We start from the raw sequence: 72089 nt of genomic DNA on the forward strand, positions 1-72089 counted from the left end.
TATCTATATTCTGGAAACATAAGTCCCAGTATGTTGTGATTTATGTTAAATTAACATTTAAGTAAGCCCCCCAAGGTGTTCAATGGTGAGTCATAGTTCAACAAAGACTTCAAGGCAAAGTGAGATAGAGAAGGTCATTACTCACAGGTCCTGGAGGTACAGGGCATGCCTCCAGAGGTTACACAGGGTGGTCAAGGTAGGGTACAGGCAGAGAGGGAGCTACAGGACCTGCGGCATATGCCTTTATTAGGGTCTGCAGGCAGAGTGCTTTTGGAGTTGATCTTGGCCTAAGGCTGAATTGGTCAATTCAAACAAAAAAGAGCTGGGTTTTGGTAAGCTTCACAGGGGTCTCCATCTAAAGAGCACACAGGGGTTAGAAATGGGAGGGAGAAGAGACCATCACTGCAGGCTTGCAGAAGTCACATCAGGAACTTACACTTCCATGTGACTCTGTTGGCTCTAATCTAGGACATGCACTGGGGAGAGGCTAGTGTCTGTTTAAGGCCCCTGTGATCTGTTTATCCACAATAAACTGGATGCCAAGGCAGTGATATTATGGAGTAGTTTAAACTCAGCTCCACAGATGCTTCTTCCTTAGTTATGGCAGCTTCCTAAAGAAGATAAGGAGATGATCTGTGTAGTCTTGGACTGCAGTTTTCAATTTATCTAGATTTTAGTATTACAACATAAACTTCTTAGTATGTACTTTTTTGTTGGAATCACAAGGGTTGAGGACACAGTTAAAATGCATTACTTGATTATTGGTGAAACACTCCTTGATATTTTGATCCAAATTCTTTGACTGGTTATACTGATACGAGAAAATTCATGGTAGTTATGGCTCCTGAGCAATTGATAGCCTGGTTTCTACTTGCTTTGTAACATCCATAATAAACAGGAGATAATAAAGCTGTGATTACTATCACTCTCAGTGAGAATTTATTCCTCTAATAAAATGTTTAAAGACCAGGAAATTGAGTAATTCTCCTTGATGTATTAAAATTATTCCTACATTGAAAATTACTATGTATTCATTCAACAAATTTGTACTGTGTGTCTACTAAGTGGCAGGCACTTAGTGGCATACATAAGAGAGAAGAAACAGTGAGCATATTATCCAGAATGGTAGATTTTCAACAATGTTTAAGATCTGTTGAATATCATGGTCATTAAAAACATGATGAAAAGATTTTGGAAGAAGCACTCTATAAGAAAATCTCAGACTTTGTTTTTCAAACAGTAGTACTATTTTACAAGGCATGTAGATAAGATAACCAAATTTTCTAAATCCTCTATTTTTTTCACTGTCTTACTCCCTGACCAACCAACAGTGTCAGATACCTAGATATTTCTGTTCCAGTCCTCCCCTAGGCTTGCTACTCCCTATGTTAGAACTGGGGTGATAGCTTTCAAGATGTTTCCAATATCCCTGCACAGAAGTAAGTGTTAAAAATACTGGAATAATCTTTTATGACATGACATGTTGGTTTCCTGTTACTGAGGCACTAATCAAGTTTTCTTTTTGTATTATCTTCCCATTAACACATTCAGAATCCCTCAGAACAGAAAAAAGGCAAATAACTAAAAGGCAGTTTATGAGTATATTTTATACTATTAATGTATGGCACCATGAATATAGTACAAACCAATACAAATCTTGAATAAACTAATGGTTTATTCCTTAAAAGAAGCTTTCAGTGAACACTTTTGCAAAGATAAAAATTACTGAAATTCAGTCATGTACATAAATATGGATTTTCTTATTTAAGTTTGCTTAATATATGTTTGCACAACTCACAAGTTCCCTAGAACTTTTTGAATCTGTATTTACTGTTATTGCTACTTAACTAAGCACGAAGCTACTTGTGAAACAGCACTGGACTAAGAGTCAGGGATTCAGATTTATGTGCACTTGAGCATCTTTCACTTCTCTCCACCTAGTCTGTGATGGTTAATTTTACACGTCAATTTGACTGGGCTAAGATGCTCAGATAGTTGGTAAAACATTACTTCTGGGTGTATCTGTGAGGCTGTTTCCAAAGAGATCAGCATTTGAAGGGGAGAACTAAACAAAGCTTGTGACCCTCCCCAATGTGGGTAGGCATCATCCAATTCCTTGGGGGCTCAAACAGAACAAAATGTGGAGAAAGGGTGAATTCCTTTACTCTCCCTCTGAACTAGGACATCCATCTTCTCCTGTCCTTGGACTTTGGCACTCCTCAAGCCTTTGAGCTCAGACTGAGTGACACCAGCTTGCAGAGGGAAGTCTGTGGGACTTCTCAGCCTCTATAATGACATAAAACAATTCCTATAATAAATCTCTCTTTCTCTTCTTTCAGTAGGATGTATATCTCCTATTGGCTTGGTTTCTCTAGAGAACCCTAATATATAGTCCAAGGGAATTGTACTACATGCATGCTCAGCTTTCTTCCATTTCTAAAATGTTATGATACATCATGATGCAACAGCTACTTCCTTTATGTTAGAAGCTTTTAGTTAGGACCTAGAGCATAAAGGTAGGATTTACTAATCATCTGGTGCCTTCTTGGTGTAATATAAGCTATTCATAGGATACATTTCTAGTTTCTGTCACATACATAGTTCTAAATATATTTCTTCCTAATTGTCAGATATTCAGAGGGCTTCAATAACATGGGGGCTGTACAATGCTACCTGCAGTGTAATTTAGTCATCAATATTCTAACCTGCTTTTTGAAGATTTCCAAATGAACTTGAGCTTATTTTTCCTTATAACATTGTAAAGGATTGTAGGGCCAAAGTTTAACATAAAGGATATTGTCTCCTTTAAATAGAAAGTGATATATTATAATTGTTGGGACACTTATCATGTTCGCTATGCCTATCAGTTTTTTTTACCTACCATTTTTTTTATGTCGGGTTGAATAATCTTTTCAGCAGTGACCCGGAAGAAGATAAAGTCTAAACATGAAATTTGAAAGTTTATAGTTACATTGGGGATGCTGTAGCACTCATCCTGATGTCGATTCATAGACTTGGATAATTGTAAAAACATTTACATGAGAAAGTTTCTGAAGGATTCGTAACAGACTAATTATGTGAGAAGCTATTGCAAAAAGTGACTCTACATGGCTCAGGACAATTGCCTAATTCATATCAATGGAGGTAGAATAGATTCCCATCAGAGGATGTAGCGCTATAGCTATAATTGTTTGCAATGAAGCTTTATAGTCCTTCTCATCCTACTCCAAAGACTGCCATGATGATTGACTAGCTCAACAGGAGTATCTGTTTTCCTCAAAATACCTAGGCATTCAAGATTTGATAATTTAACTATTTGCAAGTGTTTACATTCCTGTCTTTGACACACAGTGTCAAAGGGCTTGCTGCTCCCAGAATTCCCAGCTTGCCTTTCCTGCCTGAAGTCTTCCGCTGTCTCCATATCCCTCACAAATACCCACTTATCTTAATTCTCTGCCCCCATCTGCAGTTAAGATTGTACACTCCTTTTCTTCTCCCCCTCTCTTCCCATTAGAAGAAATAAAATCACAGCACTTGTAGTACTTCACTGGATTCCTACCTTCCTCTTCATAATGGACAGCTCCCAATCCAGAAAAGGAATTATGCCACCTTAGTATCCCAAGCCTAGCTCTACAGCTGGCACATGGCAGGCACTCAACTAATGTTTCTGAATCTCTATTCTATAAGTGGTAAAACTGAGACTCAGAGATGTAGCTTGTCTAAAGCCATTCAGCTGATTTGCTGGCAGCTGCGTCCGCCTTCCTGTAGGTTTATCAATCTTTTCACAGAACTAGACCACGTAAGCAATGCAGTTGGTCCACGTACAGTCCAGTTATTTCACTTATTCCATTTTCTTCTATCTTCTCTAAAATAGTAACCTAAACAGACTTGCTCCCTGAACTTCCACAAACCAAAACTGAAAAATCATCCACGAATGTACCACCTTTGCTCCTACTCTCTGGTGTGCTCATTCTGCACACTTTAGCATCTTGCCTACACTCTCAGAGCTAAGGAATCTTCCTATTCTAATTGCCTGACTGTCTGCCCCTTGGCCATTAGCCATATAATCCCAAAGCAGCCAGAAAGCAAAATTTCACTTACCACGTATTTTATCTTTATTGATACACAGTGTGATTATACCTCTGAAGAGGTAATGCTCCAGAAATATTAGGTATGTTCATATGAGATCCATGAGCCATTTCAGATGATAAAAAAAAGTACCACTTTATGGAATTCGAACCGGTCCATTAACTTTGCATTGCATAAAACTATCAGGTAGGATTTTTAATTGAACAGGCTTGAACTTTCTTAGTGTCTATTTCTTCCTTTCTGCATTAAAATCTCACCCTTATTGCCTTTGAGTATACAAACATGCACATACATATACAAACACTCCACTTAATTAAAACCAGAAAGCCCATTCACTTAATTAGTTAGTATGAATAAAGCACCCTTTGGAAAAGATGCTACCAACTTTTGCCACTTTAGAAAAGCTATTTAACAAGTAATAGTGAATCTCTGACTCTCTTTGGCTCTCTATAAATTGTATTCTGAAATGTGTCAACATTTACATGCACACATACTTCAGATGCCACAACAGGATTTTTAAAAATACTTATAGCATGTATAACCAGAAACTACCATTTGCTGGAAAAGAAAAGTGAGTAAAGAAAAACTCTTGATTGTTTTTTTTTCACATTTTCTCTGTAGTTTAATAACAAAATCTATTGAGCAATGAACATCAGACAAGCTTCTAAATACTTCACATAAAATATTTCATCAGTTCTTACAACAGCATTACATGAGAACGCTACCATTTCCTCCACATACAAGTGGGGAAACTTAGGTACGTACAGGTTAAATAATTTGACTAAGTTTTCATGGCTAGTAAATAGTAGAACTTGGATTTGCATTCAGGGAATCTTGATTTCAAAATTTATGCACTTATTCATTGATCTATGCAAGCCTGTTAATCCAATCAAGTGAGAACTGTGTATTTCGTTTGAAAACATCTTTGCCCAGCTACTCTCAGGTATTTGTAATTACTTGAGATATCTGCCCCATGGCTATGAGTGACAGAAATGCTGTCACTATTCAAAAGTGAATCTTTCTGGGATTCATAAGTCTATTGGTAATTACTACTCAAACACTCTCTGTGATTGCTCATTTCTTTGCCTGATTTTAAGGAATTCCTTGTGTGTATTTTTTATTTCCTCAATATTTTAACACTATGAAAGTTTAGGAATCTGCTCCAAATTAGAAAATTAGTAGACTAGAAATCTGAGAAAACCAAATAGCTTATAGGACACCCCTGAGCTGAAGCTCTATATTATATTTTTCACAGCTACTCTTAGGAATTTATTAGCTATTGTACCACTCAAAGTGTAAGCAGAATAGTGACCTGACTTTCTAGTCCATCACGCATCAGGAACAGAAACCAGAAGGAAATGGATGTGCAAAGTGAAAGTGATCACTTAGTGCTAAAAGAGAACACTTGGCTACACAAAAACTGGATTTGTGTTACTGCAATGTTTAATGATAAACATTCAAAACAATGACCCATGTTATCAATAAAGGGCTAAAATATATTCAATATCAGTAATTTAGAAAACATAATATAATGTACAAAATAATACATTGTAGAAAAAGATCATTTAAATGGATTAAAATTTTTTAAATAGTTTAACTATGAGGAGAAATTTGTAAAAGTTACACTATGACATATACAGTTTAAAAAAAAACGTATCTAGAGGAGGCATTACTATAGTTTCCTATGGTCAGATAAATTGCTACCTATTTCTGTGTTATATATTGGTCACAGACAAATTTTATAGAGATCACACTCTGCCTTTTAATTCTTTTTCTTTTTCTCTCAGAGTGTAGAATAATTCACTATATATTAGCCCAGCTAACACAACCTTCTTGGCCGTCTCACCCAACACCATGACTCCCATCTGTTCTGTCCATCACCTGAAGCTGAGTCAATCCTACCTGTAAGCTGTTTATTTGGAACTCTTTTTTGTTCCATTCTTAAATACTATGCTCTCTTTTGCTCATTTGTCTGCCTAGTTTTGATTACTCTGCTAATACCTAAATCTTCTCAGGAATGTTGCCATAAATACTAGGAATAAAAGTGAACCAAGCAGGAGCCAAATTCTAATGGATAAGCATTGTCTATTGTGATAAAACTGTCCTAGGTATTGTAGGGGATTTACATATTGTGATAACACCTTACGTATTAGAAATATATGAAAGTGGCACAAGCAACAAGGAACCACATCATCTTCCTCTATAACTGATTAATTTCTATTGGATAGGAATCTAATTCTGTTATTGACAAAGAATTAAAGTAACCATTCAATCTTTGAAAAATAGGCAAGTCATTAAATTAATTTATAGCATGTTATTAAAATATAGACACATGATTAAATATTTCAAGTTAATTTAACTGCTAATGTGGAAAAGCTGTAAAAGAGGAAGAATGCTTCCTAAATGCCTATGCAATGCAAATACAGAAAGAATAAAAACAAAACAAACAAATACAAAAAAAACAAAACAACAACAAAATGGCAGGGGGATAATAAAAGGCAAGATGAAGAGGAAAGGAAATCAGGTAAGAAAACTGAGTGGAAAAATCTGAGAAAAGAAATACAGAAGAGAATAGAATGAATCAAAGACAGAGTAGAGAGGAGATATTAGCTTTAAGAAAAAATAAATTCCAAGATATTCATTTGCACCTTTTACAATTGCATTTGGGGTGCGTTTAAACAAATGGTAAATGTCCATGAAATAATCTTGAGTATTTTAATATTTTAGATCTAATAAGGTTAGGGAAATAGTGAACTTATCTTAATTGTTATTTTAAAAATTTATAATATGCAAGGTGACAGATATATTAATGTGGTTTTCTCATATGCATTTTAGTGTGCATACCCTCCTCCTTTATTATCTAAAGTCATCTGAGTGTGAGAAGGATAAGTTTAAAATGTTTAAGCTGCAATACAAATAATAATAACAATAATGACCAAAAAACCACTTTAAATATATTTGTTAAATGATTCTGTGCCATATACTGTCTTCAGTGCCTTGCGTGTGTAATGCACTGTAAATGGCGCATTCGATATCCATTTCAGCTTCCTCTAGTGTGCATTACCGTGTGCAGAGAAGTTAAAACTACATTTCAGTCCTCTTATAGTTAGGATTCTAGATTTGATTTAGCATCCACCCATCATATATTCTCATACATGATTTGAACTTGAAACTGCAAAGTGGGATGAGATGCAGCGTAAGAGGTTCCACTTTGTTGTTCCCAGCAGCAATGCAGCCCTGTGTTTAATGACCACTTGACTGGGAGACTATCTTAGTAATACTAGCGGTTTCTTGATTGTAGCAAAGAAGAATAACTTGGGGTAACCAACTTCCAGCTTTTGAGCCCTGGAGCTGAATCCTGCAGTATGATTCTGAAGATTAACAATTGTTCTGAGGTTTGGTCTGAAGCCAGTTCCCTTCCTTCAGTGGTATTTTTAGCCAGTAAATATCTGGCAATGAATCATTTTCTCTGTAGGGTTGGAACAGTTGTCTGTGCTGTCTGCAACTAACTTCATCCAAATACATTATATGAGAAAGAAGGGTTAACACATTCTCTGACAACTAAAGTAGAATTTTTCAAGTTGACAGTGAAACAGTAGGCTTGATAGTCAGGCTTCCTCAAGAGAGAAAATAAAATTTAAATTTATTTGCCTCTCTACTGTAATGACAGGGATTAGGACATGCTATCCCAAAGTATGTCACCTTGGCATATTGAAAATCTTAAACTGAAAGAATGTGAGAAATGCCCAAAGTAGGAAAGTCACTCTGACCTCCCCCAATTCACTCTACTTCCCTGAAAGCAAAAGATAATTCTCCATGTGAAAGGTACCCTCCCTGTTCTAGGAGAAAACAATACTCTCATCACCAGAGATGCGGCGGAGAAATCTGTATAAACAAATCTTGTTAACTTTACCCTTATCTCCCTAGTTACTTTCTTGACCATTTACTCTCCCTAGCCCAAACCCCTTTGTCTTGTCAATTTTTCACAAATTTAGTATTTCTTTGTATACAAGGTAGAAGAGCTTCTTGCTCCGGTCATTATATTACATCTTTATTCTCTTGTGAAGGCCCCCATGTACATGTAAAAATTCCATAGAATGTGTATGCTTTCCTCCTGTTAATCTGTCTTTGTCAGCTTAATTTTCAGACCTGGCTAGGGACCCTGACAGAGTCAATTAAAACTTCTGTCAACTACAATGGCATTCACCATTGGGATTTGCCATCTACCTCTGCTGCAGCTGCTGACTGCCAACACCCCCTTGAAAGGTGTTCAGGGTGGAGAGCTGAAACGAGGCACTCTGTGCTCTGTAAAAAACTGGCAGGAACTTCCTTAGTGGCACAGTGGTTAAGAATCCACCTGCCAATGCAGGGGACACAGGTTCGACCCCTGCTCCGGGAAGATCTCACATGCCACAGACCAACTAAGCCTGTGAAACACAACTACTGTGCCTGAGTGCCACAACTACTGATGCCTGTGCACCTAGAGCCCTTGCCCTGCAACAAGAGAGGCCACCACAATGGGAGGCCCATGCACCACAGCCAGAGGTAGACCCCACTTGCCGTAACTAGAGAAAGTCCGCGCACAGCAACGAAGACCCAACGCAGCCAATAAGTAAATAAAAAAATAAATTAAATAAACAAATATATTTATATATTAAAAAAAACATGGCAGAACAGGTCTTTAGATAGTCAGATATTTTCAGGAGCCAAATTTATGAGCCCAATTCTTGTATCTCCTCATATCTAGAAAAACATTAAAATCCTTCATGGTGACAACTGCTCCTCGTGACTTGCCTGCATGAGACTAGCATAAACCTTCTGTAAACAATATGTACTTGATTGCATGTTTTCCCCTTCCACCAGAATCACATATATACTGATCTTCCCCCCTGCCTCTTTGGAACAGTTTGTCAGAGATATCTGGGATGCTGTCTCCCAGGATGTAGTCCTCATTTTGCCCCAAATAAAACTTAACTCTCAACTCACGTCATGCATTTTTTTAAGTCGACAGTTTTTTCTCTCCTATAGTGACAAGAAGCATATTAGATCACTTCCTGATAGAAAGAAGAAGAACATGGTGTTGAAGAAGGGAAGAATCCAGTGTCCACAACAGCACTATGGTTGATGGGAAAAGAAGTGAGATTGGAACCTATGTGTTTCAATTTCCTCTCTCCACGTTTCATCTCAGAGTGGAGCTTTGGGTAATATGAAATATAAAGGCAGGGCCTTTGTCTCACTTTACATCTGGAATTCTGCAAAGATTCCTTTGAAGTTTGCCCTATAATAAAATCTTGGGAGTGGGCATCTCAAAGAGATTCTTAATGAAAAGCTAATTAAACTAGAAGGAGGGGAAGAGTGTTGCTTTCCTGAGCACATGTCATATTGTGATTATAATAAATGTATATTTGGTCTTTGTCCCTGTTCCTTGCATAAATCTCCTAAAACACTTGGAATTTCCTAAGTGTTAAGAGCAATAAAGATGTATTTTGTTATTCAACAAGTCCCTTTCAACCACACTTGAGTTTATGTTAATGAGGTGACTTTTGGAAAGCCCCTAAGGATCTGAGCAGTTTGCCAGGGGAACCAAACTCATGACTAGGTGGTTGGAACTTTTAGCTCCAGCTCCTCACCTCACCACCCGCCTCCATTCCAGAGAGGGAATTATAGATGGTGGTTGAATCAAGCACCAATGGCCAGTGATTTTACCAATTATGCCTACAATATAAAGCCTGCTTAATAGCCCAAAAGGACAGGGTTAGGAGAGCTCCTGGGTTAGTGAACTCCTGAAGGTGCAGGGAGAGTGGCATGCCCAGGACCTTGCTCCTTCCCTCATACCTGTCCTATGCATCTCTTTCATCTGGTTGTCCCTGAGTTATATCCTCTTATAATTAACCAGGAATCTAGTAAGTAAAATGTGTAAAAAATTAGTAAACAGGAACTGCAAATAAACAGAGTTGGGAGACCAGACCATTGTATTTCTACAGTGATAGCAGACCCAGGAGGGAGAAAGACTGACTTCCTCTTCTTGCCTGGCAAGAGCTCAGCCAATGAGAGACTGTCACAACTCAACCAAATGAAAAGCCACTATACTTCAAACTCTTAATTATTCCAATTGACTCTCTGTTTACTAAAGCCCTCCCAACTACTTTTTTCCTCTAAATGAGAGTTCTCCCATCCAATTTTATTGGAGACATTGCTTGCCATGGTTGCAGACCCCAAACTGCAATTCTTTGATGATTCTAAATAAACCGATTTTTTGGTCATTGTTTTTGCTGGAGAAATAACTGGCAGTCTGTTTTGTTTTTCTGAGTTCTGTGAGCTACTCTAGCAAATTAATGGAATCCAAAGTTGTACACCAGGGACCTCTGATTTATAGCTAGTCAGTCAGAAGCATAGGTAATAGCCTGGACTTGATGACTGGCATCTGAAGTGTGTGTGTGTGTGTGTGTGTGTGTGTGTGTGTGTGTGTGAAGAGGGAAGTCTTGAAGGACTGATCCCTTAACACATAGGCTCTGATGTTACCTCCAAGGAGGCAGTATTAGAATTGAATTAAATTGTAGGACATCCAGCTGGTGTCCTGATAGTTGGAAAATTGCGTGGTATGGGAAAAAACTACCACACATTTGATGATCAGAAGTGGAGTATTCAAAGTAGAAGAGACACACGGAAGAGGTTGTTTTTCTTTTACAGTACTTCTTAAGCCCTGCATGGTATGAATGAGACCCAAATGCTCCTGTGTATCATAAAGTGGGACTATATAAGGGAACTAAGCTGAGAGCCAGGAAGCATGCCATGTGGGCTCCTGTAGCAAAGCATGAGGTTAGACTATAGCAGAAACTATGGTATGGACTGGTTAAGCTATGTGCCAGATGAAGGAACATGGCAGATGCTCAAGGGAATTTCACATTCAATGAGATTCAAAGTGAAAATAATCAGCCTGCAGTGCAATAGTGCCCTAGCCAAACACAAAAAGCAGATCCAAAGTTAGGCTTAGAGCACAGTCACGTCAGCCTTAGGAAGGACAATTAGGGAATGGTAAATTCAAATCTCAGATGTTACCAGTCCAGAGAGAAGTCCAGTCCAATTATTCCATGGGAGAGATGTGATAACCCAAAGGACACAGGATGACATCACGGAGCCTGATTCCCGTCAATCCCCAGAAGATCATGAAAAACATACATCATCTCCATATACCCAGACACTACTGGAGAGAACCAAAAAGAAAAAAACGGAATTGAAAAGACTGAGCATTTCACATAAAAGAGAATGAGTGGTTTCCCAAAGGGATTGTTAAATATGTAGCTAGATTGAACTACAATTTCAGTTTTGAATTTTGTTACTTTTCCTTGCTGCCTAAATAGGATGGGCTACTTGAGGAAGATAAATAAAGAAACTATATTTTCTTTTACTATTAGAGTATAGCATATGCTTATAAGTTTGTTAAATTAGGATATCAAAGTTAACTGACCCATGCAAAGGGTTCTTTGTATTGTGTGACAGGATAAGATTGACTTGAATAACATACTAACCACAAAGACTGGAAAGTAAAAATTACAAGATAGTTAGGATTCTGAATTTTAGGAATTTTTTTTAAAAGCACAAAATGATAACAGGCACAGTTACACTTCCACAGATTCCCAGTTGTACTGAAAACCAAAAACTAGACAAAGAGTAAACAATTTATTGGAGTTGATTAATAGTGTCTTTCTCATGTACTTTAAATCTTATGTGAAGTCATTGCAAAAAATCACTCTAATTGAAGGTATTTTGGGTTTTTTTTAAGATAAAATATAGAAAATTTTACTTCCACTTCACTTATTCCCACATAGAAATTTGCATATTTCCTAAAGTGAAATTGTTGAATAAACACTGAAAACTAAACAGGTAAACAAACTATGCTAAATATCTGTTCTACATATTGTTCAGCAACCACATGGATGAGAAAAATCCAAGTGAAAAATCTATATTCTTCCAAATATTTGACTATTTGACAGTTGGCAGGTAATAGCTTTAATTTTTCAAATATCTAAATGTTTATTAATCACACTGAAGAGAGATTCAGAAGGAAAATGTGTTGTCTGCTGTGTTGCGATGGGGGAAGTTAGTGGAGGGAAGAATGTTGATCAGCTATGTTCTAACCACGTGAACAAATAATTATCAATAATTTCTGAGGCTCTCCTTTCTCATTTTTAAATTGGGAGAGAAACATTTAATTTTTTAGACCATTTCACAATTTTGTTTTTTGAGAACTGTGATCAAATTTGATATCATGAAATCACTTGCACCTTTCAGGGTTTCATATAAATTGAAAGTATTGTTGCTTTAAAATATTTACTGTTATTGCTACTTAATCCAAATAGTAATTAACTTTTAAATATGGAAGCAATAAATTTGGTTATGCACTACTCAGCTACATAAAGCATCTTACTCTCTTTAAAGTTTGATTATTGCTCTAATACTCACCAAAGAGGTAAGTAAAACATTATGTCTGATTACTTAAGTTTTTTTCTCTTTATACACAATGGTGAAAAGGAATACACACCAACTTCACTTGACCTCCTCCCACCCCAATCTTCTGAATGATAAAACTTATACAAATACTCATGTCATTTGTCCTTTGCAATAACTGCCAATCTCAATGGTCTCATCCTAGAGTTTATCATATTTACTCTTTCTGAAGCAATTGAAACAGGTAATCAAAACCTCCTTCTTCTACTATCCCTTTCAGGTCTCAATGTGCTGTTCAGGCCACTTTCCATTTTAGGTATAAAAAGTCAACTCAAACTAGCAAAAGAAAAAGAAAACTGAATGAAAAATGCAAGGTAATACTAGCCTCAGTTACTTACTTAAACAATGACCTCATGACTCAGTCTCTTACAAAGTTGATTATGGTATTTTTGACATGGCTTGTTCTTACCCATGTTATCCCCAAGTGATGAAAAGGTGGATCCCAAAACTGCCAGGTAAGACATCACCACTGTTACAGAAAGTGTGCACTTTTTTTTCCACAATACTTCAGACAAAGTCTAGGGTGGCTTTTTGAACCAGTCACTCTTGACCCTACTTGGCCAACCTCAGGTCATGTGATCATGTAAAGGTAAGGGTTGTCTGAAAGAAATTTATTTGATGTTACCAGAGGTTGCTGACCAAAACAGATGTCTACCACTTTTCTCTCTGTTAGGTCTCTCACTGTATAACTATATTTTTAGTTTCTTTCATCAGCTCCTCTTTCTTTGCATTTATCTTCCACAGTTGATCATACCTGTTGTTCTTACACCTTCTTTCTAACATTATAGTCTCTCCCTAGATTATCTCATTTATTTTCTTTGATAGGATCTTCATATTGATGCTTTCGACTCAAAATTTTATGTTATCTAAGTTAGAATTTTGAGTTCTAGACTTCTTTCTGGACTTGTTCACCTTCCCCATATTCCACATCTTGGTTATTGAGCATATCCATGCACACACTTAACCTAGAAATTCCAATTAACTAGCAACAGTACCGCTTTCTTCATATCACATATTGAATCTGTCACTCATATCTTTTTTTCTTCTTAAGCAATTTTTTTAGAGCAGTTTTAAGTTGACAGCAAAATTAAGAGGAAGGTATAGAGATTTCCCAGAACATGCATAGCCTCCACCATTATCAACACGCCCACCAGAGGAATACATTTATTACAAGTGAGAAACATATGACACATCATAATTGCATAACATCCATAGGTTTTACTAGGGTTTATTCTTGGTGTTGTACATTTTATGGGTTTCAACAAATATATAATGTCATGCATCCATCATTATACATTTTTGAATTTCATTTGCTAATATTTTGCTGAGAATATTTGCATCTATGTTTAGGAGAAATACTGGTCTGTAGTTTTCTTTTGTTGTAATGTCTTTGTATGGTTTTGGTATTGTGGTAATACTGGCATTATAGAATGAGTTAGAAACTATTCCCTTTGCTTCTATCCTCTCAAAGAGATCACAGAGAATTTGTATAATTTCTTCCTTAAATAATAAAATTTGGTAGAATTCACCACTGAACCTGTTTGGACCTAATGCTTTTAGTTTTGGAAGGTTTTTAATTATTTGATTCAATTTCGTTAACAGATATAGGCCTATTTAGATTGTCTATTTCTTCTTATGAAGGTTTGTGCAGGTTGTGTCTTTCAAGGAATTGGTTCATTTCATTTAGGTTATCAAATTTGTGGGCATAGAGTTCTTCAGAATATTTCTTTATTATCATTTTAATGTCCATAGGATCTTTGATGATGTCTCCTCTTTCATTTCTGATATTAATAATTTGTGTCCTCTTTCTGTTTTCCTTAGTTATCTTGGGTACTGCCTTTATCTATTTTATTGATTTTTTTTCAAAGAACAAGCTTCTGGTTTCACTGATTTTCTCTACTGATTATCCTTTTTCAATTTTATTGTATTCTCCTTTAACTTTTACTACTTTTTTTCTGTATATTTTGGATTTAATTTGTTCTTCCTTTTATAATCTCCTAAGGTGGAAACCTAGTTTGTTTATTTTAGATCTTTTTTTTTTTTTTTCATAACACTGTTGATCTTTGAACAACATGGGTTTGAATTGCATGGATCCACTCATACTTGGATTTTTTTCAATAAATACAAACTACAGTACCACACAATCTGCAGTTGGTTGAATTCACATATGCAGGACCATTGATGTAGAACCACAAATATGGAAGGCCAACTATAAAGTTATACACAGGTTTTCAGCTGCACCTGATGTTGGCAACCCTAATCTCTGCATTGTTCAGAGTTAACTGTGTCTGTATCAATGTTATAAATTTTCCTCTAAGCACTGCTTTCACTGCATCCCACAAATTTTGATTAGGTCATAGTGTTTTAGTGAGCCTGTGCCTCTGCATTATGGAATTCATAAAAGTTTCTCAGAATTTCTGTCCCCTCTTAGCGGGGATAGCATGGCTAAAGTTCACTGGGAGTTGGGCATTTCCCTAAGGTCAGTTAGATTCTGAAAACAGTCCAGCAGATTAGGCTCTGGTTAACTGGTCTCTCCTGGGGGTAGCCTTTATTAGGAAAAACAGAACACTCTGGCATTATTCAAAATGGTTTCTATTCCTATCCTACCAGAAACAAGAGAACATTTTTCTCTGATTTATACTGTGGGAATCTGGTTGCTCTCTTGGAATTAAATTCCACTATATTGGGGTGTCACCTTGTGTAGGTCCCTCTGTTTCTAGTTTTGAAGGCAGTGCTTTGCCCTGTGTCCTCTCACAGAACACAGACAAGTTGTTCATTTTCAGTTTCTTTAGTTTTTTACTTGTTAGGATAGAATAAAGACTTTCAAGATCATTACATGTAGAACCAGAAGACAGAAGTCACTAATTCCTTTTAACTATATACTTTTAGCATCTGTAGTATCCATTTGCTCTTCTCATTTGCACAAAATTTCCATATCTATATTCATCCACATGAGTCATTTGATTATCATAGCTTATTTAAAGTTCACAGAACTAAAACAAAAAAATTAAAAATTTGTATGGAAACGCAAAAGACCCTGAATAGCCAAAGCAATGCTGAGAATGAAAAATGGAGCTGGAGGAATCAGGCTTCCTGACTTCAGACTTCATTACAAAGCCACAGTAATCAAAACAGTATGATACTGGCACAAAAATAGAAATATAGATCAATGGAACAGGATAGAAACCCCAGCAATGAAGCCATGCACCTATGCTTGCACCTATGGCATGCACCTATTAATCTACAACAAAGGAGGTGGGAATATACAATGGAGAAGACAGTCTCTTCAATAAGTGGTACTGCAAAAACTGGAACAGCTACATATAAAAGAATGAAATTAGAACATTCTCTAACACCATAAACAAAAATAAGCTAAAAATGGATTAAAGACCTAAATGTGAGGTTAGATACTATAAAACTCTTAGAGGAAGACATTGGCAAAACACTCAGACACAAATCACAGCAATAATCTTTTTGGATCCACCTCCTAGAGTAACGAAAATAAAACCAAAAATAAACAAGTGGGACTTAATTAAACACAAAAGCTTTTGCACAGCTAAGAAAACCATAAATAAAATGAAAAGACAAACCACAGAACAGCAGAAAATATTTGCAAATGAAGCGACCAACAAGGGATTAATCCCAAAATCTACAAACAGCGCATGCAGCTCTATATAAACAGACAAAAAAACCAACCCAATCAAAAAGTGAGCAGAGGGTCTAAATAGACATTTCTCCCTAAAGATGACATACAGATGGCCAAAAAGCACATGAAGAGATGCTCACCATCACTAATTATTAGAGAAATGCAAATTAAAACTACAATGAGGTATCACCTCACATCGGTCAGAATGGTCACCATCAGAAAGTCTACAAATAGTAAATACTGGAGAGGGTGTGGAGAAAAGGGAACCCTACCACACTGTTGGTGGGAATGTAAATTAGTATTAATACAACCACTGTGGAGAATAGGAGGTTCCTTAAAACACTAAAATTGGAACTACCATATGACCCAGCAACCCCACTCCTGGGCATACATCCAGAGAAAACCATAATTTGAAAAGATACATGCACTCCAATGTTCATTGCAGCACTATTTACAATAGCCAGGAAATGGAAGCAACCTAAACATCCTTTGACAGATGAGTGGATAAAGAAGATGTGGTACATATATACAATGGAATATTATTTAGCCATAAAAAAGAACAAAATAATGCCATTTGCAAAAACATGGACAGACCTGAGGATTGTTATATTGAGTGAAGTCAGATACAGAAAGACAAATATCATGTAATATTGCTTCTATGTAGAATCTAAAAAAAAAAAGTACAAATGAACTTATTTACAAAACAGAAACAGAGTCACAGATGTAGAAAACAAATTTATGGTTATCAGAGGATAAGAGGAGATTGGGATTGATGTGTACACACTACTATATATAAAATAGATAACTAATAAGGACCTACTGTATAGCACAGGGAACTCTACTCAATATTCTGTAACGGCCTATATGGGAAAAAATCTAAAGAACAGCAACAAAAAACCCAGTAGATATGTGTATATGTATAACTAATTCACTTTGCTGTACACCTGAAACTAACACAACACTATAAATCAAATATATTCCAATAAAAATTTTAAAAAAATAAGGTAAAGGAGAAAAAAAAAAGACAAATATCATACATCAATTTTATGTGGAATCTAAAGAGAAAAAGATACAAATAACTTATTTACAAAATAGAAACAGACTCGCAGACTTCAAAAACTTATGGTTACCAAAGGGGAAACGTGAGGGGGAGGGATAAATTAGGAGTTTGTGACTAATATACACACACTACTATATATAAAATAGATAACCAACAGGTACCTACTGTACAGCACAGGGAATTCTACTCAATATTCTGTAACCTATATAGGAAAAGAATATGAAAAAGAATGGATATATGTATATGTATAACTGAATCACTTAGGTGTGCAACTGAAACTAATACAATATTGTAAATCAACTATATTCCAATATAAAATAAAAATTAAATTGAAAAAAGAGTCAATTACAAACATTGAGCATGAGAAAGAAAAACTGTCCCAAATCTGTCAAAGAACTCTTGTGTTATGTAATTAACATTTATATCAAAAAGAAAAAATTTCCCTTTGTTTTTTTACTTTCCCAGTTCCATTCCATATCTCTGTAAAATTTTTCCTCATTCAATGATTTCATCATGTCACTCCAATATTTATAAATATTTGTAACATATAGTGAAATTTGCATAGCAATGAAACCTAGTACATAGAAGTCACCTTCAATATATCAAACATTATACTACTGTTTGCTGGTGAAACTGACCTTATCTTTGAACCAAAAATTTGGACAGACTGAAGGAAGAGGAAAAGGAACATGATAGTTTAGATGTGGCAATTTATAATTTTATGTAGTTATATTTTTTACATATATAACTGTGTACATAGAAACATTCCCTATATAAAACTCTCTATGTAAATCTACCAATTATCTATGTCCTTGAAAAAATTATGCAGAACTGTCTAAATAGGACTTTAGAAAGGTCAAGAATTGTAATAGGCATCAGACAAGTAAGAGAATGCACTTTGAAAGAAAGAGTATCTTTGGACAGTAGGAAATGACAGTGTGTGTGTTGGGGAGAGGTTTACAGGCAGCGTAAAGTTAAATAAATGAAGAAAAAAATAAAGAAAATATTGAAGTGATAATTAGGGCTTCTTTTGGTTAAGGGTTAGGTTTAATCTGATACAATTTTGAAATTTAGTAAAGTGATGAGTAATACATAACCTTTGAAATGTTCTATCCATATTTTAAAAAAGTGAAATCTAAGAATCTTCTATAATTTCTTAAAATCAAGTAATCAATAAGCGTTATTGCAGTGTCATGTTAAACAGAAGTCAACTTTTTGTGTTCACTGTAGAAAAAATTTTAGCTCTTTCTGCTTTCTCTGGGCCTGTCTCTCTTTCTCTCTGTGTATATGTATGTATATATGTGCCTTGAGCACAATGACAGAAAATGAGGTGATATACCACTTTTCTTGGCCACAAATGTGTTGGCTTCTTAATATGGTACTCTCTTTCATGCTGATATGTGTAGCATTAGGCAATGTTTAATAACAAGAGTAACATGTTATATGTGTATTAGTTACCCTCTTAGACCAAACTGTCAATATTTTGCATATTTATTTTCATCAAATCTTACCAAAAAATGGAAATGTTCTTTTCATGAATTGAGATGCATATTTCCAAATGGAAGGGGAGAGATGTATACATAAATCTAGTTAGGAAACTATTATGTGAGCTGAACTTACATACGAAATTTTCTCGATTTGTAGTTGAAACAGAGGGAAACTATTGAGGTTATTTGGGTATTAAAAATTTTCTTTATTCCAGAGTCATTCTCAGAAGGGAATCTCTTATAAGGAGAAAGCCTCAGCCAGCCACCAATCACCTCTTTCAACCCTCATCCCCCTCCTACACCTCCTGATTTTCTGTGCATATGCATGTTTTGGTTAAATCACTGACAAGGAAACTACCAGCCTTATGTTTTCACTAATGTTAGGAACAGCACACAGAATTTGTAATGTTAAGCATAACAGCTGATCATACTACAGAGGAGTAGAAAGGAGAAAAAAATGATGCCATTAACCATGCAAATGTGTGCCACATCTGTACTAAATTGTCATTTGCATGAATACAGCTAAGGCAAGCAGGATTACTGTCATTAGAGCAATGCTGTTTGCACTGCTATATTGTGCTTAAGGTTGTGTGGGTGTTTCCATTTATAATGCCCCCCTTCTTTTTAGGGGTTTATAATTTGGTTGTAATAATCTGCTTTTGGGTGAAACATTACTACAAGTTCACAGAAGGGGAACAATTTTTAATTATAAAATTGGATTCAAATTGGTTCAGCCATATTTTAGCTGGAGAAAGGCATTTAATCACACTAACAAAAAAATTCTGTTTTCTTTTAAAACAAGTCTTTTGAATTGAATTTGTAAGATTTTTTTTTTAAGTTTAAGGTAGAGAACTACGTTTACTGCAGCATTTTGTTTGTTGATGTTGTGTGTGGTGTCCCACCAAGAGACCAATACTGTATACATAATTTGTCTATTTTAGTTCTCAAACTTCCAAAAGAAGTTATTTCAAGTAAATGTTTTATTAATGGCTTTTAACATACGGTTTTTATTATATCTGATCCTGATAAACTACATACTGCATATTAATATAGGATCTCTTCAGCCTCTAAAAAGGCACAAGGTAGTATACACATATTAAAGAACAATTTTATAATCAGTGTTGCCTACTTATGGATGAACAACAAATTACTTCAGCAACGTCACTGTAGCAAGTAGCTTAAGTTATATAGTAGAATTTTTTTTAAATAAAAGATGTTTGACTTACAAGTATGAATTTGAGTAACTAGTGCATTGACTTTATGCACACTGGTTGGCAAGAGATATTGGCTGTGCATGGGTTATAATCACTTTCAGCTACTTTAAATATTGAAAAGGAAAGATGTTTATATATTCCTGTGTTCTTTGTTATATAGTAAGAGCTAAAAATAGTACCTAAGCTAATGCTTACAACATAGTTAATAGTTATAGGTGACTGAATTAATTCAGATTGTTTCTACAATACTCTTGGGAAAAGACAGTTATTTGTTAGTTTATGTAAGTCCCCATGGCTGTTAAGAATTGTCATTTTATAGTTATACAATGACAATGTATATGTGCCAAAAATACATGTGTGTTTGTAGAAGTACCATAATTTGGGATTCGTTTGGAAAGCAGATGACACAATTAAATAGGAAAAATTTGAAAGGAGTTTTCTAAAGGTACTCTTCATGGCATGTGTGCGATGGGGATTGGCCACAAGAAATAGTGCAGCCTCTTGGGTTTAGCAACAAAAGAGATTTAGCATCACACTTAAGTCTGAAGGGCAAGAAGAGAGGGGACAGTTAGTGAAACAAGGAGAGAAATTGGGAGAGGCCCTCCTGATGGGAGCTGTGACATTTAGTCAAAAGAAACAACCATCCCAAGGTAATCTATCAGAGAATGAGCAGGGTGATTAAACACTTGGGCCTCAATTTACTCACTGGCCCTAATCTTCTTATAATGTATGTCCTTGGCCATTGAGGGGTCAAAAAGAAAGTCATCCTTGACCATTGGAGGAACAATCCAGAACAATAAGTAATGAAAAAAATAATGAATTTAAAGGGATGCAAAATCTTAACAAGTAAGGTTATTTTTTGTTAATATACATGTCCATGCAATATATTATTTTACTCAAACTTTGACTAATTCATCAGTTCACATATAACTTATGTAGAGTCTACTACATAGAAAATATTCAGTTTTGTAAGTTAAAGCTGGACTTGATATGGTTTGTGCTATAGAAAAGAGCAAAATATGATGCGGAGATAGCCCTTTACACTGATATCTACAATTCTGGCTTAAGTGCTATTCCAGTGGTACAAAACGAATGCTGTCAAGAGATGGGCAGTAGGTGACCCACTCATAAGAAACGTGGAGAAGGCATGTAGAGCACACCCCTACTGATGTAGGATTTAAATGGTGGGTATCCTCCCATCAGCAAAGTATGGATCTTTCTGCCTGAGGAAAAGTATCTTCGTAGTACAAGAGCCAGAAAGGAAGGCTTCAAAAAATGTTTTATATGCGGGCAGTGTTAGTTAAAAAAAAAAAAAAGGTAAAAGCTGTATCTTTTAGGAGGGGCACTTAGGTACCAGTTTATGAAATTTGTGTTTTGTGGAATATGATAGGAAAATCTCTAAGTGTCAGATGAGAAAGTAACGCAGTCATCACAGCCCATGAGACAGATCAGCCTGGCTTCCGCAATTAGTTGGGATGATTTTGGAGAGTTTGGGGTGTTGGACAATCCACTTACAACATCAGTACACCAACAGTCCCTTAAGAGGGCAAGGATTGAAATAGAATGGAGGCAAGGAAATAGAGAAAAGAAGGCACCAACATGAAGAGACTTAATGTATTTCTAAGCTATATTTAAATTTGAAAGAGCCGTCTCAGATCAACCTAAAAGAAAAAAGAAATATTGAGATTATTAAATGTATCACCGTCTAGCATCATGTCCTCCTGAGTGTAAGTTTCTTCCCAATATGCTTTTACAAAGCCAAGGGAGGGCGATCGCTTCTTCCTTTGCCTCCCTGCTGTTCCAGCAAGTATCATTATCTCTAATCCCAGCCTTGCTCATCCTGCTGAGCATCCAATAGCTATTTAAGATAGCTTTTTGCAGTGTTAACTGAAGCCCTCAGTCCAGTGGCGGCATGTAGATATACTTTGGCATATTTAAAACCATCCTTTTTTGAACAGCTTATTGTAATTTATCTAAGAAATTGTGATCTAAAAAACGTATTCACCTTACCTGACTTGAAACACAGGGCTAGAAAGTTGTATGCTGCTCTTATTTCAGGATTCTTATTAAGGAAATGTATTTATTATGTTTTTTTGTAAATTGGTTTTGTGAAATCAAAATTTACTGGTCATAATCACAACAACAAAGGCATCGATAGTACTGATAATATCTAAAATTCGTCAGTCAAGTAAAAAACCAAGACATTACTAGAAATAACAGAATAACACATGACCCCATCTTAAAAGTTCATATAAACACGAAATTCTTAGCGCAACTATTAAAGCTGAAATCCTTTTCTCTGTCAGTCTTTATCCTATCAGGCAAGGATGCTAAGTTACAAGTTTTTGAGTGAGGCCTGACTTCAAAAGAGCTGGAAAATGGTCCTATGAACAGGTTGCTCTGCACATCCCTGGCTTTCCACTGCCAACTCTGTTAAATGTAAGAGTTGGGCTTGTGGAGTCTTACGCTCTCTTCCAGTGACTGGCGTGATTCCTTGATTCACCTTCAGATGTGCATATGTTGACAGTGTGAGGGACCCACCAAGTAAAGTGTTCAAAATGTAAATGTGTTACATGTGTACGAGGTGAATTTGGGAAATTATTATGATTCAAAATGACATATATGAAAATAAGGATTTTGTCTTCACAGAATCAAGCAGTGAAGCAAAAGATTACACACACCATGCTCACATATACACATGCTCACACACACATATACATATCAGTCACTAAACATGTTTTCAAACTTCTGGATCTTTTACATTATGGAGACCAAAACATCCAGATGTTTTCCTTGAGTTTTAGTGCTAGGCATATTTTCAATACCTCCGTTGAAAACCAATATTACTGATCCCAAAGAAGAGTATATGTACGCTGTGTGTGTGTGTGTGTGTGTGTGTGTGTGTGTGTGTGTGTGTGTGAGAGAGAGAGAGGGAGGGAGGGAGGGAGGGAGAGGGGGAGAGAGCGAGAGAGAGGGAGGGAGGAAGTGAATGAGGAGGGAGGGAGGGAAAATTCCCAGGCTTCTACTCCGCAGCATATAACACAATATATCCTACAATCACTTGCTAAAAATATGAGTGAAATTCTCCAGTACTCTAGCTTAATGTCATCTTGACTTTGGTCTCAGACTTGAAGGATTTATCATGACTTCCTCTCTACATGGACAAAGAATATTCATTTCAAACATATTACTGTCTATAATTGAACGTGCATGTGCACGTGTGTGTTTTCACAATGTCTCTTGACTTACCTTGTATTTTATTTTACTTAAATTCTTGCCTTCAAATATATGTAAACCTGCACTGTCCTTTTATTCCTCACTGTGTTTGTGTTGGAAACAGGTGGGGAGAACCCTTTCAAGTGAGCTGCAGGACTGCTTGGGTCACTAAAGAATTCTGCTTTCCTGACTTGTCAGTTCAAGTTACTGTAAAAAGAGCAGTTCTTAAAAATGCATGACTTCATGTGGTCAAATGTGTCAAAAATGGTTTAAAATAATACAACCCTAAGAACCATAGGGGGTGGGAGGGAACAGCAAAAAGAATTACTGGTATTTTCCTCTCTCTATCCTGTATTTAGAGCCAGTGCCATAAAGGCACACCAGGAACACATGAGAGATGCAGTCATTTTCTACAAATAAGTTTTGCCAAAATTACTGCATTTAGCTTGGTTATACTTATTAATTATCTCTATATGTATTGCTGGAGAGTCTACCTCTAAATGCTCATGTGCTTTGACTTGGAGGTAATTCCTGCTCTAATCATAAGATGAGGAAGGACTCCATGGAGTGTGACTTCTGAATGCTATGGTGTAACACTCTGGAAGTAGTCACAAGAGCAATCACACTCTTGGGGGAATCACTCACAAGTTTTAAAACAATCCTACCCTTTTACCTTAAATGAAAAGAACCCTGGAACAATAACAAATAATAGCATTTCCTAATGATGCTGATTCTTTTTCAAAGTTGTGTCACTGTACATTTGACTGGGATGTCCTGAGCTACATATAATTTTAAGTCAAATTGTTATGAGGTAGGAAATATTTTTTAGCTTTATAATGTATGGTTCAATTATTGTGTGTATTGTGCAGCTAATCATGAGGGAAATAGCCTTCATTTACATTATAAGGAGTTGACTAGTTGGAACATGTTTTTTTCTCTTTAAACATGATTTAATTTTGTAGTTTGAATGTTACATTCCATATCCTACACTCTATTCACTGATGGTACCAGATTCAGTAAAAATATGTGCATTAATTTATGTAGGCGAAGCTATCTTTACTCGCACAAATTAAGCAAACTGATGTATAGTAACGTAACCTGCGCCCTCAAAGGCTCCTCGGTGTGTCTGTGAGTTCTGTTCACAAACCAGTGCACTGCAATTTTGCAGGTACAAATTTGGAAACTCTTTCAAAAACATGGCACATCATTTTACTCCTGAAAATGATTAGTATGTTAGCTTAAAAACTTCATACTGCAAATTATATTTTATTCTGGAAATTCATGAAGGCCTAAATTTAAATAGATTGTCATCATTTTCTTAGCCTAAAAGCACAGAAGAAACTAAATGTATCTGAAGGTATTTTTCATTGGAAATTCAGGCCTGTAATAGCTGTTGAGGATAAGTAAACAGTTGGCAAGGAACTCCCTCTTGTGGTCAAACATTCTTAATTAGAAAAAGAGATCTGTACTCAACTGATGGTCTGGATTATTAAAATGTGGGTCACTTGTAACCATTAAGATTAACAATACTGATATAAGTGGTTTTACTGAAGCAATTCATTGCAAATTAGAGCTGAATTCTGAAACATATGCTCTTAATTTTTCCTAAAACAGAGCTTTACACTGCTGTTCAGGATAAATCCACTTTGTATTTCAATTTCCAAGGTTTCTTGTTACTTTTAAAATACATAACATTCTTTTAAAATGACACGCATACACACACTTAAATACAAACATATAATATATATATATATCATTGTCAGACACAGAGTGGAAGACATTTATGAATTCAGTATTGTAAGAAGCTCACATCCTCTTTGTTTTGATCTCAGCACTTTGTTTTCTCATAGTTTCTAAAACTGTAGGACTGCTACATGTTTCTTTATGCAGCAGGAAAAACAGTTCCCATATGCTGTTAACCAACGCTCTCCCAGAGTACACATGGCAACCGTCTATTGTCAGAGGTAATAAATGCCTGACATCCAATCAGAAATGTTCTAAACACTTATTATGAATGAGGCAAATTACCAGACACATAATGAAGCTGACAAATTCTAATTTTTTCCTGATTGTTCCTCCTAAGCAGCGCCTCCAACCACTTCACAAGATAGGTAATAGGAAGACACTATCTGTCCTAGTCCTGAGTATGCAATTCATTTTCACGACATCAAATTAAAACCTGATGCCAAGAAGCCTGGAATTTAACTTATCTTCTGACAGCACATCAAAGGTCAGGAAGAAGGCCCTGTGCTCAGATCAGGTCACTGCTGCCAGTTCAAATACTAACAATACCATCTGAACCAACTTCTTTGGGGAATGACTTTCAATATGAGCAAAAGGAGGCTCCAAAGTTCAGTGGAGTCATTATTTAAGAGTGGGAGAGAGTGATGCTGGTCATATCAGTTCCGCAGTTTGTGCAAGGAATGTCCAGATGTGGAGAGAGAGATTTCTGTACACGTGCTGGTTCCAACATCCCTTTGCCTGCCTAACGTTAAACAATTAATCATCAACCAAATGATGCACGTACGCTTCCTTTACACAAGCTAGGGAAGCACATGCGTGAGAGAACAAAGTTGTCTGTCTTTAAATTTTTGTTCGTATTTCCCAGCTGTTCTTTTTGTTAAGTTCTATGGACTACAGTGTATTTATGTTAAAATTGTTTTCCTTATCTTTGTATCGATACAAAACTAGGTATGTTCAGTATAAAAAATCAGAAGTGTACCCATTTTTTAAAAAATTAGAAACAAACATTTATGTTTTCCAAAACGTGGGTAACTGCGTAGTACTTTTAATAACATTATTTAACAGACATTAATTTCTATGTTCATAGATGGGTTTGTTTTTTAATATTCTCATTTGTAACATCAGCATACTCTCTACTTTCTAGTGTATGAATAAACTATAACGTCTTCACTCAAACCACCATTTAAATATCTTTGCAACTTTTTCAATATTAAGAAAAAATTATAAAATATTCACAGTTATATCTTTACTCTCACACCTAATTATTTAACAATACAATGTATTCTCAAATTCATGAATTATAACTAATAAAACATCACAACTCTTCGATCTGTATGTCTTTAGTCACACTTTAATATGTTTATTTTAATGAAATTGTAAATATGTTCATGGATTCATTTTCAATTAAATCAAGTATAAATTGTTAAAGGAATATAATTTGTGATATTTTTCTCAAAATAAAAATAAGTTTCTTAACACTAGAAAAAAAGTAATCACTGAGCTTAAACTCAGGTTCTGTGCAAAGGAAGTGGATATTATTGGTCAATAAAGTTATAAACCATACTATCATTACCATCTGCATTCTTTTACTTTCACTCACTACATAATATCAAGATTCTTGTAATACTTCTGGAATTAAAAGATGCCTTCAAAATACTGACTGAGCTCTTTGTATATCTAGATAGAAACTTAGCTGCTCTTAAAGGTAATCATAAGTTTGTAATATGCTTTCCTAAAATATATTTTCCAGAAGGTAATTTATTTCATGAGAAAAAGAAGAATATGGTAACAGGCATCTATATATACAAAATCAATAAATAAATCATTCAGTCTTTTACCTACTTTTATATCTATCTTTCAGAACCATTACAGTAAATATAAGATTCCATTCCTTGTAGAACGTACAATTATTTTTGGTATTACTGAGGAAGAAAATCACCAATTACAATTATAAGGTGTCTTCGATTATAAGTTCTTCTTTAAAAGAGGCTAACATTTAGAATCGATGTCTTAGAATCTATGTGTATATAGTCAGAAATATATAGTATGTAAAGAAATGTAAATAATTATATAATTATAATAATACACACCAATAAATAGATACAGATATAAATATAGACTACAAGACTGGCCACAGCTTTAATGATTTTTAAAATAACTGATTTAATTTAACTTACTTGAACTTAATAGGATCACATTTCACACCTTGGCATTTTTTTCTGGAGTATATGTTATGAGTGTATGCTTTAATCATCTCTAAGTTGTAAAATAATATGTAAATGCACAAAGTGTCTGCAGGTAAGAATAAAAAAAAAGGCCACATTTCTCTACAGTAAACCTATGACTTCTGCAAATATTTCATAGGCCGGAGAGGGTTTCTTCCATACTTTGTATGAAAATAGATGGCTGGTCTACATAGCCTCTTTTGTGCCTATGGCAGACATTGTTACCATGTTTCATTAACTCTAAGAATCCATCAGTGTAAGACACATCACTATTTCATGTTTGATTAAAAAAGAAAAAATAATACTGCCAATAAGACTGAGACATGTCATTGATTGTTAGACACATCTCAATTCCAGAGAAGGAAAAGTATCAATGCCGGCATATATGAAACACTGTAATGAATCATGAACTCTTTTCCACTAAATCTGAATACAGCCTCAGATTATTTTGCAATACAACAATTTCTACAGGCATATCAATGGGGAGGGGTAATTTAGCATGGGAATGATTGGATGTTGAGAATTATCTGTGATGACAGGGAAATTTGAAATCCTCTACTCAGTAAAGAGGTATAAATCATGCTATATGATAAATTCAGTATATAGTGCACCACTCTAATCCTATCTTTAGAAAAAGTTTATTGACTGAAGGAATTTCCCATAAACACATCTCTCTCTCTCTCTCTGGCTTTCAACAATAAGCTAGAAGCATTTAGGAAGAAGGGAAGAAAAAATAGATAAAGGAAGAAAGAAAAACAGCATTAACCAAATTTCCAGTTATTAGGAGCCATATATACATAGTTCATGCCTATTTTTTACTTGATACTCCCAGGAACCTGAAAAGCTTTTACCTGCACAGTTTTATAGGTAAGGAACCTGAATCTTAGGTTAGTGAATAACTTATGAAAATTCACACAGCCATCAGGAGTGCAATTGTTGGGATTAATATCCAAATATACATGATTCCAACTGTTTTGTCTTCTCTACAACCTCAAAACAGCACTCTGAAATTTACTTTGTAGGCAATTTGGCTCCACAAATTATTCAGCAAAGGAAAGGGTACCTGTACACAATCAGAACTAGAATCTCCTGATGTGGGCCAGATATCATATTTATATTTAATTTTATCTGATATATTTGATTGTCTAAGCTCTGGACACTTCCATAGAGAAGAACCTGCTACTGAGGCTGATCATCACGAACTCCTAGGAGTATTCCCCATCTTTCTTCTTCATCTTTGGCTGTATACTTCTATCAATTATGGTTCATTTCAAGTACTGGAGCTGCAGCTTCTCAAGATCCTCTGCTGTCTCCTTTGGTTTGACTTATCTCTCATCTACACACACAAAGGAGGTGGAAATGCTCCTGCGTTCCTGGCCTAGCTTGTATTATCCTTCAGAGTAGAGCTATGTGTGTCTTTTAAAATAGAATATAGTTTAGCTCCATGCATAAATTTTTCTATTTTAAAATTACTGAAACCCTCCTAATAATGTCATTGCATGTCAAGGTGAAGAAGATTTAGGCCAAGGAGAAGCGGAGATAGGTCAGCTAATCACAATAGTTTTGGAGGAAACTGTACTTCTAGCAAAAACCAACTTACTTGTTCATTCTAAGGAGACATTTTGTTCTTTGTGGAACATGCTACTTCATTTTAAGGCTTTTTTTCTGTGAAGAAGTTGTTCCCTCTGGTGTCTGAAACTACTGCATAAGCCTATTGTGATTTTTTTTTTTTGGTGGAAACCATGACTCTCTTAGGTGTATTACTCTGGTTTAAAGTGGCCCCTCAATTGTAAATGATCAAATTGCTACATGGACCATTTATACAGAGGTATTTCTTTTTGGAGCAAGAGTGAAATCAAGTGTTTTTGTGCCACACCAGGGACCCAACATGCTCCAACAGATAAGCCACTGGCCTGAGGATGTAAAACCCTTCATATTTTCATTTTGCTCATATTCTTTACTATCTGTTTAGAGCCACATAGTTAAATCTTGTTAATTTGAATTCAGAGACATTAAAAACACCAAAGGAAAGGATTCAAAAAAATTGATATTTCATGTTAACTGTAATTGAGCAAGTAGTTACACAACTTCTTTTTCTATTAAAAAAAAAAACATTGGAAATATTTTGTTTTTTTAAAGTAGGGAGGATATCATGAGAACAGAAAGGTAAATAAAACTTTTTTTATAATGATGTGTTTAATATGGGAGTCCAGGTATTTATGAACAGTGAAACTAGTAGCTGAGGTCTCCAAGCTCTTATCAAGATATTAAAAATATATAATGGACAGTGAAGTAAAATGTTAACTTCCTTGATTTTTGCTAAAATTATGCCAACTACATGACACCATTTTTATAATGCTCAAAACATTTTATTAATAGTTATATAATATTTAATTTAAAAAATAGAAAACATATAGCTAATCAATGCAGGGTGATAGGCAAAAATTTCTAAACACAGAACCAATCAAGGGAAAATAATAAAAGGGTTAATTAATAAGAAAAGTGTTTGAGCTTCCACAATTCACAATTTCCTTCCTTTGACATTAAGCTACTAAATAAGGAAAAGACTTTTAAGATTACAGAATCCCTTTGCAAAAAATCAATTATCAATAAGTTCATGATTTAAAGAACTATATACTAATGTAATTGGCATTTCTGTATCTAAGTATTAAAATTTCCTCAATCACAAAAGGTAAAATATGTTTTTCCTTTGTTATCTAGCTTTCTATAACAGATATACTTTCATCCTCTTGAACATTTTACATAGAATGGGTATATTAATCAACAATTGATTTAAGCTCATGCACTATTAGAAATGAGAGCACTGAACAGGAATCTGTGAGTTATTGATTGGTTTAAAGAGGAGGAAGGACAGCTTTCATAACAATGTGAAAATGCCAGGAGCGATGGTTAAGCCATTGTCAGCTAGAACCCAAATAAGAAAGTGACCTTTCTTATCAACAGGAATGACATAATTATCCCCATTGCCACAACATTAGGGAATGCAGTGTAACTAAGACAACCAGAAGTCAAATTTGGTGAGCCAAACCAATCCTAACTTCAAAGTAATTTTGGAAAAAGTTTTAGGTGGGAGAACTTATGTCAAAGTCACCTGGCAAAGATTTGGTTGTCATTTCCACCTTGATCAACTGGGCTCACATAAATATTATTTTATTTAATTATGTGTTATGAGACTCTGGAAAGGGGTGACTTTTTGTAATATATACAATATGAAACATTTGTAAGATCTGTAATACATAGAAGAAGTAAAGAGTAATTGATCCTAGAATTTCTTTCTAAGAAGGAACTTTATTCATATTTAGCTTTAGAGCCTGATTTTTATAATTTACTTATTTACTTTTAAGACAAATAATAAAATGAATATTGCTTTTTTAATTTTTCTCTAGAAAGTTGGGTATGTCATTCCCATGAACTGTTAGCTACATAAAGACCTTAGTTAGAGGCTCCTCTCAGGAACTGTCATTTTTATGTTCCTGGACTGACTGCAACTCACCTGAGTTTAATGATTATGTTTCTCAGATAGAAGGGGGAAAAACATGTGATCAACATTCCATTGAAAAAAGTTGCTTTTACTTTTACTTTTCTAGTTTTCTGACCAGATGAGATTTAAGATTAAGTCAGGTATAAGAGAAAGAGCACTTGAATAAAAATGTAGTATTTCATAGTGTTTAGAGCTCAGAAATGAGAGACAAATTTCATGGGTTAAACTCTCTGACCAACCATATGACCTTGGATAAATTGTGTTTCATTTTTCACATCTGTAAAATGGGGATAATACTACAAATAATGGTCCACATTAACAGTGCATATACTACTGCTGTTAGTAAAATTATGTAACTTAGAGCCTCAGGTTCCTCAACAATAAAAAAGGATTTGATCAAATAATCTCTACTTTTGACTACATTTTGGAAATTTTGTATTAAAGTTAATTATATATGACAGGAAAAAGTTTTAAAAATAATTTTTGATGATATCTACCAGACAGATAAATTTCACTAATAGTTAAATATTTAGTGTTATTTAATAATATTTATGTTTATATAAGTATTTATATTATATGAATTATTACATAACCATACACAATTATAATTGTTGTATTATCAAATATTTATATAATAATAATATTTTATAATATTTACTTTGTCCCAGCATGAAGTTAACATCTTTAATGTAATGGGCTTTCATAAATTTGAACATGGTACTTAATGTGTTTAAAGGGAGTACCTGCAGCAAATCTGGAATCAATTATTATCTTCTGTGTCTGAAGGTAAAAATATAGGAAATAGGGTAAGGCATATTTAGAAGAGAAAATATTTAGACAGAAATTATAGGAAGATGAGAAAAGAGAATGAAACAGAAAGACTAAGTAGCTGATGAGGCAAGAGTGACTGGAGAAGGTGTGTGAGAAATACCCATCAGTGAAATGTTCTTCAGGATATCTACTACTGGTAATTCTGTATATCCCAATATATTTTAGATAAGTAACAAGAATAACTAATTATATTCAAAAACAGTGTGGAGCTTTAGTAGATAATTGAAGTTAAATTGTTAACTTAAAATAGCCTGTTTTAACTATAATTTTTTTTTATAAGCCTCATGGTAACTACAAAACAAAAACCTACAGTAGATACACAGTAGATAAAGAGAGAGGAATCAAAGCAGTAAAAAATCAAATCAAAAGGAAGACAGAAAGAAAGTTAAGGAACAAAGGATCTATAAAATATCCAGAAAACAATTAACGAAATAGCAGTAGTAAGCACTCACCTATCAATAATCACTTTAAATTTAAAAAAAGTTCCCCAATCAAAAGACAAAGAGTAGATGAATGGGTAAAGACCCAACTATATGTTGCCTGCAAGAAACTCACTTCAGCTTTAAGATCGCATATAGGCTTAAGGTGACACAATGAAAGATATTCCATGCAAATGGAAATCAAAAGAGAAGAGAGTTAGCTATACTTACATCAGGCAAAACAGATTTTAAGTGAAAAACTGTGATGAGACAAAGACGTACATTATATAATGATAAAGGGTTAATTCATCAAGAGGATATAACAACTGTAAATATTTATGCACCAACATGGGAGCACCTAAATACAAAAAGCAAATGCTAAATGCTTGGAAGGGAGAAACAGATAGAAATCGATAACAGTAAGGGACTTCAAAACTCACTTTCAACAACAGAAATATCATTCAAATAAACAATCAATTGGGAAAAAACATCCTGAACTACACATTAGACCAAATAGACCTGACAGACATATTTAGACTATTCCAGCCAACAGCAGCAGAATTAACACCCTTCTCAAATTCACACAGAATATTTTCCAGGATAGATTATATGTTAGGCCACAAAACAAGTCTTAACAAATTTAAGATGATTGAAATCATATCAATCATTTTTCCCAACCAGTATGGTATGAAACTAGAAAGCAGTAGCAGGAGGTAATTGGAAAATTAAAAAACATGTCGATAGTAAATAGCATGCTCCTGAACAACTAATGGGTCAAAGGAGAAATCAGAATTTATCTTGAGACTAATAAAAATGAAAATACAACATACCAAAACTTTATGGGGTACACCAAAAGCAATAAGAGAAGTTTACAGCAACAAATGCTTACTTAAAGAAAAAAAAACCCTCAAATAAACAACCTAACTTCACCTCAAGGAACTAGAAAAAGAAAGACAAACTAAGTCCACAGTTATTAGAAGGAAGGAAATAGGATCAAAGCAGATAGGAATGAAATAGAGACTAAAAGCATAATAGAAAACAAAACTAAGTTTGTTTTTTTTTTAAATACAAATAGTATTGACAAAACTTTAGCTAAAATAATTAAGAAAAAAAGACTCAAATAAATACAATCAGAAATGTCAGAGGAGAAATTATAACTGATACCACAGTAATAGAAAGGATTATAAGAGACTACTATGAACAATTATACACCAACAAATTGGATAACACAGAAGAAATGGATAACTTACTAGAAACATACCTACAAAGACTAAATCATGAAGAAATAGAAAATCTGAACTGACCAATTACTAGTAAGAAGATGTTTGTTGGGAGGTTTTTGATTACTGATTCAAAGTCCAAGACCAGATGGCTTCACTGGTAAAGTCTACCAAATATTTAAAGAAGAAATAATGCCAATCCTTCTCAAACTCTTCCAAAAAAACTGCAGAAGAGGAAACACTTCCAAACTCATTTTACAAAGCCAAAATTACCCTGAAACAAAAGTCAGACAAGAATACCACAAGAAAAGAAAATTATAGGCAAATAACTCTGATGAACAAAGTTGCAAAAATTCTCAACAAAATATGAGCAGACCAAATTTGATGGAACATAAAAAGGATCAGAGACTGAGCTCAAGTGGAATTTAACCTTGTGGGATGTAAGGATGGTTACATGTCCACCAATAAAACAATGTGATACACCACATTAAGAAAATGAGGGATAAAAACATGATTAAATACATGCAGAAAAAGCATTTCATAAAATTCAATATCCATTCATGATTAAAACTTTCAAACTAGATATAGAAGGAATGCACGTAACAAATTAAGGGCTGTATGTGACAAGGCCACAGTTAACATCATACTCAATGGTGGAGAGCTTTTCCTCTAAGATTAGGAATGAGATGAGGATGTCCACTCTCACAACTCTTATTCAACATAGTACTGAAGTCCTAGCTAAAGCAATTACACAAGAAAAAGAAATAAAAGTTATTTGAAATAAGAAAGGAAGAAGTAAGTGTCTGTTTGTAGATGACGTCATCTTATATATAGAAAACTCTAAAGACTCCACCAAAAAATTGTTAGAATTGATAAATGAATTCAGTAAACATGCAGGATACAAAGTCATCATGCAAAAATCAATGGCACTTCTATACAATATCATCAAAAAATTAAAAGAAGAAATTAAGAAAACAACACCATTTATAATAGCATCAAAAAGAAGAAAATACTCATGAATACATTTAACCAAGGAAGTAAAAGATCTGTATGCAGAAAACTATAAAACACTGATAAAAGAAATTGAAGAACAAAAATATGGAAGTATATCTCATGTTCATGATTGGAAAAATTAATACTGTTAAAAGTTCATACTACCCAAAGTAATCTACAGATTAAATGTAATCCATATCAAAATTCCAACAGTATTTTTCACAGAAATAGGGAAAACAATTCTAAAATTCATGTGGAATGCAAAATACCCCAAATATCTGGTACAATCTTGAGCAAAAAAGAGCAAAGCTGGATGCATTACATTTTCTGATTTCAAATATATTATAAAGCTATAGTAATAAAAACAGTATGATATTGGCATAAAACAGACATAGTGATTAATGGAATAGAACAGAGACCCCAGAAATAAATCTAAGCATTTATGGTCAATTGATCTTTGACAGTGTTGCCAAGAACACACAATGGGGAAAGGATGGCATCTTCAATAAATATTGTATAGAAAACTGTATTTTTACATGCAGAAAAAATGAAATTGGACCCCTATCTCACTCCATATATAGAAATCATCCCAAAATCAAATAAATATTTAAATATAAAATTATATCACAAAATAATTAGAATAAAATCTAGGGAAAATGATTCTTGACACTGCTTTCAGTAATGATTTTTTGGATATGACCACAAAAGCACAGGCAATGAAAGCAAAAATAGACAAATAGAACTACATTAAACTAAAAAGTTTCTGCACAGCATAAACACACAAAAAAATCAACAAAACAAAAAAGCAATTTAGATAATGTGAATATATTTGGAACCCATTTACCTGATAAGGGGTTAATATCATAACTACATAAGGAACTTTTACAACTCAATAGCAAAAAAGAAAATTAAAAAAAAAAACCCAATTTAAAAATGGACAAAAGATCTGAATAGACGTTTTTCCAAAAAAAGATATATAAATGGCTGACAGGTATCTGAGAAGGTGCTCAACATCACTAATCGTGAGGGAAATGCAAATCAAGAGCACAGTGAGATGCTATCTATTAGGATGTCTATTATCAAAAAGACAAGAGATAACAAATGTTGGAGAGGAGGGAACCCTTGTACACTTCAGTGGGAATGTAAATTGGAAAAGCCACTGTGGAAAACAGAATGGAGCTTCCTCGAAAAATTAAAAAGAGAACTACCATATGAACCAGCAATTCTACTTCTCTGTATATATCCCAAGGAAATGAAGTCATTATCTGGAAGAGATATCTGGAATCCTATGTTCAATGAAGACTATTCACAATAGTCAAATATGGAAATAATTTGTGTCGAAAGATGAATGCTTAAAGAAAATGTGGTGTGTGTGTGTGTGCATGCATACACATACACAGAGTAGAATATTATTCAGTCTTAGAAAAAGAAGAAAATCTTGCCATTTGTAACTTACAGTTGAAAGTAGAGGACATTATCCTAAGTGAAATAAGTTAGACAGAGAAAGACAAACTGTGTGTGGTATCACTTATTTGTCAATCTTAACAACAACAACAAAATAAAAACAAATGAACCCATAGAAACAGAGAGTAGAATGCTGTTTGCCAGAGGCTAGAAGGTGCAGAAAATGGGTAAATGTTGTTCAAAGGGTACAAACTTTCAGTTATAAGAAGAATAAGCTCTAAGAATCTAATGTACATGATGACTATATTTAATAACATGTATTTTTTACTTGAAATTTGCTAAAAGAGTAGATCTTAAGCATTCTCTCACACACACAAAAACAGGGTGAGGTGATGGATTAGTTAATTAAATTGATTGTGGTAATCATTTACCAAGGTGTATGTATATCAAATAATCACATTGTTCACTTTAAATATATCATAGTTTTGTCAATTATATTTCAGTAAAGCTGGGAAAAACTATACCTACAAATTTGATAACTTAGATAAATCAGACTAATTCCTTGAAAGAGTCAATCCACCAAAACTCACAGAAATTGATAATCTAAATTGTATCAAAAATGAGTAACTATCTGAAATAGAAAGCAATAGGCTGGTACTGTTTCACTGTGGAATGCTTTACAGCATTTAAGGAAATCACATGATTCTCTACAAACTCCTACATAAAATAGAGGTAGAAGGGAAACTTCCTAACTCAGTCTGTGAGGACAATCTTACCCTAGTACCAAAAGCAAATAAAGACATTACAAGAGAGGACAAATTACAAACCACTATCTCTCAGTAGCACAGACATAAAAATTATCAGCAAAATGTGAGCAAATTGAATCTAACAATGTATAGAAAAAATTATGTACCATGGACAAGTGAGATTTATTTCAGCTATGCAAGCCTGGTTCAACATTAGAAAATGAATTAATGTAATCCATCACATCAAGTGGCTAAAAAAGAAAAGTCATATGATTATCTCAATAGGTGCAGAAACAGCATTTGACAAAATCCAATATCCATATACACATACATGATAAAAAAAAACTCAGCAAACGAAGAATAAAAAGGAACTCCCACAACTCAATAAAGAACATTTATGAAAACTTACAGATAACGTCGTACTTAATAGTGAGACACTAAATGATCTTCCCCTAAGATTGGGAACAAAGTAAAAATATCTCTTCTCACCATTCTTATTGAACATCATAAGGGAAGTCTTAGTAATATGAAAAAGAAAAGAAAATTATTAAGAACAGAGATTGGGAAGTAAGAAATAAAACTCCTCGTTCACAGGTAATATGATGGTGTATGTTGAAAACCCCAAACAATTGACTAAATAAATAAATAAATAAGTAACCTCCTGGAATTAATAAGTGAGTATAGGAAGTTTGCGAGATACAGGGTAAATGGACAAAAATCAACCCCTTTCTTCTATGTCAGCAGTGAAATTAAAACACATCATTTAAAAGAGGGGGCAACATGGTAGAGTAGGAAGATCCTGAGTTCACCTCCTCCCATGGACACACCAAAATTACAACTATTTACAAAGTAACTATTGATGAGAAAGATCTGAAGACTAGCAGAAAAGATCTTCTACAAATAAAGATATAAAGAAGGAATCACAATGAAACAAGAAGGAGGGACAGAGTCACAGCAGAGTCAAGACCCATGCCGCTGGTGACCTACAAACAGGAGGATGACACAACTGCAGAGATTCTCCTCAAGAAGTGAGGGCCCTGAGCCCCACATCGGGCTCCCCATATCAGGCATCCTGCACTGGGAAGATGAGCCCCCAAAACATTTGGCTTTGAATGCCAGCAGGGCTTCCTTTTGGCTGAGCCAGAGGGCTGTGGGCATACACAAAACCTTGCATGCTCTGGGACCTAGAGCAGAGGCAGTAATTTGAAAGGAGCCTGAATTATACCCACTTGCTGATCTTGGACGCTCTCCTGGAGAGACAGGCGTCATCTGGAGTGTACCCTGGGGACACACGCACGGGTGAAATTTTGGGGAGCTTGCACTACCATGAGGATACTGGTGCTGGCAAGCATCATTCTGGAATCCTCCCTGTCGCTTATTAGTGCCAGCACCCCGCCCCACCTACCAGCTGATCTGCACCAGTACTAGAACCACTCAGGCCAAGTGGCTAGCTGTGCAGGGACGCAACCCCACCCACTAGACTGCCGCTGCCTTACAACCTCCTGAGCTTGCAACCACTCTGTGACCCAGCCCGATCCACCAGAGGGCCCAGGACCCAATCCCACCCACCAATGCACTGGCATTACCCCCAAGACCCTCACTGGAGACCTGCAGCCAGCTATTCGGACCTGGCCTCGTCTACCAGTGTGTCATCACTAGCCCTGGGACCAGCCTTACACACCGCTGGGCAAGTAACAGCCCCAGGAACCCCTGGGCCCCAGCCTGTGCATCAGCAGGCAGATCTAGGATCCCCAGGGTCTTGCAACCAGAAACCCCAGGACTTGGCTCGGGGATACCAGTCCCAGGATACCCTGGGTGGCAGCATCAACCACCAGCAGTGGTGGAACACCAGCACCAGGACCACTGTAGCCCCACAGCTTGCTGTCAGGAACTAGCCCATCCACCAAGAAACCTGCACCAGCCCCAGGACTATCAGGTCAATACTAATTTGGGGACACACTGGACCCCTCAGCCAGATGCCCCAGGATATAGACCTACCCACCAGTGAGCTGACACCAGCTCTGGAATACCCCAGACTCCACAGTCAGCTATGTCAGGAACTGGCTGGGCTCACCAACCAGCCAACACCAGAGATCCTGGGACCTGGCTCACCCAACAGCAGGCTGGCATTAGCCCCGGGATCCTCTGGACCCCTGGGCCCTGTAGTCAGAGATCCTGGGACCTGGCTCCACCCAAGAGCAGGCTGGCATTAGCCCTGGGATCCTCTGGACCCTGGCCCTACCCACCCGCAAGCTGACACCAGCTCCAAGACACACTGAACCCTGCAGTCAAATGTGTCAGGAGCCAGTACTGCCACCAGGAGACCCACAGTAGATTCAGGATGCCAGCCATGTAACCGCCTACCCTGGAACCTGACTCCACACACCAGTGGGCTACCCTGGGTCCACTGGGGTGCCTCAGTGCACCACCTCATGACCCAGCCCCATCCATCAGCAGCTGTCAGCCTCCTCGCAAGACAGAGCTTGGCAACCAACCAAACAGGGGTCCAGCCACACCTACCAGGCCACCCACAGTAGTCAGCCCACCACAACAATAGCAGTCGTGCAGCCAACATAGGATGAGCACCTAGAGCATATATAGCTCTGGTGACCAGAGGGGAGTATGCTACTGGGATGCATAGTAGGTCTCCTACAAAAAGTCACTTCTCCAAGGTTGAGAAATGTAATCAACTTACAAAAAACCAAAATTAAAACAGCAAATTAGGTAAAACATAAAGGATTATAAGAGATTACTTGGAACAATTGTATGCCAATAAAATGGACAACCTAGAAGAAATTAAAGAATTCCTAGGAATGTACAATCTCCTAAAACAGAACCAGGAATAAATAGAAAATATTACCAGACCAATTACTAGTAATGAAACTGAATCAGTAAAAAAACCAAAAATAAAAAAATCTTTCCAACAAACAAAAATCCAGGACCAAATGTATTCGCAGGTGAATTCTGCCAAACATTTAGAAAAGAGCTAACATATATCCTTCTCAAACTATCCCAAAAAATTGCAGAGGAAGGATCACTTCCAAATTCATTCTGAGAGGCCAACATCACCTTGATACAAAAACCAGACAAAGGTATCACAAAAAAAGTAAATTAGAGGGCAATATCACTGAGGGACATAGATGCAATAATTCTCAACAAAATATTAGCAACCTGAATTCAATAATGCATTAAAAGGATTATACATGATGATCAAATGGAATTTATCCCATGGATGCAAGTACAGTTCAACATTCACAATCAATGCGATATTCCGCATTAAATTGAAGAATAAAAATCACATGATCACATCAATGTGTGCAGTAAAAGTTTTTGGCAAAATTCAACAACCATTTAAAATAAAAACTCTCCACAAAGTGGTTACAGAGGCAACATACCTCAACATAATAAAGGCTATATATGACAAGCCCACAGCTAACATTATACTCAATGGTAAAACGCTGAAAGCCTTTCCTCTATAATCAGGAACAAGACAAGGATGCCCACTCTTGCAACTTTTATTTAACCTAATATTGGAAGTCCTAGTCACAACAGTCAGACAAAAGAAATAAAAGGAAACAAAATTGGACAGGAAGAAGTAAATGTCACTGTTTGCAGATGACATGACGCTGCACATAGAAAATCCTAAAGATGCCACCAAAAAATTACTAGCTCTCATCAATGAATTCGGTAAATTTGCAGGATACAATATTAATATACAAAAATCTTTTGCATTTCTATACACTAACAGCAAACTATTAGAGGAATTTTTAAAAATCTCATTTACGGTTTCATCAAAGAGAAATACAGAATAAATCTAGTGAGTTAAATGACTTGTACTCAGAAATATATAATACACTAATGAAAGAAACTGAGGACAACAAAAACAGATGGAAAGACATTGTGCTCATAGACTGGAAGACTCAATATTGTTAAAATGACCATACTACTTAAGGGAACATAAAAATTCAATACAATCCCTGTCAAAACACCAATGGCATTTTTCATAGAATTAGAACAAATATTGCAAAGGTTTGTGTAGAAACACTAAAGACCCTGAACAGCCAAAGCAATCTTGAGAAGGAAGAACAAAGCTGGAGGCATCATTGTTGGGGAAACTAGTAAAGAGGTCTCATTCAGGCTTCAGAGGCAGCCCTAGGCCTCCCTCTGACCAGACAATGATGCTAAAGCCGGCTGTGTGCCAAACGGCTGAGCTACACCCAGACCGGCAGGGGTGATGCCGGCACACACAGTAAACCACTAGATAAGACAGGGAGTAAGTCATGGGACTTCTTGCACCTTGAGGGTCTGGCCAGCCCCAGGGGATCAACAACATTCCAAGACTTATGAGTTAAGACCAAGGCATTTATGACAACAGCCAGAGCTGCAAACTTGCATGTAGGCTGCTTGCTATCAGCCCGCGGCCTGGTGCTGAAAGCTGGGCTCCTTCGAGTGGCAAACTGAAGTCTCACCCTTGGGGTGGATGGGCCACCTGGGACCCTCCCAGCTGGGACTCCAGATTGCTGTTGAAGGAACTTCCCAGTGCAGCTTGGATCTGGATGTAGGTGCTTCCTAGGTTTGGTGATATATAGAACTCTGTCTTTACTATTCTTTCTGAGTTAGTTATACTATTCTTCTCTCAATTAGTATACTGTAATCTTTGTTAACTCAATAAACTCTCTCTAAATTCTTATTTAACTGAGTGTAGAGTGGTTATTTTGCCAGTTAATCCTATGAACCTTGAAACCGAAAGTAAGACTTTTGGCAAAACAATCATGCTGCCTGATTTCAAACTATACTACAAAATCACAGCAATCAAAATAGTATAGTGATGGCACAAAAACAGACACATAGATCAATGGAACCAAATAGAGAGCCCAGAAAGGAATTCACACTTATATGGGCAATTAATCTATGACAAAGAAGGCAAGAATATACAATGGAGAAAACACAGCCTCTTTAATAAATGGTCTTGGGAAAACTGGTCAGCTATATGCAAAAGAATCAAACTGGAGTACTTTCTATACCATGCATGAAAATAAATTTAAGCTGAATTAAAGACTTAAATGTAAGACATGAAATCATAAAAATAGGCAGTAAGCTCTTTGCCATCAGTTTTAGTTTTTTTTTTTTTTTTTAATATATATTTCTTCAGGTAAGGGAAACAAAAGCAAAAATAAACAAATGGGACTACATCAAAGTAAAAAGCTTTTGCACAGCAAAGGAAGGAAGCTATCAACAAATTGAAAAGGTCACCCGCTGAATGGAAGAAGATATTTGCAAACGACATATCTGATAGGGGGTTAATATGTCAAATATACAAAGAAATCATACAACTCAACCTCAAAAAATCAAATAACCTGATTAAAAAATGGGCAAAGGTTCTAAACAGACATTTTTCCAAAGCAGACATACAGACGGCCAATAGGCACATAAAAGATGCTCAATATCACTAATCATTAGGCAACTGCAAATCAAAATCTCAATGAGATATCCCTTCACACCTGTCAGAATGGCTATTATCAAAAAGACAACAAATAACAAGAGCTGGTAAGGATGTGAAAAGGGAATCCTCATGTACTGTTGATGGGAATGTAAAAAATGAATCTAGATATAGACCTTAATACTCTTCACAAAAAGTAACCCAAAATGGAATGTATGCCTAAATTTAAAATGCAGAACAATAAAAATTCTAAAAGATAACATAGGAGAAAATGTAGGTCACCATGGGTTTGAATATTACTTTTTAGACACATCACCAAGAGCATGACCTATGGGGGAAAAAATATCAGTTAAGTTGGACTTCATTAAGAAAAAAAAAATTTACTCTGTGAAAGGCAATGTTAAGATAATAAAACACAAGCCATAGATTGGAAAACACAGTTGCAAAACACATATCTCATATGAGACTTGTACCCAAACTACATAAAGAACTCTTTAAAAACTCAAAAAAAAAACAACAAAAACAATTAAAAAATGGGCAAAAGATCCAAACAGATACCTCATCAAAAAAGATAAAGATGGCAAATAAAAATATGAAATGTGCTCAAAATCATGTCATTAGGGAATTGCAAATTAAAACAATAATGAGACATCACTACACAGCAAAGCACTTATAATACCAAGGGTTGCTGTTGTGTAGAGCAACAGGAACTCCCATTTTGTGCTGGTGAAAATGCAAAATGGTTCAGCCACTTTGGAGGACAGTTTTACAGATTCTTACAAAGCTAAATATAGACTTACTAAAAGATTCAGCAATCAGGCTACTAGGCATTTACTCAATTGAATTGAAAACTTATATGCATACAAAACCTTCATACAAACGTTTATAGCAGCTTTATTCATAATTGCCAGGAACTGGAAGCAAACAAAATGTTCTTCAAAATGTCAATGGATATAATAAATATACTATTTTATATCCATATAATATAATGTTATTCAGCGATAAAAGAAACAAATTATCAAGACAAGAAAAGACATGGAGGAAGTTTAAAAAATGCTTATTTCTAAATGAAAGAATCCAGTCTGACAAAGATACATATTGTATGATTACAATCATATGACATTCTGGAATAGGCAAACATATAGGGATATCAGTGATTGCCAGGGGTTTGGGGTGAGGGTGGTCAGTGGTTCCCAGGGGTTTGAAGGAGAGATGAATAGGTGGAGCATAAGAGGTTTTCAGGGAAATGAAATTATTCTATATGATACTATAGTGGTGGATACATGAGCATGCACATGTCAGAACTGTATAACATAGAGTGAAGCTTTATGTAAATTACAGACTTTAGTTAATAAAACAACTTTAAAGTAGATCATTAGAACTTGTTGAATGTAAAATCAATTGCATCTTCACTTTCAAGATGTCTAATACACAATCTTAACTGTACATACTCCAAAACAAACTCAAAAATGGAAAATTCAAATAATTTTGGTAAAATATCATCTACTAATATTTTGTTATTCAACTGACTAAAGTTAGAACCATCTACAGTATTATTTTTATTATCTTGGAACCCAGTGTGTTATGGGCTGAATTGTGTCCCTCCACCCCAAATTCATATGTTGAACTCCTAACCCCCAGTACATCAGAATGTGACCTATTTGGATACAATTTTTTAAAGAGGAAATTATGCTAAAGTGAAGTGATGAGGATAGGCTCTAATCCAATAAGATCAACATCCTTAAGAAAAGAGAAGATTAGGACACAGACATGAACAGAGTGAAGACAAAATGCAGGCATGGAAAAAAATAGCCAACTGGAATGGAGAGAGCCAAGAAGAGAGGCCTCTGAAAAAACCAACCCTACTGACACCACATTGCTTTTAGACTGCTAGCTTCCAAAATTGTGAAGAAACATATATATATGTTTTTAAGCCAATTTATAATACTTTGTCATGGCAGCTCATGAAACAGTCATATAATTTAATCTAGAGAGGCAAATTGTTCTATTATCACAATGAATTTTACTGATCTATAGGGAAGGTGATTAATGTTCTTTTTATTAGATCTTTGTTTTTCTTTATTTTTGAACAATAATGGTATTTAGCCCTAGAGCATTGATCAAAGTAAAAATATTATTCATCAGCACAGAACAGAGTTTCTTTTATAATATAGAAAAGAGAATATAATGTTCCTTTTTAAAATGTTTATAAATAAATCTATTGAAATTCTTTAAATTTTTACAAATACTCTTCTTGACCAATCTAAATAGAGTATAAATATTAAAACTTGATATTTCTGCTCTATGAAATCAGAAGGAAAAAAATATATCTTTTTTGCTTTTTCTAATCTTAAAATCTGTTAGTATTTATTAAAGCATACTGATCATACTAGCCTATAATGAACTATGCTTATGGATACATAGTTCAGCCTTTGTTTATCCCATTGATAGAACTTAATCCAACTATGGTTTTGTGGACAAATGTGTATATGTTTGTGTAAATGAGAGTATGTGTTTTTGCATGTGTATGTGTGTAGATACATGTATGTATATGTATTCAATGTGTGTATCTGCCTATATGCATGTGCATGTATGCTAATATATGTCTGTGTACATTTATTACTATATGTGGGCAAAAATGAAATGTGTTTGTATGTGTGTTTGTGTGTGTTTGTATGAAAATGTATACATGGGTATGTGTGTGCACACCTGTGCATGGGAGGTGGCATTCTCAATGCCTAACACAATGCCTGATGCATACAGACCATGCAAACAATTATTTAAGTGAAAATGAAATGACGAATGTATTGTTTTCAACATTTACTTTATTTTGGTTTTAAATTGATATATTACCCATGCAAATTTGAGATATGTCTAACAGCTTTATTAAAATAATATTTATCTAATTAAACTGAGAAATATGACTATTTGGAAGAACTCAGTGTTTTAAAGTCATTTTTTCTTCTCTATTACTTTGTGTATAAAATGTATATTTTAATCATGTTACACTTAGCCTAATAGCCTGTTTCAAAATTAATGTATTTTATGACCCCCCACCCCAATTTGTACTAAAGATTTAAAAATTAAAACTTAAACCCAAATCTAAAGGTAATATTGCCAAAAATATCAGTTTCAAAAAGTTTTAGTTTTTGCCTACGACCAATGATTAACCTTTCAATAGTCATTCCTTCATTAAAATAGGTAAAATAAATATTTGATACTTTAAAACATGTTTATTTCTTCACATGAATTAAAAGTCCATGATTGTTATTCTTACATTTTCATGTCAGTGTAAAAATAATTTGACAATAATTTTTCCTCCTTTTGTTTTGCTTTTCTAGTGTTCAACATTTTGTAAAAAGAATGCTATCATTTATTTCAAATATTTAACTTATTTTCCATTGTACAATATTCTAAGAAGACCAAAAATCTTTTCTCTCATTGATATATCTTTCCTATTGAGTCCTTTCTTTTCATTTCATTAACTTTCCCATTGTAGAAATTTCGAATAGTGCTAAAATCATCACAGCTGTTTATGTCCTTTTACCTGTTTAGGATAAAATATTCAATTATTATCAAAAAATGCCAGTAAATTATTCTAGCTATTTAACAAAAAACATTAATTTTAATAACTTTTGAAGTTAAAATTTATCCAAAATAGTGGAAAATCTTTCAAGTAGATTTTACTTTTTGTAAATTGGAACCCACTAAAGTTTGTAAAATTCCACAGAGATTACTTTATTACATTTAAAAATTATTACATTAAAAAGTTTTTAAAGAAAGAATTGCCCAAAGCTGTTATGAAATGCATTATTTTAAGCAATCTGAAAAATCTACAGATATATAGAGTCACTAGTCACGTTTTTCATATGCTTGTTCAGTTTTAGCTTGCCCTGCAGCTCAAGGTTTTCAACTATTTTGATGATGGGCTATCGGTATTATACTAATCATCTCTAGGTTAATGATATTTGGAACAGAACTAATGTTATTTATAATTTTGTCTAGCATATCCCAATGTATATTATTTTTATAAATGTTAAGTTCCTAGAAAGAGATTTTTATTTTAAAACAGTATCAGTATCATTTATTCATCCATTTATTAACTTATCAAGTTCTACAATTGCTAGATTGATGTTGAGCATACAGGATTAAGTGAGAGGGCTTTTTCTTTGTAGCTGTGGTAGTGGAAATATATTCCATCCCAAGAGCATTCAGTCGCCTAAGAAGGACATAAGTGAATGAGGCTATGTGGGAGAAAAGGCTAGAAAGGCAGAAAAGGATCAAGTCTTAGAGAGACTTCAGTGGTACAGTGAGGTGTTTTACTCTGTGGATAATACATAGGCATATCTTTCAAGTTTGGGGGCAGAGAAGTAACATGCTCACTTCTAAATCTGTTAGCAGGTTTTAAGGAATGTGCTAAGACTGGAGATGGGAGATGAATTTTATTAATATTGTTAAAGTTCAGATGACACACAATAAAAGTCATAACCAGACAAGATAGGTGGAGAATAATATGGAACTGAAATAGACGGAAATGTGAAGCATAAGAAATAAAATACAAAGGGCCTGGCCAGGATGAGATTAGAGTCAGAATATCAGAAGGTAGATTACCCCCCAAAACTACTCTTGCCTTGCTTGAGAGGAACATAGAAACACACACAATGTGGAATTCTGTTGATGGAACAGGTTTTAGGGGAAAGATGACCAATTTGATTATTCAACAATGTAAATGTAATGAAACATCTATGGCACTTGTTACCTCTCTAATTTGGAGTTTAGGGTTTGTGCAGTGGCTTAATCTAATGGATAGATATGGAACATCCCCACAAGTCAGATATAGGTAAAGAAATTGGGACCCATATAAATGCAGCTTACAACTTTTGCAGTTCAGAGTTTAAGCCTTTTAATTTCAACTTCTGTACTGTAAAGTGCAACTGTTGTTCAATAAAGTCTAATATTTTTGGTTTGTTAAACATGTTTGTAGTAAGCAATATATAGATGACAAACATTTGCTCCTTCCCTTTTAATCAAAACTCCTTTCTATCTATCTATCTATCTATCTATCTATCTATCATCTATCTATCTATCTATCTATCTATCTATCATCTATCTATCTATCTATCATCTATCTATCTATCTACCTATCTATCATCTATCTGCCTCTATCTCTCTATCTCTCAATTATAATTTATCTATCTGTCTATCCATCCATCCACCCATCCAACTATACACCTATATATTACCCACAAATGTTTAAAGGTCCAGGAAAATGTTTCCAAATTACTGCAGATCCACCAGAGATAATACAAAACACTTTTTTAAATGAGACTAAAATAATTTTCATATTTAAAAAGTTGAAAATGTGGTATAGATACTTATGTTAATATTTTAAGTAATATAATTCAAATTAGTTACTCCAACCATTATAGATATAATACAGTGGGTTTATTATTCTTTAACCCATATTAGTATTTTAAAAATTATTTTAAAATATACGTGATATCTCAAGTGCCCTGAAGAGTCTGAATAAAAATTCTTTCCCCAAATCCAATTTTCTATATCTAACAACTCAGAGTTCAAGTTATAGTTACAATTCAAATAAGCAGTAGAATGAAACTCATTCACACAATACACTGATCAACTCAAAATTCCAAAGGAATTTTAATACCTAAACTCCTGCAAAAATGCCCAAAGGAGTATTGATATACTGCAGTCTTCATAAACTCCATTTTCATACTCTAAAATCAATTGTCTTCTATTCCTTTATGCATCTATTGATTCTACAGGAAAATGCTTTTATAAAAATCAATGCATAAAAGACTTCTTTTATGGTCTTTTCTTTGCCTCTTCGCAAGGTTGTTTGATGTTTTATTGTGAATACTAAGTGCTCCTAATGATCAAAATGTAAAAGTTGTCCTTAACATTTTATGAATGAGAGATGCATGACATCATCTTGATGTCATGAAAAAAAGTTTCTATTTCATCTCTCACGTGTAAATATACTGTTCAGGAACTTATTTACCTGTACTAGGATTTACTCACAAAAAATTCTACCTACCACTTTCATTCAAACAATTATTTAAGGAATCTGCATTAATAGTTAATAGTTAATAGCCATATATAAGCCTCCCACTCCTCAATGTACTGTACAAGACACTCAGTGAATAATGATTATTATAAAGCACTTTTAAAGAAGATAGTATTATATCTCTTTGAGAATATCTAAGTTGAATATGTAAAGTCCTTGGGCAGATTTCCTCTTTAAAAATATAGTACTACCCTCTGCCATATATAGATTTAGACAACACTTTTGGATCAGCAACTAAAAATAAATTCATATGAGAATCTCCATCACATGAAAAGTAGCAATAACAAAGCATTATCTTTGCTTAATTAAAAAAATTATTCATACATATGGATTTCCAAATTCAACTCCAAAACCCAGCGTTCATATATACACTTGAATCACATACACTTTATCTCCTTAGGTAGCTGCTTGATGTCAAATATGTGCTTTTTCTGTATTCACTGTATTCACTTATTCACCCCAAAATGACTTTGTCAAATGAACAGTAAAAGAACTTCAACTGAAACTACATTGAGAAAAATGTTAGTCTCTAAATTATTGAGTTATCTCTAGAAGAGAGTTCAAGGAAAAGCACAGAGAGCTTTTCTGATTAAACCTTAATTAATATGCCTTCATTTCCTCCCTACTCTCTTTTTTCCTCTTGCTCTTTTCTCCTTGTTCTTTTGATTTCTCTAATTAAGAAGTGAAAGTTCAATGCAAAATTGTTTGAGCTTTTGGAAAGAAAAATGCCCATTTGAAAGGATGTGACTGGATTTGACCTCAATGGCTCTCAAACTTAGAGAAAGGAAAGTGGAAGATGGGCAAAGATGAATGATTTCTGACCAGGAATATGATATAAGCCATGGGCTTGAAGGGATTTCATCAATCAAAGCCTTTAGATAGTAAAATAATTGCTAAATGAGCCAAACTCTTGTATTGCTTAGTCTAACATATATATTATACTTATAATTATATTTTTAAGATAACTGACATGTAAGATATATATATTTTATTATTAAAATTATTTGCACATTCTAATTCTAAAAGTAGAAGTCTTCTTTGCTTGTTTGTTTGGGTTTCTTTCTTTTCTTTTCTTTTTTTTTGTTTGGAAAGGTTTTATTTGGTTTCTTTTAATTATTTTACCCACTCATTCAATAAACCTTAATCACATACAAAGAGGAAAGCACAATTCTGCGCACCAGAAATATAAGCTGTGAACGAAATACACAAGGTTGTCAGCAAAAATTGTCAGGCTTAAGAAGGACACAAGATATTACTGGTTATCCGTCCAGTGAAATGCCTATAGTGACTAGTGGAGTCTCTGAGGATTATCTGATTCTACTGAAATGTGCATTTTAAATTGTCTTTGAAATACTGTGTAAAAATTAAATTATACAAAACTGATAATACAACTAATTTCTGTTCATGACAATGCAAATGAACATCAACAGTAGTAGTAAATCTCTCTAAGTCAGAGTTTTATTCCAACAGATGACGTTACCGATTCCCTCAGTTAATCAGTTAAATAATAAAATATTTGACACATGTTCAATTAATATTTGATGAAAGACTTTATTTTACCATTTTGAAAATTTTATTTTACCAATGTGCTTGTCTTTTGGCATTTATATTCTAGTTGATCTTCTAGATCAACAAATGCCTAACCTTAAAAAGAAAGTATTCTTCCATTCTCATTTATTATAGTAAGATGGCTTCTGTGGAAGACAGGAAATCTTCATTTATGTCAACAATAACAAAAAATGTAAATGCAGAATATTTTTCAAGTGTTTGGGCTTCCCATCCATTTTGAAAGATCTGAAAGTAATGGTGTGCTGTTTCCTTGGTGTCATGTGCCTTTTATCTTTGACTTGGAGCAATAAGATTGTATAATTTTTAGATAATGATTTTTGCTAGTTAACCTGAAAGTATACATATTATTTGCAGTCTTGATGGTAAATATAGTTGAACACCCACCGTGCAGTTTACAGGATCCAGCTGCTTATTATATGCCTTTATGAATAGTCAATAAAACATAATAGATACCCATTTCTAGTACCTTACTCCCAGAGCCACAATCAGGTAGAAAATAAGCCCACTTGGAAGAGAATGTTGTATCATTTAATCACAAAGCCTGAAAATATTAGGATCTGGTATTCATTAGTGATATCTGTGAATGACAAAATAGGAACTAAATATGTGTGTAAGCTTAAGTAGTATAATAATTGAATATATTGGTATAAAATTTTTCTGAAATTTTACCAAATCCTCTTGAATACTTTTTGTTCCTTACTTTTTTATTATTTAATTAATTAGGTGGTCAGGAATTCATATAAACTAACTTTAAAAATAATTTCATTATGAACTGATCAGAGCACCAGTTTAGTAAGATTGCTTGTTCAAGGAAAAATTTACATTTAAGCTCTGTTTAGATAATGAAAATATCAACTATTATAACAAATGTATATTATTAAATTGTTTTCTCAATTTTATCAAAGAGTTCTGAATGTAGTTGGTATATTTGTACTTTTACAAACCCTATGGATTCTGATTATAAAATTTGCTACTTGAAACTTTCAATTCACCCAAATTTGCTAATCCTATTGTAAAATAATTTAACCCTTCCTCCTTTTACTTTTGGCACAGAAATAGCATTTTAGTCTCAAAACACATTGCAAACTGGATTATGACATATTTCATGAAAGCTAAATAAAGCAATTACTTAGTGACTGCTATCATTACACTTCACTTGGAGGTAAAAGATTAGAACAGGAATAGCAGGCATGTTGAATTGTAATTTAGAAATGGCCAACTGGTATCAATACCACCAGCAGAATACAATTAGAGACTTCTGAGCTGCCTGCCCACTTCCTTTGCAGAGGGAAGTTTATAACCTAAAATAGTGATAGTAACAACAGTCATAATACCAGTAGCTAAGATGATTGTTTGGCTTGCTATCATGAGGAAAACAAAAATGAGGGTAATTATATATTTTTAAACTTGTAGTTGTATCAAGCCACAACATTTTCTTCAAAAATGAATATAAACCAAGTACAAAATAATTTTTTTTGCCCTATATTAGATATGTTTGTTTCTCTGTGCATCATTCCATCTTTATCTAGAAATAGCCTCATCAGACTTTCAGTTTTTCTTTTTTCATTTTTTAAAAGTTTTTTACCTGGCTTGAAAGAATTATAGTTTTACAGGAAGTTGCAAAGATAGTACAGAGAGGTCCAGTGTACTCTTCAACTAGTTTCCTCCAATGGTTATGTCTTAAATAATTACAAGTGGTCCCCAACTCAAGATGGTTTGACTTAAGATCTTTCCACTTTATGATGGTGTGAAAGTGACATGCATTCAGTAGAAATCATAGTAAGGATTTTGAATTTTGATCTTTTCCCAGGCTAGTGATACACAATACATACTCTCTCTGATGCTGAGCAGCAACAGGGACCCACAGCTCAGTCAGCAACGCATTCACAACTGATACACTTACAGCTATTCTGTACCCAAACAACATTCTGTTTCCACTTTTGGTGCAGTATTCAATACATTACATGAGATATTCAACACTATTATAAAAGAGACTTTGTGTTAGATGATTTTGTCCAACTGTAGGCTAAGGTAAGTGTTCTGAGAGTGTTTAAGGTAGGCTAGACTGAGCTATGATGTTTGGTAGGTTAGGTGTAATAAATGCATTTTTGATTTATGTTATTTTCAGTTTATGATGATTTTATCATGACTCAACCCCATCATAAGTCAAGGAAGGTCTCTATAATACAATATCCAAACCAGGAATTCGACATTGGTACAATGAGTATGAATAGTTCTATGTCTTTTTACTAGGTGTGTAAATCTGTATAACAACAGTTGCAACCAAAATATCAAACTATTCCATAGCCACAAGGATCTCCCTCTTGTTATCCCTTTACAGTCATACCCACCATCCTGCCTAACCATCATTAACCCTTAGAAACCACTAATCGATTTTCCATTTCTATAATCTTATCATGTTGAGTGAGATATTTAGATGGAATTATACAACATGTGCTCTTCTGAGACTGGAACTTTCTACTAAGCATCATGCTATTGCAAGTCCTCCAATCTACTTAGATCAAGTGTATCAATGTGCATTCTTTTTTGTTGCTGAGTAGTATTCCATGATATGGACATACCACAGTTTGTTTAGTCATTATCCTCTGGAGGGAAAATTACTTTGTTTCCAGTTTTGAGCTATTAAAATAAGCTGCTGAGAGCACTCATGTACAGGTTTTTGTGACGATAAGGTTCCATTTCTTTGGGTTAAATGAGCAAGAATGCAATTGCCTGGTCATATGGTAAATGTACATTTAGCTTTTAAGGAACTGTCAAAATGTTTTCTAGACTTTCTGTAGCGTTTTACATTCCCATCAGCAACGTATGAAAGATCCAGTTTCTTTGCATCCTTACCAGCATTTGGTATTAATAATAGTTTTTATTTTGCCTGTTCTGGAAGTGTATAGCCATACATCATCGTGTGATTCATCTGCATTCCCCTAATAGCTAGTGATATTGAACTTCTTAGTATATGTTTATTTCCCATCTGTGTATTCTCTTCAGAGAAATATCTTTAGATACCCTTTGCCCATTTATAATTGGATTATTTATGTTGTGTTTTGAGAGTACTTGAAATATTCTAGATATGAGTCCTTTATCAGATATGTGGTTTTACAAATAGCTTCTCCCAGTCTATAGTTTGTCTTTTCATCCTCTTAACATGGTTTTTCTCAGAACAAAAGATTTTCATTTTGATGAAGTCCAATTTATCTTTTCCTTGCATAGATCATGCTTTTGGTGTCACATCTAAAAGTTCTTCACCAAGCCCTAGGTCCCAAAGATTTTCAACACTGACATTTTGACACCATGAATGTGGCTTGTTACAGCTTTATATGGTCTAAATTCAGACTCTCTACTTCACCTTTGCTGGAGGAGTAGGGCCTCAGTGTGTATGTGTGCGTGCATATTTTCTGTGTTATGTGGCTGGTATAGAGCACTTATGCCAAAGTTTTCTGTCCTTATAGGCTGCCCCTTTACTGATCCCTTGGTTCGGGAGAGTTGGCTTTCATTGTGAAAATTTTTTTATGCTATCCGTTGCTTTTTCTGGATTGCTAGCTCCACAGTATACAGTCTGGGATACATGAGGTTAAAAGAAACTCCAGGGAACTCACCACTGTGTTCCCCCTCGAGATCTTACTTTTGTCTGCCTGCTTCAGTACATCTTTCAGCCTTCTTATATTCATTTTATATGTCATGTCCGGGGGTTTTAGTTGTACTCAGCAGGAGGAATAATGAAAATCACATCTACTCCATCATCCCAGAAGCAGAAATCTTAGTTTACTTTAAATGATCCTGATTTTTTCTCCATGGCATTCCATGTCTGAGTCTGTCATATGTAGGCATTTCATTCTCCTGGACATAGTGATTAGTTCAGGTTTTTAAATATAACCCAAATAAGGCCAATTAGAGCTAATCAAGTCCACTGGATTTTGCGAAACTACTGGGAATGAAAACTCCCTTTTCAGGATGTTAAGAGGAAAATATATTTCAGTCTGCACCTGTAGGTAGTTATTTTCTAATATGATGAGAGGCCATACCTGATATTTAAATCAACACAGAAGAAAACAAAGGTAACATATGGGGAATGAGTCCCTGTGCACTGTTGACACTGTTTGAGCTCCTTGATCTGGCAGCGTCCTGAATCTAGCTCTACTTTGGTAATTCAGTGTGTCCCATTTTTACTTTTGAGCTAGTTTTTCAGTTTTTGTAATCAAAGCAGTCCTGAAAATATCAATTTTGCTCATATTTCTGTAGAAATCAATCATCCTACTCTCCTGTGAAATATACCATGATCCTTTCTCTATCAGTGTTAGATAGTCTTGGCTTAATCAAAGCTAAATCTAAAACCTGGGAATATAGAAGAACTAGGCAACTTTATTAGACATTTTAAAGATTCTTCCCCACTAAAAATACTGGGAAAAGATGCATATTTTTACCTACCTTAGATAAAGTCTCACAGAAATTATTGGACTATTTATAATAAAGGCCATTAGATAATGACCTTATGTATAGACAAAAATAGGCAGTACCTTCTTGGCATTTGTTAAAAACCCCAAATAACCATCCCATCCTCCAATATTTTACTAACAATATAAATTCTTTTAGCAGAAGGTAATAACATTCTGGAAACAATTGGAAATAAAATATAAATACATTTACAGAAGAAAGTGCTTTCTGGCATAAAAAATTATATATATGAGGGTGAGTCAAAAATTATCTGCACTCCAGTTATATTAAAACTTCTGTTGGCTGCTGCACTGTCTCATCAGTACTTTCTGTTCAAGGTTACTGTCTCCCCAGTCACTGCTGTGCAGGTGTGAATGTGTTACATCATTTCATTTGTAACTGTGGTGTAAGCAAAAATGGATGCCCCACTTGTGATTTGCACAAAATAAGAGCAGCGTGCAGTAATTTATTTTTTGTGGTCTGAGGGTGTGCACATCACCACACTTCTGCCCGCACTGTTGACACTCTGTGAAAACTTTGTTTTGAGGTGTTAAAGCATCCTCTCTATAGTCCTGATCTTGTTCCATCAGACTTTCACCATTTAGTCCCCTGAAAGCAGCCCTATGAGGATGAAGATTCACTTCTAATGAAGAAGTGACAACAGCAGTGCATTCATGGCTCACAGCTCAGCCTAAAACATTTTTCAGTTGAGGGAATATGAAAGATTGTTGATGGGTGGACAAAATGTATTGAAAAGCAAGGGAGATTATTTTGAAAAATGATGTATTTGTTTTTTCTAAAAGTTAATTAAAATAAATCCTACAGCCAGAGTGCAGATAATTTTTGACTTACCCTTGTATTTATATTTATATTCAATATATACTAACCTATACTACCAGAAATCTACTCCATTTCATTATCAACCATACGGAATTACATTTCATTCTATTCCTTTTATATTGTTTGTCTTTCATGTTAATTCTCTCCCTACAAATTACCTTGTTTACCCTCTAATGGTTGAGTCTGTTTTAGGAAAACATATGCTTATGTGTAAATATTGACACAAAATATTTGTGGAGTTAGAAGCTGAACATTCAAAGAGGAAAAAGGGTTTTGAGGTCTGAGTAAAGAGCTAAGGGGAGAAGATGATAATCCTAAAACAACTTTCATCTTTGGTCTTATATCACACTAACTTTCAGCAGGAAGTTTTGATGAAAGTGAGAACATATTTTAATGGATCATAAATATGAAAGTCACATCATGGCTGATTTATTTTTGTATCCTCAGGCCTGGTATGAAAAATGACAGAGTAGATGGTCAATATATAGTTAACTAGATAACAGTTCAGTAAGTGAGGACTGAGGAGCTTCAAGAAGTTTGAATTGATTAGGTTGTACTTTGAAGTTTCTGTACTCATTTTTCCCTTTTTCTACCATGACTTGTTTGAGGTTTTCATGTTTGGGTTTTGTTTGTTTGCTTCTGGCCGCACTGCATGCAGGATCTTAATTCCCCAAATGGGGATGCAACCTGTGCCCCCGGCAGTGGAAGCACGGAGTCTTAAGCCACTGGACCGCCAGGGAAGTCCCAAGCTTTTATCCTTGATTATCTGCATGTTATTTGGCTAAATTTGACTTTTCTATCTAAACGGAAACATCAATGGCAACATACCTATCAGAAAGCTTTTGTAGTGTAATAACCTCTCAGTTCAGGCCAACTTGGCTTGGACTTATTTCAAAGACCCCCTGCCTATGTCCACAGCCTCCGAAATGTACTTTCCAGTTTTTTTTAACTGACTTCTAATAACTGTCATTTTGCTCCTGCTGGTGGCTTACAGGCAGTGAGAGCTGCTTCTTAGGTCAGTGTTCCTAAGAGTTTGTTAATGGAATAGCTGTCTGACAAGGACAGCAGACCCAAGCACTGTTTGGAACACATGTGAGGAGAAACAGCAGATTAGAAAAGGATAGAACCACAAAACGTGTCCAATCCATTACCTACCACAACCTTTTCTCTCTTAATTGCAATCAACCACCCACCTGGGAGGATGTTTATTGGCAAGGTGTAAGCAAGATACAAAATATTTTTGGATTAATTTGTGGTAATTTTTTATTATATCAATGAACTGCTTCTATTCTGTATAATAAGTTTCCAGATTTGAGTTAACATGTGTTAAGAAGTCATTTGTACCATAAATGCAGGTACAAATAAGAGGAGATATTATTCCCTGTGTACAAATTAACTGCATGTCTTCCTATTCTTTTTTTTTAATTGCCAGATTTGCTAAAACAAGGTTTTCTTTTAATTTTTGTTGTTCAAATTCATTTAAAAACACAGTAATACAAAAGGGTATTTCCCCTATAAAAACATAAACTATAACAATTAAGTTTAAAGTCACTTTATTATGATTCTTAATCTGGGTTCTCATCTACTTGTCTCCTGTCACTAACCATGTTAATCAGCTTGGTAATTATCCTTCTAGATATTTGTCAATATATATTGAATATTCAATTTATTTTCCTCGATATGAGAGTTATCTAAACTGGTTTTTCAACTGAGGTTTTCTTACTTAGTTGAATCATCTTGACCATAACAAAGTTATACTTTAGGTGAGAATAAGCAAACTGGATCTTAACTCAGTAGTATAACTACACTCTAAAAACATGGAGCTTTGACTGCCTACACCACAAACTAAAAATAAAAGTAACAATAATTGCAAAGTAATATATATTAAAACAAAAGCATTATAAAGTCAATTATATTTTAATGCAAATGTAATATTCAAAAATAAAATTAATGCATAGTACAATCATAAAATTTAAAATGAGCCAATAGACATATGTCTGGTGCATAGTAGGTTCTTAATGTCTTATTGTTTTCCTTAATGAGTTATTAATTGCATCTTTTAGGGTGCAAAAGTGGAATATGTATAAAATAAAGATTTACATGTCACAGTAAATTATTGTATCATTATTAACAAACATACAGAAAGTCATGTTTTTTTAAAAAAGTGCTAACATTCATAGAAATGAGGGCACTTAGATTAAAGTTATCTATCAAAGAAGTCTGAGGGAAAAAAAGTGACATAACATCCTTTGTAACTAACCCCACTGTGCTGGTGTGTGTTTTGCAGCTTCATTGGATTCATCTAAATTTCTTGGGCAAATAAATATTTAAGTTTTTAGCAACATCTAAATATTCTCTGTAAAACAGACACCACTCACAGGATTAAAAACTCATCTTTTAGTTCAAGTTGTTTTTGTTGTTTGTTTTCAATCTATATAACTAAAATGCTCTCTTTCACTAAGGCTGTGGCACCTGGGGTTTGCTATGCATACAAATTTTCAAAGACTGTATTAATTATTATTTCCTCAACATATCTTAATGGCCATATTTTGTGCTTGAAAGTTCAGTAAATACATTTTTAAAAATCTCCCTTCTTTGCCTCTCCCCTGCTGAGTTCCTGAGCCCTGTATACCAACTTTCAGCCCAGATTGAATCTTTACAGCTGAGTTTCAACTCATGAAAAACACTTTGTGAGGGAAATGCTGATACGGCTTTAATTATAGTGGTGTTAACTGCTCCATTATAATTAGAGATCTGCTGACCCTCTTAACTGGTTTTTTGCTTTCAGAACATCATGAGACAGGCTCCTTTTGCCAGCCATTCATCAGCTTCCTTTAAATTCAGTAACAATTTAGTGGTAAATGTGTTCCTTAATATAGTCCCTTTGGCTGCTAAGAAGTTGGATGTTCCTCTCAGATCCTGAATTTTGGGTGCCAAGGGCTTAAAGGAAACTGAGCAGATAATTTAAGCCACTTCATTGCTCTTTAGTCAGAAATTTTCCTCAGTCGTTCATCCTGGTATTTTTTTTCACACATTTAAAGCTATTTAGGGAAGACATTTCCTCTTTCCTCAACCCACCTTATCCCCAGGTCTTAACATTTACTCTGAAGACAGTCTACTTGTATTTATTCTGACTAGGAAAAATGGACATGGAAAACAGCTGGTCAGCTTTCCCCCTGGAAACTCACTTATTAGGACAGAGACTCCAGCAATCCTTAAATTCACTCTCTCACCATCTCCTAATCCTGAACTCATTTACACTGCCTGGTTTAAAAACTTTAAATTATTTATTTTGCTTTTTCCCACAAATAGTCTAAAGCAACTGAGGTACCTTGGGCCTCTCTCAAATAGTAATTTTTCTGGGCAGATTAAAAAACAAAGTCACTATTCATATCTCTACCAAGAACCTGATAAAAAGTATCAGAAAACAACTCACTCTGAAATCAAAGTAAGTATATCCGCATATATTACAGCAGATCCCAACCTTTGGTATGCACTTGAATCCTTGTTAAAAATTCTGAAAGACTTAAATAGACATTTCTCCAAGGAAGACATACAGATGGCTAACAAACACATGAAAAGATGCTCAACATCACTAATCATTAGAGAAATGCAAGTCAAAACCACAATGAGGTATCACCTCACACTGGTCAGAATGGCCATCAGCAAAAAACCTAGAAACAATAAATGCTGGAGAGGGTGTGGAGAAAAGGGAACCTTCCTGCACTGTTGGTGATAATGTAAATTGATACAGCCACTATGGAAAACAGAATGGAGGTTCCTTAAAAAACTAAAAATAGAACTACCATATGACTTAGCAATCCCACTCCTGGGCATATACCCGGAAAATACCATAATTCAAAAAGATACATGTACCACAATGTTCATTGCAGCATTATTTACAATAACCAGGACATAGAAGCAACATAAATGTCCATCGACAGATGAATGACTAAAGAAGATGTGGCACATATATACAATGGAATATTACTCAGCCGTAAAAAGGGATGAAATTGAGCTATTCGTAGTGAGGTGGATGGAACTAGAGTCTGTCATACAGAGTGAAGTAAGCCAGAAAGAGAAAAACAAATACCGTATGCTAATATATATTTATGGAATCTAGAAAAATGGTACTGATGAACCTAGTGGCAGGGTAGGAATAGAGATGCAGACATAGAGAATGGACTTGAGGACACTGGGGGGAGGGGAAGCTGGGATACAGTGAGAGAGTAACAACATATACACACTACCACATGTAAAATAGATGGCTAGTGGGAAGCTGCTGCATAACACAGGGAAATCAGCTTGATGCTTTGTAAAGACCTAAAGGGGTGGGATGGGAATTGGGAGGGAGGCTCAAGAGGGAGGGGATGTGGGGATGTATGTATACATGTGGCTCTTTCACTTTGTTGTACAGCAAAAACTAACATAAATGTGTAAAGCAATTATACTCCAATAAAGATTTAAAAAAAAAAATTCTGAGTCAGTAATCCCTGCAAAAGCCAGGAGCAAGCCTGTGCAGCAAGCACTACCCTCCTTCCCCCAACCCCTACATTCTAGTGCAGGTGGCACCTGGAAATGCACGGAGAAGCACTGTTACAGCAGTTAGATCCGTTGACTGCAGTTATAAGCAAACCAACAAAACCTTTAAACAGCTCAGTGGACAGAGAGAGATTTGAGAATTATCCCTGTTCAAATAAGAGTGTTTCTTAAAATTTGTATACTGAACTGTATTAAGGTTTATATAATGTACAATCAGGATCCTTGGTTGCAAATACCAGAAACTGGCTCTAGTTAAGCTGAGAAGGCATTTGTTATAAAGCTAGAGTGTAGCATGTTGAATTACGGAAAAACTGGAGAATCAGGCTTAGGAAATCCATAGAAATAAAGGCATGAAAAGGAAAGCCAAGGACCAACATAGAAAGAACCAGTCGAGAATGGTGTTGCTAGAACTGCTGCCATTAACACCTTTGGCTGTTAGGCTGCACTCTTCTCATCCCACTGCCATCTCCATCTAGAAGAGTTTCTTTCTGTCCTTGTATGTTTTATTCACTCTTTGGCATTTCAAAATTCAGGAGGAACAATCCAGTTAATTGAACCTCAGTCATATGATCTGTCCTGGGCTCCACTCAGAAAACAGCATCTTTCAAATATCAAATCGTGTATAAATTGTGAAAGGACCATTGGCCCAATAAAGCTACAAACCCTGAATACAAAGCATGTAGAAAATAATTGTTATATATAGAATTACACTAGATTTCTGCTGAAAAGCATCTTGTTTGTTAGAATAACCTCTTAGTTGGAATTTCCTCTCAAAAATAGAGATACGACAGGGACACCATTTGATATGAAATTGGGAAATGATGCATCCGTTTTGTTGTAACAGTAGTGTATTAGATTTCTTAAGAGAAAAATTAATAAAAGGAGATACATATGTATGTATATACATATATATATCTTTTGTGAAGTGTGTTTTCAAATCATATGTACACTTTGTGTTGTTTTTATTTTACTGTGGAGTTTAGGATATTGTTATCTATTCTAGATATGAGTTTTTGATTATCAGAAGATTCTAATTTTAATTAAGTGCAAGTTAAATAATTGTTCTTTTATAGTTAGTGTTTTCTGTGACCTGTCTTAGAAATCTTCACTTTTATTTTCTTCAGGAGTCTTTAGAGTATTGGCATTTATATTAATGTACATAATTCATTTCAAATTAAATGTTGTATGTGGGGAAGAAAAGATGGCAGCAAAGTAGAAGGATGTGGAATGCATCCCTCTCCACAGATGCATTGGGAATGCACCAAAAGACACAATAATTCCCACAGAGAACCAACTGAACACCAGCAGATGACCTAGGACACCAGAAAGGACTGCAAGGATCTCAACATAACCAGTAGGGTGGCATCTATGATGGCTCAAATAGGGTGAAGTGGCTGAGCTGTGGCAGACAAGAGGGAGTGGAAACACATGGAGGGTCCGCACTCAGTGTTTCCCAGATTGAGACATTGATTCACAGCTGAACAGGGGGTCTGTGAGCGGGAGCGTGGGAACTGGAGAACTGGTTCAGGGTGAGAAACATTGTTGCCAGTAGGGAGAGGGACTGAGAGGACAGGAAGGAAGAGGTCCACAGCGAGGAGTGCCTGCCCCTGAGAGCTGCCAGGCCATGATGGCAGCTGGATGCTGCAGGCTCACGGGTGGCGGGGAGGAGCTGCAGGCATAGCCTCTCTCTCTCTCTTTCAGCGCCTGCAATGGGCAGAGGAAGGACCCCTGTGGGCCAAGCTAAGACACTCAGGGATAACAAAGGCCCTCAGGCCCTCAGGCCCTCGGGCGGGGCTGGCTTAGAGCACTGGTAGCCAAGAGCAAAAAAGCCCAGAGAGAGGCCCAACTCTGAGACATTCTGTTTACACCTGAGCCACCAGCTTCCCTCTGCAACAGGCACCTCCACGCCTGACTGAAATGACGTGACCCAGACAGTGCATCACTGCTCACTCACTCCCAGGGGAAGGAGCCACTATTGTACCCTCTCCCTCCCCACACATCAGCACTTACACACGAACAACAAAGGAAGCTCTGCTGGTCACAGAATAATACAAAATACCCAAGGTGGGTAGAAGGACACTTACAGCTGAGACTCCAAGGAAACAGAAATATTAGTATTAATTCTATTGAACTGGTCCATTCTGGGGTCAGTTATAGTTTTTTGATTTTTGTTTTTCTTTCTTTTTCTTTATTAATTATGATCTTAATCCTAAGGGATCTACAAGCTTTATAACATTTATTTATTCTATTTTTATTTTTAGCCTTTTTATAAACCTCTATTTCTAGCTAAGTTTTTTGTAATGTGGACTATATACCTCTCCTACCTCCTTTTCATCTCTATCTTTTATACATTTCTATTCCCTTCTTTTTATTTTCATATTTCCAGTCACACTATGCTCTTCTGTTGCACTGTCTTCTATCCTTTTTTAGTTTATTTTATCTTAACATACTTACAAGCAATATTATTGATCTGATCAGTCTCCTTGCTTTATTCCCCAGATGACACACTGCCTTGGTATTTATTATTAGGTTTCTGTCTTTATCTTAATTCTCAGTATAATTGTCTAATTTCATTCTGAGACTCTCCATTCTGTCTGGTGGTACTCTAGCTCTTTTTTATATTTGATCCTAGCTTTCAATATCTCACTGGATTTGTGTTTGTGTGTGTGTAGTGTTATTTGTTTGTTTGTTTTTGGTTTTGTTTCTATTTTGTTCTCTTTTGGTTTTGAATTTCTGTTGGTTTCTTCTTTGAATGTCTGATAGAAAATTGGGGTTCTTCTGTCAGGTTTTTCTAGTGCCTTATGTTCTACTGGATTCAGGAATTGTGTGTCTTACACATGTATGTGTTTCCTAGACTTAGTATTTATTTGACTCAACACTCTGCCATTTGTCTGGGGCTTAGATAGTCTTCTTTAAACCCCTCTATTGCTGGGACAAGCAACCCCTGAAGTTTGGACTACCATGAGAAAACAAACACCATGCAGGCAAAGCAGCAGGAAAAAAACCCACAAGACCAAATAAATGAAGAGGAAACAGGAAAAATGCCTGAAAAAGAATTCAGAGTAATGATAATAAAAAATGATACAAAATCTCAATAACAAAATACAGAAAATACAAGACAGTTTATAAGAACTCAGAAGAAATAAAGAACAAACAAACAGCAATGGACAACAAAATAACTGAAATTAAAAATACGACAGATGATATAACCAGCAGAATAACTGAGGCAGAAGAACGAATAAGTGAGTTGGAAGATACAATGGGGGAAATAATGGCCACAGAGCAGGAAAAAGAAAAAAGAATATAAAGAATAGAAGACAGTCTCAGAGACCTCAGTGATAACATTAAGTGCACCAACATTCGAATCACAGGCATCCCAGAAGAAGAAGAAAAAAAGAAAGGGTCTGAGAAAATATTTGAAGAGGTTACAGTGGAAAACTTCCCCAACATGGGAAAGGAAATAATTAACCAAGTCCAAGAAGCACAGAGAGTCCCATACAGAATAAATCCAAGGAGAAATACTCCAAGGCACATATGAATCAAACTAATGACAATTAAACACAAAGAAAAAATATTAAAAGCAGCAAGGGAAAAGCAACAAACAACATATAAGGGAATACTCATAAGGATAACAGCTGACCTTTCTACAGAAACTCTGCAGGCCAGAAGGGAATGGCAGGATATACTGAAAGTCCTGAAAGAGAGAAACCTACAGCCAAGAATACTCTACCCAGAAAGAATCGTATTCAGATTTGATGGAGAAATCAAAAGCTTTCCAGAAAAGGAAGAGTTAAGAGAGTTCAGCAGCATGAAACCAGCCTTACAACAATTGCTAAAGGAACTTCTCTAGGTAGGAAACACAAGAGAAGGAAAAGACCTAGAAAAACAAACCCAAAACAATTAAGAAAATGGTGATAGAAACACACATGTCAATAATCACCTTAAATGTCAATGGATTAAAAGCTCCAACCAAAAGACAGACTGGCTGAATGGATACAAAAACAAGATCCTTCTATATGCTGCCTACAAGAAACCCACTTCAGATCAAGGGATACAGATAGACTGAAAGAAAGTAAGGGATGGAAAAAGATATTGCATGCAAATGGAAGTCAAAAGAAAGCTGGAGTAGCAATACTCATATCAGACAAATTAGACTTGAAAGTAAAGACTCTTACAAGAGACAAGGAAGGACACTATGTAATGATCAAGGGATCCATCCAAATAAAACCTATAACAATTGTAAATATCTATGCCCCAAACATAGGAGCACCTCAATACATAAGGCAAATGCTAACAGCTATAAAAGGGGACATCGACAGGAACACAATAGTGGGAGACTTGAACACCCCACTTACATCAAGGGACAAATCATCCAAACAGAAAATAAACAAGAACACACAAGCTTTAAATGACACATTAGACCATCTCGACTTAATTGATATTTATAGGACATTCCATCCAAAAATGACAGAATACACTGTCTTCTCAAGTGCACATGGAACGTTTTCCAGGATAGATCACATCCTGGGTCACAAATCAAACCTCGGTAAAGTCAAGAAAATTGAAATCATATTAAGCATCTTCTCTGACCACAATGCCATGAGACTAGATATCAATTACAGGAAAAAAACTGCAAAAACTACAAACACATGGAGGCTAAACAATACACTATTAAACAACCAAGAAACCATTAAAGAAATCAAAGATGAAATAAAAAAATATCTAGAAACAAATGACAATGAAAACACAACAACCCAAAACCTATGGGACACAGCAAAAGCAGTTCTAAGAAGAAAGTCTATAGCAATACAGTCCTACCTCAAGAAACAAGAAAAATCTCAATAATCTAACCTTACACCTCAAACAATTAGAGAAAGAAGAACAAAAGAACCCCAAAGTGAACAGAAGGAAAGAAATCATAAAGATCAGAGCAGAAATAAATGAAAAAGAAAGGAAGGAAACAATAGCAAAAATTAATGAAACTAAAAGCTGGTTCTTTGAGAAGATAAACAAAACTGATAAACCATTAGCCAGACTCATCAGGAAAACAAGGGAGAAGATGCAAATCAACAGAATTAGAAATGAAAAAGAATTAACAACAGACACCACAGAAATACAAAAGATAATGAGAGACTACTACAAGAAACTATATGCCAATAAATTGGATAACCTGGAAGAAATGGGTAAATTCTTAGAAAAATACAATCTTCCAAGACTGAACCAGGAAGACATAGAAACTATGAACAGACCAATCACAAGTATGGAAATTGAGGCTGTGATTAAAACTCTCCCAACAAACAAAAGCCCAGGGCCAGATGGCTTCACAGGCAAATTCTATCAAACATTTCGAGAAGAGCTAACACTTATCCTTCTCAAACTCTTCCAAAATAGAGCAGAAGGCGGAACACTCCCAAACTCATTCTACAAGGCCACCATCACCCTGATACCAAAACCAGACAAAGATGTCACAAAAAAAGAAAATTACAGACCAATATCACTGTTGCATATAGATGCAAAAATCATTAACAAAATACTAGCTAACAGAATCCAACAGCACATTAAAAAGATCATATACCATGATCAAGTGGGGTTTATCCCTGGGATGCAAGGATTCTTCAATATAAATCAATCAATGTGATACATCATATCAACAAATTGAAGCATGAAAACCATATGATCATATCAATAGAGGCAGAAAAAGATTTGACAAAATTCAACATCCATTTATGATAAAAGCTCTCCAGAAAATGGGCATAGAAGGAAATTACCTCAACATAATAAAAGCCATATATGAGAAACCAAAAGCCAACATCATTCTAAATGGTGAAAAACTGAAAGAATTCCCTCCTAGAATAGGAACAAGACAATGGTGTCCACTCTCACCATTATAATTCAACATAGTTTTGGAAGTTTTAGCCACAGCAATCAGAGAAGAAAAAGAAATAAAAGGAACCCAAATTGGAAAAGAAGAAGTAAAATTGTCACTCTTTGCAGATGACATGATATTATACATAGAAAACCTGAAAGACTACCAGAAAGCTGCTAGCACTAATCAATGAATTTAGTAAAGTAGCAGGATACAAAATTAATGCACAGAAATCTCTTGCATTCCTACATACTAATAATGTAAGAGCAGAAAGAGAAATTAAGGAAAGTCTCCCATTCACCATTGCAACAAATAGAATAAAATACCTAGAAATAAACCTGCCTAAGGAGGCAAAAGATCTGTATGCAGAAAACTTTAAGACACTGATGAAAGAAATCAAAGACGACACAAACAGATGGAAGGACATATCATGTTCTTGCACTGGAAGAATCAACATTGTGAAAATGACTATCCTACCCAAAGCCATTTACAGATTCAATGCAATCCCTGCCAAATTACCAATGGCATTTTCCACAGAACTAGAGCAAGAAATCTTATGATTTGTATGGAAACGCAAAAGACCCCGAATAGCCAAAGCAATCTTGAGAAGGAAAAATGCAGCTGGTGGAATCAGGCTTCCTGACTTTAAACTATACTACAAGGCCATAATGATCAAGGCAGTATGGTACTGGCACAAAAATAGAAAGGAAGATCAATGGAACAGAATAGAGAACTCAGAGGTAAGCCCAAGAACATATGCGCACCTAATCTTTACAAAGGAGGCAAGAATATACAATGGAAAAAAGACAGCCTCTTCAATAAGTGGTGCTGGGGAAATTGGACAGTTACATGTCAAAGAATGAAATTAGAACACTTCCTAACACCATACACAAAAATAAACTCCAAATGGATTAAAGACCCAAATGTAAGGCCAGACGCTACAAAACTCCTAGAGGAAAACATAGCCAGAACACTCTATGATATCCATCAAAGCAAGATCCTTTTGGACCCACCTCCTAGAATCATGGAAATAAAATCAAGAATAAACAAATGGGACCTCATGAAACTTAAAAGCTTTTGCACAGTGAAAGAAACCATAAACAAGACAAGAAGGCAACCCTCAGAATGGGAAAAAATAGTTGCCAATGAAACAACGGACAAAGGATTAATCTCCAAAATATACAAGCAGCTCATGCAGCTTCATACCAAAAAAGCAAATAACCCAATCCACAAATGGGCAGAAGACCTAAGTAGACATTTCTCCAAAGAAGACATACAGATGGCCAACACACACATGAAAAGATGCTCAACATCACTCATCATCAGAGAAATGCAAGTCAAAGCCACAATGAGGTATCACCTCACACCAATCAGAATGGCCATCATCACAAAATCTGGAAACAACAAATGTTGGAGAGGGTGTGGAGAAAAGGGAACTCTCCTGCATTGTTGGTGGGAATGTAAGTTGGTACAGCCACTATGGAAAACAATTTGGAGGTTCCTTCAAAAACTACAAATAGAACTACCATATGATCCAGTAATCCCATTACTGGGCATATACCCAAAGAAAACCATAATCCCAAAAGAAACGTGTACCATAATGTTTATTGCAGCACTATTTACAATAGCCAGGACATGGAAGCAACCTAAATGCCCATCAACAAATGAATGGATACAGAAGATGTGGTTTATATATACAATGGAATATTACTCAGCTATAAAAAGGAATGAGATGGAGCTATATGTAATGAGGTGGATAGAACTACAATCTGTCATACAGAGTGAAGTAAGTCAGAAAGAGAAAGACAAATATTGTATGCTAACTCACATATATGGAATCTAAAAATGGTACTGATGAACTCAGTGACAAGAACAAGGATGCAGATACAGAAAATGGACTGGAGAACTCGAGGTTTGGGAGGGGGCAGGGGGTGAAGGGGAAGCTGAGACGAAGTGAGAGAGTAGCACAGACATATATATACTTCCAACTGTAAAATAGATAGTCAGTGGGAAGTCGTTGTATAACAAAGGGAGTCCAACTCGAGGATGGAAGATACCTTAGAGGACTGGGGTGGGGAGGGTGGGAGGGACTTGGGGGGTTGGAGTCAAGGAAGGGAGGGAATACGGGGATATGTGTATAAAAACAGATGATTGAACTTGGTGTACCCCCAAAAAATAATTAAAAAAAAAAAAAAAGAAATACACATCATAATATCTTTGAGCTCTTATGCAGAACTAAAACCCCCAACAAATGGAAAATGTTAACTAGGTGATGAAGCATTCTTTATTTCAGAGACAAACCACAATTTGATAACCTCAAGAACCAAAGAAGCTCATCAGGAGACCACCTGAGGCCCAATTTCAGGAATTCAGGTCCTGCACACACCCTGATCCTTATCAGCAACCTTGCCTTTGAACCATTGCTGTAAAACTCCTCACCAAATCCCCCCACCCCTGCCACTGGGTTGGGAACACACAGTTTTGAAGGCATTAGCCTGCTGTATCCCCCTTTGCCTGGCACAGCAATAAAGCTATTCTTTTCTACTTCACCCAAAACTCTGCCTCCGAGATTTGATTTGGCACCAGATGAATGGATAAAGAATATGTGGCACATATATAAAATGGAATATTACTCAGCTATAAAAAGGAATGAGATGGAGCTATATGTAATGAGGTGGGTAGACCTAGATTCAGTCATACATAGTGAAGTAAGCCAGAAAGAGAAAAACAAATATTGTATGCTAACTCATATATGGAATCTAAAAAAAAATGGTACTGATGAATCCAGTGACAAGACAAGAATACGGATACAGATGCAGAGAATGGACTGGAGGACATGAGGTTGGGGGGGGCCGGGGTTGAAGTGGAAGCTGGGACGAAGTGAGAGAGTAGCATAGACATATATATACTACCAACCATAAAATAGATAGCCAGTGGGAAGTTGCTGTGTAGCAAAGGGAGATCTACTCAATGACGGATGATGCCTTAGAGGGCCGGGAATGGGAGGGTGGGGAGGAATTGAGGGAGGGAGGGAATATGGGGATATGTGTATAAATACAGCTGATTGACTTTGTTGTACCTCAGAAACTGGTACAAGTGTGTAAAGCAATTATGGTCCAATAAATAAATAAATAAATAAATAAACAAATAAATAAATAAATGTATGTATGTATGTATGTATGTATATAAATCAGGGACTGAGTTTTTCTCCCCCCAAACAAATATCCAACTGTTTTACCACTATTTGTTGAAAATATTTTGATTTTTTCCATTGAAATATTTTGGACCTCATGTTTGAAAGGAATTAACCATATACATGTTTGTCTATTTCTAGAATTTCTGTTGTGATTCAGTGATCCATTTTATTTTCTTTAACCAGTGCCAAATTGTCTTAATGATAATAACAATTATAATGTCTTAATTATAACATAATTATAATAACTTCAGTGGTGTTAAAGTCATAAAAGTCCTCCTACATTATTCTTTTATTTTATTCTTCAATTTTTTTGGCTGTACAATGTCTCTTGTAAAAATGTACTTTAGAAAATAAATATGAATTTTAGAACAATTTGTCAATTTTCAAATTTAAAAGCTATTTGGTTTGGGTTTATGACTGGGAATGTGTTGAATTTGTAAGTTGATTTGGAAAGAAATTGATCTATAAATATCTTAATATTTTTTCTTTGGTTCCTTGAGTATAACACATATTTATTGAAATTTTTTTTATTTTCTTAAAATTGTTTCCAATAATTTAAAAATATTTTTTCTATCTTATTTCCTATTTGTTTCCTACTAATATGTCATCTATGTATGCATATTGACTCTTAAACCTTACTTAGTTCACTTATTAGTCATATTCATAGCTTTGTGGAGTCTTTAGAAATTTCTACGTAGACAACTATATCATCTGCAAATAAAAAGTTATACTTCTTCCCTTTCCAATCAGTTTATTAATTTCAACATCTGGGTAGTATATGGGTCACTTTCTATTAATTATTTTTTCTCTTGACTACACATCACATATTTCTGTTTCTTCATAGGTCTAGGAGTTCCTCAGTGGACATTTTGAATAATATATTGTAGAGACTCTGGCATATATTAGGTATATTTGAAGAATGCTTTTTTTGTTTGTTTTGTGCTTTGCTTTGTTTTTAGGTAACTAAGTTGGTTGGAGGCAAACTTAAACCTCATTAACCCTGCTATGGGAATCAGCTAAAGTTTTTGATAATCATTTTAACTGTCTAGATTTTTTGTTTGTTTTTTGCCCACTAGTACTATTGGGCTTTCCTCATACATGTGCAGTTCCAGTGTTAACCAAGGGTTAGGGCAGACCTTAAATATACATTTCGAGCCCCCCCCCAACCCCCCTCAACCCAACCAAGACTATTTCTCTCCTTGATTTTCTCCCTTACTTTCCAGCTATTCTGGCAAAACTCAATTCCATCTGCCAATTCTTCAGGTCAGTAAGAGTCAGCTTTAGTAAGCTTTCTGCTTGAATTTAACCAACCTTACATAAGACAAAGGTAAATCTTATCCAGTGTAGTTCCTTTAAGAATATAATCTCATTCCATTTCTGCCTATTTTCAGTAGCTGTCATCAAATAATTGCTTAAATATATTTTGTTTCTAGTTTTTGAATATCTATGGGTGGGCTGATGCAACTACTGATATTACTGAAATCAGAATTCCTTTTTCTGTATTTTTATATTAGTCTTTTCCCTTAATAATTTCCTCAAATGTTTAATATTCTTTGGTTATTCTTTCATATTTGTTGTGGATTGGAAGATGGTCCCCCCCACCTCAAACAAACAAAAAAAAGATACAGCCACCTATAACCCATGAGTATAGCCTTATTTGGAAAAAAAGGTCTTTGCAGATGTTATTCAGTTAAAGATTTCAAGGTCTTGGATTATCCAGATGAGCCCTAAATACAATGACTGGTGTTCCATAAGAAAAATAAGAGGGGAATTTGAGACACAGAGGAAGAATAGGTCATGTGAAGATGGAGGTTGATATTTGAGTTATGCATTTCCAAACCAAGGAACACATGCAACCATCAGAAGCTGGAAGAGTCAAAGAAAGTCTCTCTTTGGAGCCCTTGGAGGGAGCACAGTCCTATTGATATTTTGATTTCAGATTTCTGATCTCCAGACTTACAAAAAGCATTTCCACTGCTTTAAGCCACCACCCAGTTTGTGGTCATTTGTTGAAGCATTTCTAGGAAACTATTTGCCAGTTTGGACTCCCATAACAAAGTACCATAGGCTGGGTGGCTTATAAACAACAGAAATTTATTTTTCATACTTCTGGAGGCTAGAAGTCCTAGGTCAGGGTGCCAGCATGGTTGGCTTCTGGTGAGGGCCCTTTCTCATGTTGCAAACTTCTCACTGTATCCTCACACTGTTGAAAGAGGATGAGAGAGCTCTCTGGGGCTCCCTTTTGTAGGGCACTAATTCCATTCATGAGATCTTCAGTCTCATGACCTAGTCACCACCCAAAGGCCTTACCTCCCAATACTATCACTTTGGAGGGTAGGATTTCAACATATGAATCTGGGTGGGGGGGCATAAATATTCAGTCAGTTGAAGAAACTAACACAATATTTAAGAATGAGTCACAGAAGACTATTAGCGATGTGTAAAAACTTGTAGACTTTGGCTGGGACGTACTGTTGCAGGTTGAGTCAATCTGTGACATTGCCAGAAAGAGAAAATGCTTTTACCATGACCTGAACCAACTATTCTAGCTCCTCTAAGATTTTAAGTCTAAATTTTCTAGACCAGAATCCTCAGATATTTGTCCTGAGGTAAATGACAATCTCTGAGATTCAGCCCATGAGAATATAAAACATGCCTGATTATCTTAGTGGTTTTTGTTTTCTGTTTTTGGTATGTATCTAAGTAATTATCTTAATACATTTCCCTCTAAATAACTAAGGATATGTATAATTATTTAGAATTCAAGATTTGTAATAGTTCTTTTTCCTTTTTTTTGTTTTGTTTTGTTTTGTTTTGTGTTGTTTATTATTATTTTAAGGTATCTTGGGAGGGAACAGATTCAAGTAAGGCTATTCTCATCTAAGGGGAAAATATTGCTAGATATTTAAGTACACATTCGACAAAACCTTGCCCCATTTTATTCATCAAAGAACTTGGGTCTAGACATTTTAATTAACTTGCTAAACATACATAAGCAGGAAGTAATAATTCCAGAATCCTACTCCAGTTCTGATTCCACCATTCTCAAAAGTTCTCTGCCTCACATTCTTTCAACAAGCACTTATTGAGTACCAAATATGTGCTAGATAATAAATAAGAGTACCTAATATTTTTCCACTTATCATAAAAAGTAAAAGGATGTATAATATGGTGTTTCTCCCTTCAAGGTATCCATAGTTATGGCATATAAGGATGTTATAAAATGTCCTATTTCTATAAAATTAAAAGTAATTTATACGCATAAATTACTCATATGTCATAACTGAATATCCTGGAATATATGTTTTATATGAATTGTAATAATATCTCAGAAAAAAAGAACTGGAAAATAATACTCTAAAATATTTGTCATTTGTTATCAGGAACAAAAAAGATTTTCTCCATGTATTCTACCTACTGGCTTTGTGCTCTAATAATCAGACAAAACTACTCAGTACTTCTGACAGCCTGAGTCTGTCTGCACTATATCTGAATTTATTACTCACCATTTGTTATACTGCTAATAAAAACAGTATAAAATACTCTCTTGTCACATTAAATCTGCAACAGAAATCTTGTTATATTTCAAGAAATGATTTTATATTTTATTATCTAAAATACTGGTGTAGAACGAGGTCTACCACCATTTCTGTGAGCTGCTAAGTAAATACTGATTGGGCTAAAAGTTGCAACATTAACTGCATTGGAAAAGCTTTTCAACTTCTTATAGTACAAAGGGTACTGTGTGCTTAGGTGTCTTGTGACTAAATCAATACAGCATAGCCAAGGCTCAGGA

Source organism: Hippopotamus amphibius, chromosome 1 (assembly GCF_030028045.1).
Source record: "Hippopotamus amphibius kiboko isolate mHipAmp2 chromosome 1, mHipAmp2.hap2, whole genome shotgun sequence".
Classification (NCBI taxonomy): domain Eukaryota; kingdom Metazoa; phylum Chordata; class Mammalia; order Artiodactyla; family Hippopotamidae; genus Hippopotamus; species Hippopotamus amphibius.